At 45.3% G+C, this 72,089-nt stretch overlaps 1 protein-coding gene across 1 annotated transcript; it reads left to right on the forward strand.

Annotated features, from left to right (window-relative positions):
- The first annotated feature begins 9,969 nt into the window (after positions 1-9,969).
- Nalf2 (NALCN channel auxiliary factor 2) lies at positions 9,970-38,354 on the forward strand. The gene is made up of 3 exons (XM_047535075.1): positions 9,970-11,747; positions 34,850-35,021; positions 35,436-38,354. The coding sequence occupies exons 1-3, from the start codon at positions 10,887-10,889 to the stop codon at positions 35,819-35,821; spliced, it is 1,419 nt and encodes a 472-aa protein (XP_047391031.1). The 5' UTR covers positions 9,970-10,886; the 3' UTR covers positions 35,822-38,354.
- Positions 38,355-72,089: the final 33,735 nt, after the last annotated feature.

A 72,089-nucleotide genomic window follows, 5' to 3' on the forward strand; every position in this document is an offset into this window, starting at 1 on the left:
AGTCATAAGAATTAATTCTGAGCTGGGGGCAGGGGCACATGCCTGTAATGACCACAGCTCTGGAGGCTGAGACAGGAGGATTGGGAGTTCAAAGCCAGCCTCAGCCAACAGCAAGGTGCTAAGCATCTCAGTGAGACCCTGTCTCTAAATAAAATACAAAAAATGGCTGGGGACATGGCTCAGTGGTCGAGTGCCCCTGAGTTCAATTCCTAGTAAACCCCCACCAGGACAAAAGAATTGATTCTGTTTCTACATGTTGGGGTTATTGTTTGTTATTAAAACACAGTCATACTAGCAGATATGTTAGAACAAACCTATAACTCTGTAGTGGAGTGGGGATGGTCTCATTTGAAATGGCTCTATTCAATCACTCCCCACTCACTCTTTAAGTCACTCCCCCTTTAAATGAATACTAAGCATCTATGTGCCAGGTACTGGACTTGGCACTATAAAAATAAGGAGAAACAAAAATATACATGGTTCCCATTCTTATGGAGTTTGGAATATAGTGGGAAAGATGGTACTACTCCAAGGAATTACACAAATAAAGATGAAAATGCAAATAAGTGTTATAAAGAAAGGCAGAGAGTTCTATGACAGATATAACAAAGGAAGCTGACCCACCTGGAGGAAGTCTTCCCTGAGGAAATGATGGTGGAATGGAGTGCTCAATATTGCAAAGGATTAGGTAGGAAAAGTAGCTGAAGATAGAAAGTGGAGAGAGTGGTCCAGGCAAGGGAAGCATGTCGAAAGGCCCTATGGTGAATGAGGCATGATATATTTGGAACTGAAAGATGGCCAGCAGGGTTAAATCACAGAGCATTAGGGAGAGAGTGGTAAGTGCCTAGGCTGAAAAACTAAGTTGGGCAAGACCTTATAGGTCCTTGTAGGCCACATCAATAATTCTTCCTTTCAAGTGTCAAAGGAAATTATTGTAGCTTTTTTTATACAAGATGATGACATGATCAGATTTAACCCTTGGAAACATTCATTTTGCTTTGCATAAAAGTGGTTGGAGGGCCTGTTGGGGTCGCACACACCTATAATCCCAGCAATTCAGGAGGCTAAGGCAGGAGGATTGCAAGTTCAAGGTCAGTTTCTGCAACGTAGTGAGGCCCTGTCTCAAAGTAAAATAAAATAAAAGGTCTGGTAGAGTACCTCTGAGTCTAATCCCCAGTACCACAGGAAGAAGGAAAGAAAGAAAGAAAGAAAGAAAGAAAGAAAGAAAGAAAGAAAGAAAGAAAGAAAGAAAGAAAGAAAGAGAGAGAGGGAGAGAGGGAGAGAGAAATGGTTGGAGGGAAATAGTATGGATATAATAGAGAGACCAATCTTGCAATTGATAAAATAAGAAATGGTAGTAACCATTTAATGGAGAAAGATGGCTGGAAGTGTAACTTAACATGTGGGTGGACTAAAATGATTTCAAAAAGTAAAATAAAGAGAATTTAGCAACAGATTGGATACAAGGAAGATGGGGTGGCCAAGGGTGACTCCTAGGTTTCTGAATTGCACAAATGGATAGTTGAGGATGCCATTAACTTAAAGGGGGAAAGTAGGAGACAACCAGATCTAAAGGAGAAAATCATAGGTTTGGTCTTTCTTGGACACATTGAATTTGAGTTGTACTTCAGACATCTAAGTAAAGACATAAACATAGGATACAAAACATGGATATGAATGAGCTTTCCTAGGCAGAGCATACAGGATGAGAAGACAGGGCAGCCTCACCTCCAGGAGCTCCAGCATTTACAAGCCAATTAGAGAAAAATGGGTTCCAAAGGAGATCAATAAGAATTTCTCAGAGAAGAGAAACACAAGAAAGGAGGCTAATGAAGAAAACTACCCCAATAAGGAGGAAGTGGTCAATAATGTCAAATGCCACTGAGGAGTCAATTAAGACAAGGAGGAAGTTTCCTTTGGAATTAATGACATGAAGGTCATTGGTAATTTGGGTGAGAGCACTTTCCCAGTGGTGATAGGATAGAAGCATAATTGGAGTAGTAAGCTGAGAAGTAAAGGGACACAACTCCTGAGAAGTTTACTTGAAAGAGGAGAAGAGAGAATGGATAACTAGTGGAGGTGTAGGTCTGAGGGGGACATAACTTCAAGAGAGGAGAGACTACTTCACCTGCTACTAAGAAGCATCCAGTTGAGGGAAAGACATTGAATATATTAAAGAGAAAATGGATAGTTGATGTTGTGAGAAGGTGGGAAGGGGCAGGCTGCCAAACACCAGTGAAGGTCACAGTCCCCTGACAAGAAAGGATACCCCCCTTCACTGTTATGGAAGGAAAATCCTACAAAGGACACAGATGAGCCAATATGTAGATATGGTGGCAGGAAGAGAAGGCCTTGCCTGATACTTGAAGTTTCTCAATGAAACAGGTAACAAGGTAATCTGCTAAGACAGAGAAGGAAGAAATAGAGGTTGGAGATTTGGGGAAAATGGCTGAGAATATTTCAAATAGCCACCCTAGAGAGTGAGAAGTACTAAAGAAATTTAGCCCCCAGTAGGCATGTGAAGCAGTGATGAATATTTGATTTATTAGAGTCGTGATTTATACTGGAGGAGGTCCAATTTGTGGCAATGGAGGTAGATAGCTGAGATATGGTGGAAAAAATGAGTGGGATTATGAACCAGGTGATGGTTGGATAATAAATTTGTGCACTGAAATCCCCTTGGATGATTGCAGGTCTTGTAATGGTGGATAAGAAAGTGCATGATACAGAAACCAAAGCCTTCATTGAGAAAGGGGGTGTGTGAGTTTCCTAGGGATGCTCTAACAAATTACTACAAACTGGATAGGTTAAAAAAATTATTCTCTCATAGTTCTGGAGGCCAGAAGTCCTAAATCAAGGTGTTGGAAGGATTGGTTCTTTCTGGGGTTCTTGGAGAAAGTCTTTTCCATGCTTTTCTCCTAGCTTCTGGTGGCTGCTAGCAAAACTTGGCTTGCAGCTGCATTAATCCAATCTCTGCCTCCATTGTCACATGGCCATCTTCCCTCTGTGTCTGTGTGTTTCTGTGTTCAAATTCCCCTCTTCTTGTTAACTTATTTTTCAATAGTTGGGGTTGAACCCAGGACTTTTCACATGCTAGGCAAGTATGCTACCACTGACATAAACTCAGCCATTCTCTTTTTGGTACCAGAGATTGAACTCAGGGGCATTTACCACTGAGCCACATCCCTAGCTTTTTTTATTTTATTTTTAGATTTTGAGCCAGGGTCCTACTAAGTTACTTAGAGCCGCACTAAATTGTTGAGAATGATCTTGAACTTGTGATCCTCCTGCCTCAGACTCCCAGCTGGCTAGGATCAGAGTCAGGCACCACCCTGCACAGCTCCCTCTTCTTATAACATCATTAGTGAAGGGACTGGCACTTTAACCCAGTATGACCTCAATTTAATCACATCTACAAAGATCCTATTCCCAAAGAAAGGCATCTTCACAGATATTGGGAATTAGGACTTCAATGCATCTCTTTGGAGGACACACAATTTAACCCCTATAGGGGATATGATCAGGAGGTCTGTACATGACAGCATCTTGATATATCAAAATAATGTGAGGCCCAGCACAATGGCCTATGCCTATAACCCCAGCAACTCAGGAGGCTGAGGCAGGAGGATCCTAAGTTCAAAACCAGCCTCAGCAACTTAGCGAGGTCCTGAGAAACTTAGCAAGACCCTGTCTCAAAAAAAAAATTAAAAAGGCTGGGTATGTGGCTCAAAAAATTATATGAGACTCAAAAGAACTGTAGTATTTGCAACAGAGACAAAAGCAAATGGTCTGGAAGTAGCAATGGGGAGCAAATAAGACACTTACCCAACCTGCTGAACCTAAGGTACTGGAAAAGACCACAAGCAGGTTTCATATAAGAAGACAGCAGGGGAAACAGCCCTCTAGGTAGAACTGGGTTTCCACTAGGTAAAAGAGATTGAGAACACTGATTAGGAAGCAGCTGGTCAAGAGGCCCAGTGGAGACTTGGGAGGTAGAGAAAAACCGGAGGGCTGGGTTGTGTGAAGAAAACAGAAAAGCAGTGAGAGTCAACGTGAAGGCAGAGATGGGGCTTACAATTAGGGAGGTTACTGATGATTATGGGAGATGTGGGGCAGGGTGGATTTAGTCCTAGTAACTCTGAAGAGGTTGGCTCTGGGCCTTGACTAACCAGCCAGAAAGCTGGCTCTCTCCATCACCGTTGGAGTGGCAGCTACAATAACTGTAGACTGGTACACTCTAAGCTCTGGAATAGTGGAGACCCCAGAGGGGGCCATCTCTGTACCTTTGCGGCCTAGAGAAGAATGAATCCTAGGGTTGGACCACTCTCAATTACCTAAGAATGAGGCTGGATTCCTCATATTAGAAATTAGAAGTGAGACAGAAAGCCCAATGTGGACTAAAATGTAGACATTTATTTCTCTGGGTTTTGACTAAGAAGGTATCAAAATATCTAGGAGGAATTCCCTGGGTTGTAGGTCTTGAAATGGGGCCCACCATCTCTCAGCCCCAGATGTCCCAACTCACCCACAAGTGCCACATAATCAAGAAGCTGTGAATGTTACCTAGTATATAAATCTAGGCAATTACCCAGAATCACTAACCCTCTTCTGAGAGGAGGTAAGGTGACTTGAGTTCTGGAGCCAGACTACGTGTATTCAAATTCTGCCTCAGGCACTTGCTAATCGTGTGATTTTAGTCAAGTGACTTAACATGTCTGTATCTCAGTTTCTTCATGTGGAAAATGAAGACAATAATAGTTCCTACCTCAAAGAAGTATTAGCATAGTCTTAATACATGAATTAGTAAAGTGACAGTATATGTAAATGCTTAGAGCAATACCTGCTCCATACTGTATACTGTAGAAATGTTTATTTTTTTAGTGTTATTGGTTCTCTCTTTCATCCTTTCACTTAATCACTTGATACTACTCTGCTTGCTGTACTTTCTCTGGCTTTGAACCCTACTATGAATAGCTAATTCAGAACCTTCCCCTATGGGTGTTCTTCCTTGGGTTTATTTACCTCTAGATCAAAGAAGCCTAGGGTCTTCAACTGTTTGTCAGATGGTGGAGGCTGAGACATCAGCCTAGTAACTCACCTTGCACTTCATCATTGTATTCCAGTTGAAATGGGCTTTCCAGAATGGATAACAGTGCTCCAGGTGTGATGTGACAAGTGTAGAAAAGGGCAGAACCATTGCTTCTCTTGTTCTGGTTCTATACTTCTATTAATGCAGCCTAAAATCTAATTACCTCTTTTGGCAGCATCATCACTCTGTTGGCTCGCATAGACTTTACAATCAAATCAAGGTCTTTTTCAAATATGCTCTTGTTAAACCAGGCAGGTCTTTTCTATCCTTTGCTAGAAGAACAAACCCAGCTGCAGTTGCTAGGAGAAAGTCAAGCCCAGCAATCCAAGCCCAGTAGCAGGGGTAGTAACAAAGGAAAGCTGGCCTAGGCAAGCAATTGGTAGTTTGGGTTCATGGCAGATGCTACTAATCGCCTGCTCCACAATGATTGTCCCTCTTCTTCCTTACTTACAGAATCCCAACATTGTTCAAAGTCCAATGTACTCATCAAAATTACTGGATTTACCAGTTTCCTTTGCAGCTAGGAATGTCCACATGATCCAGTTATAGTTCAAGGGATGTAGGTGGATGTCACTGGAGAGAATGCTCCATTGCGAATAAAAAGACAAAACCTTTCTTGGAGGTTCTTTGCCCTTAGCCTTTTTCCCCCCAGCTCTGTCACTTCTTCCTATCTAGAATACACATTTGAAGACCAGAACTGCTATGGCAGCTATTTTGTGACCCTGAGGCAAAAAGCAAGTGGATGAAAGTCTACCTTAAGGATAGTAGAGATGAAAAGATGAAAATGGTGAACTGCCATACCAGCCCTATACCATCTATCAAAGGAATTTTTATTGAAAAAGGCAAATAAACCTTTATCTGTTTAAGTCACAGTTGTAGAGTTGTCTCTTATTTTTCCCAACTGGCATAGGGTTATAACAGGAAAACTAGGGATCCAAATGGAGGCTGAATCAGAAGGGGGTGTTTAAAAATACAAGTTGGCAGTTGGGACTGGAGGAGTCTGTCAGTGTACCACCAGGCTTCAGCCACCGGGTTAAGGTTCAAGATCAGGACTCCCTCCCTAGATAGTAAACTAAAAGAGCATGACTGCGACTAGACCTTGACAGGGGACTTGTGGTCAGGCAGGGTCTCAGATAGGACATGAGAAAAAGGACCAGGGATCAAAAGTGGGGAATGCGGAAGTAGCAAAGGAATGGCTTGATGCTGAGTTCCAGTAGGCAGACTGGGGTTACTTCAATCCTGCCTTGTCTTAGGACAGATGTAGCCTGCGGATATAAGAAAAATCACTCCAAATATGGAGGGAGGATTGCACGGAGGGTGGGACCCAGGCAGACCCTGACAAGCCTCAGCTCAAGCTGTGCTTTAGCCATCCTGGCAATCTTCTTCCAGGTTCTCCGATTCACCCTTAATTACATACCATTTTTCCTATCATTTGCCCATGACCTTTAAAGATTCGAGCTTAACAGAAAGCTCCCTGTGTATCCACATTGGCCTCTAAACAGCTTCCACTTTGTCTTCTTTCTAAATTGTCAGTATTTCACTGTGGAAAAGCTTCCCCTCCTCCCTCTACTACGAGTTGTCTTCCACACTTCCTGGTTTGAGGGTGCCTTTCTTGGCATTGAGAACCCTCAGCAGTGACCCACCTTGATACTTCTGCTTAGGGGAATGGGAATGTGCAGAAGAAGGGCTGAGAAGGCTGGCTAGGGCCTACCAGCTCTGGGGAGCAGCAGGCCACTCTAGTCCCCCTCTTCACATTAGCTATTCTGCTCCAGGGACTGATTAGATGCCTATGCTTTTGCTGCCCCTAGCCCCATTTCTTATGTCATTTAAAGTGAGACAATGAGAGCCTCCTCTGATTGCTGGTGTGCTACCACTTGTCCTTTGTGTGCAGTGGGTACTGGGTGGGTAAGTTATTGTTATATTGTGCTCCTGTGATAAACGAACCTTTGTGAGACACTTTTCACCCTGTGTGTGCTGGGGGAGAGGGAGGGAGTCTTGCCTGAGTGACTTCTCACAGAAAGCTCCAGAGGTGCTCAGAGCTGATAGCCTAGGCCTGGCAGGCTGTTCTTTCATTGGCACTCAAGGGTGTCAATCACTGTGGCCCTGCCAATCAGCTCTAAACTAGGTATCTGTAAGCCATTAGCCTTCTTTGTTAAACAGAACACTGAACCCTCTAAGGACTAAACAAAGAATGGCTGAGAAAAGATAATTCCTAGGTGGGCAGGAACAGTCATGCCAGTTTCACAAACTGGTACCCTTTGGTTTCACCCTCCTTCTTCAGACCCTGTCTCTATTCCTTACATCTAGGCCAGTCCTAGGTCCTTCCAATTATGCGTCTTTCATTACCCCCAATGTGCATTTCTTTTCTCCACCCCCACAACTCCTGCCTTTGTTCAGTCCTGGACTACTAACTAGTCTCCTAACCAGTCCCCCTGCCTTCAGTCTCACCCCATCCACCCAGTCCCTCCATTGCTGCAGGCAAATCAATCTTCTAAAAACACCAATCTGATCATGTCACCTCCTCCTTAAAACCTTTCGACCTCTTCCATAGCTCTTAGTACCCCTGGGATAAAGTCCAAACTACTTAGCATGGCCTCCAGGCCCCTGCATGATTTGGCTCTTGCCAAATCCTCAGCCTCTTCTTGGCGGTGCTCTCACTTCACACCTAGTCACAATGAACTCCTTTGCAGGTTTCTGAACATGCCTTTCCTGGCTTCACTTCTGGGTCTTTCCACATGACCTCCCTTTGTCTGGGATATCCTTCACACATCACTTTCCCTGCTTTCTGGTTAGCCAGTTCCCACTCACCCCTTAAGACTTCAACCCATCTTCCCCTAACCAAAGATGCATATTTTACTTATGTCTTATCTCTGATGTCTAGTTCAGCAAGTGGACCATAATAGATCTTCAATAGATGTTTGACAAATACATGAATGTATTAATGCCCCAAGTCAAGTGGATATGTGCAAAATCATCTGTGATGGAAGCTGGTAGAGTTAAGTGGTCCCTCTGTCTGTGGAAGGGATATCTCTCCTCAATATTATCCTATTGTCCTGGTCTGCAATTCCTTCTCTAACAGGCATGCCTCCTGAATTCATCTGTGAGTATCTCAAGGGCAGGGCTATGTCTGATCCACTTCAGTGTCCTTTATCCCTGGCACAGTGCTTGAACATAAATGAATGAATAGGCCTCTCAAATAAATGTCTGACACTTTTGTACCTTGACTCATTTCCCTCTATTTCTTCACAAACTCTTTCCATTAAGTGTGTCAATCTGTCACACTCATGGCTTCACAAACATAGAAGACTGTTCCCCATCCCTGGAGGTTTTTCACCTGCATTCCTCTTATGTGCAATGCTTTCCCCATCTGCCCATCCAAATTCTGCTGCTTCTTTAGGAACCAGCTCCAATTCTTTTTTTTTTTCCAGACACTTTTCATGCACCCAACCCAGTCTCCCTCTGAGTAGTGCTAACAATTCCCACTCATCATTTAACCCTTGGCATCCCCTCATGCTATTCAGGGAAAAACCAAGACACTGAAAGGGAAAGGATTCACTCAGGGCATGCGGCATGTTTGGCATGTTCAGCGGTGGAACTAGTACCTGATCCCAATTCTCTGGCCCATGAATTCTCCCACTAGCCAATATATATGTTTGATATTCTTACATAGACTATAATTTCCTTTAAAACAGGACTGTGTCTTCCATCCCTACAACTTTTCAGGGCCTTTCTTGAGTGTTAGAGAACTCTAGAACCATGATGTCTGGGTTTTTGTCTTGGTTGCACTAGGTCGGTTACCTCACGCAATTTAATCATACTAAACCTCAGCTTCCTCATAAGCAAATGAAGGTAAGAGACTAATTAGATCCGTGTAGAGATCAGATGAGTAATGCATGTAAAGTGCCTAGAGTAGTATCTAGCACATAGTATGCGTTCAATAAAGGCTATTGTCTCTATCCTTATTCATAATGTTAGCAAATCCTTGCTGACAATAGTTGGTTAAAAACTAGAATATGAGAGTTACAAGGAGTAGGAGGGAGTGAGGAAAGGAAGTAGACCACAGAAACAATCTGAGATTTTGAGGAGTCCAAACAAGGTTAGTGTCGCGGCAGGACGTTTGTACGTTCGAGTTTCTAATGCCATGTGACTCTGTGAGGGCCCCAAGCACATGGTTCCATCCCGGCGGCACAGCTTCCCTAACTCTCGCTCAGCTATTCTCAGCAGCCTGTAGGGGGAGCCAGACAGCTAGGACGGGGGTTGGGGGGAGGCTGCTGGAAATCTTCCTAAGGGCAAAAACGACACCCCACCACTACTACCCATCTTATTCCACTGCCTTGCCCCCACCAAGACGCTCTCCAAGCTCAGTCCTCTTCTAGAGCTAAACTGGGAGCTGTCCTTCAGCACCACGGGCCGCCTTGGCCTCGGGCAGGACAGTGAAGGCGACAGCGGAGTTAGGGACACGGGACTGGTCCGATCCAAAGCCGACTCCAGCGTCTCCTAGTCACGGGGACAGGGGAGGCGACCCAGGGAGGCAGCGAGACGCTATGGAGATACCTCCCGCCTTCAAGAATCACCCTCAGAAGTCTCCTAGCCCTCGGGGGAGTGTGGGGCGGCCCTGGGGAGGAAGGCGGGCGCCCTAGTTGGTGGGGGAGGGGGAGTGCCAGGGCCTGGGACTCAGCGTGTGGCGTGTGCACGCGGGCAGCGGGCGGATGAACGGAGGCGCTGAAGTGAATGGAGTTGGGGGGTGGACTGGAAACATCCCCAAACAGCACAGGCTGCGGCCGGCGGGGGCTGGGGTGGGGTGGGGGGGCAGTCCTGAGGCGCAGGCGCAGTCGGGGCCCCAGTCCCGCTCCCTCCTCCTCTCGGTGCCTCTTTCTCCGCCCCGCTCCCCCCCAAACACACTCGCACACGGGCTCTCAAGGTGTTCTCCGCACAGCGGAAGATGGCGACAGACTGAGGGGGCATGGCCAGCGGGAGCCACGGGGCCGTGCCGCTGGGCGGCCGCCACAGCGGTGCGAAGGAGAGGCGGAAGCGAGAGGCGCACTAAGTAAAGCCCGGTGTCCGCGTCCGGCGCCTGTGGCGCTGCCGGGAGCCAGGTGGCCCGCCCGAGCCGGAACTCCGGGAGCAGCGGGTGCGGAGCCAGAGCGGAGCCGGCCCGGGACCGGCCCCGGCGAACGGCAGGAGCACAAGCGAAGCCCGAAGGGCTGAGCAAAGGACCGGTCGACCGGCCTAGGAGGGCGCGAGCGAGGCAGGGAGCAGCGTGGAGCGGGCAGCGGGCGGACGGGCGGGAGAGGAGCGGCGCGGGGCGAGGGGAGCAGAGCGGAGCGCGGCGGCGGGGCCCGCACGGCGGCGCTGAGGGGCGCAGAGCTGCGCCGAACCGAGACGGCCGGAACAGAGTGCGAGCCGGGCAGCCGCCGGCGCAGAGTGAAGTGGCGCGGAGCCGAGGGCAGCTGAGGGGCCCGACACTATGAGGAGTGCGGCACCGCCGCCGCAGCCGCCACCGCCCCAGTGCCCTGCACCGCCCCCCGCCGGGACGCGGGGCAGCGCCTAGCGGGCCGGGCGGCGGCGCCCAGGTTGCAAGCGAGGGAGCGCGGGAGGGGCGCCGGGACGGCACAAGAGCGCCCCGCGACTCCGGCCTGAGTGGGGCCCGGGGCCGGCCGGCCTGCCTCACCATGCAGCCCCCGAGGTAGTGCCTGGACGGCGCCGAAGAGCGCGGAGCGGCGCGCAGCCCGCCTGCCCGAGACGGCCGTCCGGCCTCGCGCCTGTCTACTCCCTCCAGCCCGGACCCCCCTGAAATATGTTCAGGGGCGCTTGGATGTGGCCCGGGAAAGACGCCGCCGCGCTGACTATCTGCTGCTGCTGCTGCTGCTGGGCTCCCAGGCCGAGCGACAAACCTTGCGCCGACTCTGAGCGGGCGCAGCGATGGCGACTGTCCCTGGCGTCCCTGCTCTTCTTCACCGTGCTGCTCGCTGACCATCTGTGGCTGTGCGCGGGGGCCCGGCCCCGGGCCAGGGAGCTGAGCAGCGCCATGCGGCCACCCTGGGGGGCCGGCCGTGAGCGGCAGCCGGTGCCTCCTCGTGCGGTGCTGCCGCTGCCGCCGCCGTCGCCCGGCGAGCCCAGCGCGCCCCCGGGCACCTGCGGGCCCCGATACAGCAATCTGACCAAAGCCGCCCCCGCCGCCAGCCCCAGGCAGGTCTGCGGCGGCGTCCCAGAACCCACGGGGCTGGACGCAGCTTGCACCAAATTGGAATCTTTGCAGAGACTTTTCGAACCGACTACCCCGGCCCCCCCTCTGCGGCCCCCTGACTCCTCTTCCCGTGCCCGGGCCGAGTTCCCCTCCGCCAAAAAAAACTTGCTCAAAGGCCACTTTCGGAACTTCACTCTCTCCTTTTGCGACACCTACACGGTCTGGGACTTGCTGCTGGGCATGGACCGCCCCGACAGCCTGGACTGCAGTCTAGACACCCTGCTGGGGGACCTGCTGGCTGTGGTGGCCAGCCCGGGCTCTGGGGCCTGGGAGGCATGTAGCAACTGTATCGAGGCGTACCAGCGACTGGACCGACATGCTCAGGAAAAATATGACGAGTTCGACCTCGTGCTGCATAAATACTTACAGGCAGAAGAGTACTCAATCCGGTCCTGCACGAAAGGCTGCAAGGTAGGGACTGGCGTCCGCGGCCACAACGGCTGCCTGGGCGGCGGCAGCAGTAACATTAAAACGGGGAGAAATAAAGGTTTCCCTCTACCCACCTCACCACTTCCACCCTTCTCACTGTGGCTCTGCGAGCGCCACCCTGGGCCCCTCCCTAGAGAAAGGGCTCAGGGATTCAGGCAAGGTAATCACCTGGTCAACTTCTATCAATTGTGGATTCTGATATCTTAGGGCGGGGGCTTCCTGATCCCGCCCCGGTACAAGGAAGGAGGGGTCCCAGGGTCCTGGGCTGGCAAAGGGGTGGAAGGAGAGGTTGTGCTCCCCAGCCCTCATCCCAAGCCAGCTGTGCCACACTCCTTTCCTGGGCTTGAATTGAAAGTCCCGGGGACTGGCTGGTGCAGGGGGGAAGGCCAACAGAGGAGGAAGAATATTTGGCAACCTAATGCTTACCCTTGTCTCTTGCCAATGGGTGAGAGGAGGTGCATTCCCGGTGGTAGGACACACCACACTGTTGACCTTATGTGACCTGAGGTGGCTGCCAGAACCGGGGCAGGTGGAGCCCAGGGGTGCCTGCCTTCTCCCAAGGAGGGAACCTGCAGGGTCCTCTCCCCTGACAAAGGAGCAAGCTGAGAACAGGTGATACTGGCTTGTGGAAGAAAGGGCCACTGAAGGCTGGTGCATTACAAAACTCCCAGTGCCTTCCCAGCGCCCTAGAGTGGCAGTGGAGGGAACACTGGCTTTCTGGCTGCTAGGGGCAGGCATCCAGAGAGGAGAGTCTCAAGAGGCAAGGCAGCTGCAGAACGGGCCTGTCTAGAGAGGAGCTGAGTGTTAAGAAACTTCTTGACCCTCAGCAGGGGAGTTCTGGAGAGTAGGTGGCTGGGGAATGTAACTATTTGGGTCCTGATGCTACTGCCCTGTTCTCCATGCCTGGCCAGGTGACTTGTGTTTTGAAGGAAAGAGAACAGCAAGGTCAAAGGGTCAAGTGACAAGGAGACCAGGTGGGGTGGTGCCCTCACACATTCTGGAGCTAGGGGCAGAGAACTGGAGAGAGGCAGACAGTTGCCTCCTAGCTTAGCTCATCTCCCTCCAAGGTACTGGGGAGGGGCAGAAAGTGCCCCCCTTTCCATCCACCATGGCTCCTGTGGTCTTCTGCAAGGTTTTCCTTGCTCTTGGTGGGCTCCATAGGAACTTGGGGAAGAGGGTTGGGAAGAAAGGGGGTAGCTCCTTGTTCCTGACTTCACTTTCTCCTTCTCCCTTTTCCTGTTCTCGTAACCTAGCAGTCTCCTCCCGCCTCCCTCAGCCTCAGCTGACTCACTGCCTCACTCACACTACCAAATGAGATATTCCACTTCTTAAAGGTGTACAGACAGATAGACACACACACACACACACATGGCCACGCGCCACCACCGCCACCACCCTGGGCAAAGACACACAGGGATACAGAGAGGCTGTCACACCCACGAACAGTGCCATAGAAGCAGACACCATGTCACACACAAGCGCATCTCCTCATGGTGTCAGAGACACGCAGGCGGAAGTACTGTCACATGAAGAAGGACACATTTTGTCATATAGAGATAAAGACACATACCCTCAATGTCTGCCACAGACACACTGAGTGGGAGCAGAGGGATGTGGTTCACTCGCAGATGGAATAAAGGATGTCTGTCTTTTGTGTTTCTCCCTCCGATCCCATAGCCCCAACTGTTTTTTTCTTTTTCTTCTCTCAATCAGCAGGATGAATGAGAGCCATGCCACAACTTTCCCATGAGGTTTTCTGCATCTTAGAGTCAGCTCCAAGCCCCATCTAATCCTGCACGAAATAATCCCTTGCATTGATTATTTCTACCAAGCAGTTTGATGTAGAAGATAACTGATCTCTGATTCTGAAGGCCTTATTACCTCTACGACTTGTTAGCAGTATGACCTTGGGCAAGTCACTTCACTTCTCTAAGCTTTCATTTCCTCATTTGTAAAACAGGAATAATAATCCTTTCTTTTCCCACATTCTGGGTATTTTATGAGATTTAAGTGGGAAGAGGTAGCTGACAGTATTTTGTATTAAGAATGTAACATCTGGCATTGATTTAATGCTTTGGGCTTTCAACCCCTTTAACATGTTTTATGAGATCACAGGTGCCCAGGGAGGTTGGTAATACTCACACCACTACCCCCATTGTACAGATGAGGAAACTGAGGTGTAGAGAGATTAAGCCATTTGCCCTAAGGTCAGTCAGGCAATAAGCAAGAGTGCCAGGTCTCCAACCTATGTGTCCCAGTGTTAAGCCCATGCTTTTGCCGTTTCCTCCCATCAGGTTCCCCACAGCCCTCCCTCCTCTCCTTTGTCTCCTTGGTCTCCTTGTCTCTCTCTCCTGTGAGCAAACGAACAACTCCTGCTCTCTTGCTGCCTGCTGTGCCGGCAGAAGGGCAGTGCCAGCTCCATAGCTCTCTTCCTGTCTTTCCCACCCCTCTTCCAAATCTCTTTCCTTCAACTACAGCCTAGATTCATATGGTTCTCAAATCCAGCTGTATTGTGGGCACTAAGGGGAAAGACAGCCCTGTTACTCTCCTTCCTCCAGCCCCATCTCTCCTCAGCCCCTCACCCATGTCCTTTGCAAGCCTTCTTTGCCAATCACAAGCCTGCTCCTGGACTCCAAGCCCTCCTGTGGGATCCCTGGAAAATGATGCCCCACCCTTGGAGCTTCTCTTGGGTGCAGAGTTCACAGCCTGAGACCAGGATAAGGTGGTTCTACTTTTGGAAACCGAGCCTGAAGCCTTGGTTCTGGGGCCATTTGACCCCATGTCCCCAAGGCCATTGTTCTGAGCACCTCAATCAGATCCTTTCTGGATGGCCCCAGAAACCCTGTTCTTTCCCTGTGAAATGTCTGCCCCTGTTTTGGGCCCCACAGGGCCCCACAAATCATACCTGTCCTCACTGCTGCCTGTGACACCTCCCAATTTAGTACTAGCTGCAACATTTCCTTAATGTGCGACTGACTTCTTCTCACACAGCAGGGCAATGTTAACCCAAGCAGGCTGATACCCATCCCCACTCTGGCCTCTCCCAATCCTTGGGGCCAAGCCCCACTCCCCCTTATCTGCTTGTACACCCCCAAGCCCTGTCCTTCCCTTAACTCTGCATATGGTTGTTGGACAGCCACCTCACTTCCACCCAGCTTGCCATCCTCCCAGTCCTGCCAAGCCCCTACCTAGGTGTTTGTCTCTCCCCTCTGTCTCTTTCCTGCTCTCAATTCAGAAAATTTCAATCAGGGGAGTGGTGAAGATGGGCACAGACCCCTGGCTTCTTCTCACAGCTCTTCATCTAAGAGGGCTGTAGGTCCAAGAGAAGGACATTCTCAACTCCCTTTCTGCCTATTGGGCTGCATCGATCCAGGTTATTGCCCAGAAAGGATGTGATAGTTCTGTTCTATTCTGAACTGGCCCAAATCCACCTGGCAGACTGTGTGCTTTGTTCCAGGTCTCAATCTGACCAGGTTAAGAAAGGGAGAGAGTTGTAGGAACAGTTTGACCTGGAAAAGGGGAGAATCTAGAGAATATGATCTTGGACTTCACACCTCAGAAGACTTGTCCTGGTACAAAAGAAGACACATGTCCTGCTGGTCCCAGAGGGACTTTATAGCTAGAAAGTCCTGCTGGGCATGGTGGTGCACGTGTTTAATACCAGTGTCTAGGGAGGCTGAGGCAGAAGGATTTCAAGTTCAAAGCCAGTCTCAGCAATTTAGTGAGGCCCTAAGCAACTTAGTGAGACCCTGTCTCAAAACTTTAAAAAAAGAGCTAGAGATATAGCTCAGTGGTTAAGCACCCCTGGGTTCAATCCCTAGTACAAAAAAAAAAAAAAAAAAAAAAAAAGTCTAAGCTCAAAACAAACAATCAAAAACTGAAAAGTCCTGGGTTTGAACCTAGCTTCTTTATTACCTGTGTGACCTTGAGCTAGGAACTTCAACTCTCTTAGCCTCACTTTTCTCATTTGTAAAACGGGGCTAATTCTTCAAAAAAAGCTCTGTGAGGTCATGATTAATGAGAAGTCTGTATATTATCTAGGCCTGGCACATCAGTCACTCACTTCACAGATTTTTTTTCCTTCCAAAGAAGAAACCAACTGCTCCCAGAAAGTATCTTGCCTGATAAAAGTAGATCCTTGGGTCCAAGTGCCTCAGAGGTGACTCTAGCATCAGATTACAGGGGAAATTGGACCAGATGACCTCTGAGGTCTATTTCAGCCCAGAGATTAGGCCCGTGAGCAGAGCCTGCTTTCCGAACAGCAGTATTGGAAGGGGAGAGCTGGGAAAGGAGGTTGGGTCTGACACCCACACATGGGGAGAGGGTGTGGGGGGCTGCGAGAGCCAGCGCCTTGCCTTCTGCCCGTACCCGCTGGGGCCCTGCTCTTCCTCCACTCCGGCTGGCAGCTGTTTCTGCCTCACTGCCTTCCTCTCTCCTCCCACCTGCCACAGCTTTCCTGCCAAGCAGGACTCCCAGGCTAATGCTTAGTATGAGGGGTGCTTAGAGCAGAGAGCTTAGGGCACTGAGCGAAGGGCAGGGACCCCCACTTGGCCAGTGATCACTGTTGTCACCCAAGCTGACAGGCAGGGAGCATCGCCTCATAGGCATACTACCTGACGCAGGGCATGGGCCCAGAAAAGATGCCTTGGTCCCTGTTTGCGGGTGGAGGAAGGGGGACACTGTCAATAAACAACTTCCTGGGAACCGTGGCAAAGCTGGTCCTGGGGGATGGGCCTCCAGATCCACAGGAGCTCATCTCATTACCAAGGAATGTGAGCATGGGGTTCTCTGAAGGGGCAAGAACCAGAAATCCTGGAACAGGGACAAAGAAGTCCTAAGTCTTGTCCTAAGACTAGGACGAGAACATAGTGGATTAAGACTGTGAATGGGAAAGTGCCCTCATGCTGAAGCGCACCTCTCCAGACCTCTTACCACCATCCTGCCCACCCTGACCCCAATGTCCCTCCCATATTTTAGTCTGTACCCTACACTCTCATTCACATACCAAGGACCTACAACCTATCTAATCTTCTATTTATCACCCTAGACTCTTCCCAAACCACACCCACACTTTATTCTCTAACCCTTATTTATTACGCTTACACTCTTATATTCAAAAAACTTACCTCTGCCCCTCCCACCCTGATCCTTTACCTCTCTTCCTACCCTGTTTCCCTCTAACAGTCAGCCCCTTCTATCACACTCCACCCCTTCCAGACTTTATCCCAGATCCCACACCCTCTTGGCTTACCCAGATCACCCACTTGGCACTGAACCTCTTGCCCTTAATATCTCCTTGTGCCCTTACTCCTCCCATCCCTCACACTCCACTCACACTTCACCTCCCTCCTATTCATCTCTCCTCCTTCCCCCTTTCATTTTCTGATCCTCTCTTCACCTGCCCCCTTGCCCTTCCCTCCTCCTCTCCCTCTCTGCTCCCTTTCTCCCTCCCTTCCTTCTCTCCTCCCCAGTCAGATTGTGCACGTGCATGTGTGCATGCATACACACTCAGACACATAGACACATCCCCCAGTCTTCATGGTTACTTCCCATCCTTCCCGCAGGCTGGTGCCTGACTACTATAGTCACCATAGCAACGGGAACCTCCAGGAAGGATATACTGGTATCTCCTGAATGTGGGGGTGGGGGGGAGTTAAGGGAAGGAAGGGAGCCCAGCAGCCTCCCACCCAGTGTCATGGTCTGGCTGGAAGAGTCTGCTGAACATAGTGGAGGTAGGGATGAGGAAAAGGAAGACAGTGGGTGGGGCCTAGATCAAACGAGGTTCAGGGATCTCTGAACACATCACAAACATGAGAGGTGCTTCCAAGCCATGTGGATGTGTGCCGATCCCCTCCACAGATATCAGTAACTTAAGGAAAGGGTTCACCCACTCTTCTTTGTGTGGGTGGGCATGTAGGCCAGACACCTCAGACTCAGGGATGGGAAGTTTGCCCTACAAAAACTTCTCCCTCACAGCAGTTCTTTCATGCTCCCCACCCTCCAAGGCTGTTTACCAGCTATGTGCCTATGCAGACTGGACATCTCACCTGCCCTTCCCCAGCTCCTCTCTCAACCACATGTGGATTTTAGCTGCAGGTGTTTGTTGAAAGCCAGAAGAAGCCTCTTCTTCTGGGTGTCTAGACAAATCTGGGCCCCCAGAAGCACCATTTTCCAGTGCTGGTCTAACAGGTCTCTGGGCTATAGGTATGTTCACATCCCTGTGGTTACAGGTGCACAGGCTTGCAGCCAGGCATGCTGTCCCTGGGCATGATGCAGGCTTCAGAAAAGCCTGAATTTCTGAGACCTTGAGCTGGGTAGGTGCTTAGAGGGGACAGCAAGGGCACCAGGGGAGTTGGCTCTGGGGAGGGAAATAGTTCTTATGGAGTAACAGAGATTGCCAGGACTAAAGCTTCTGCTTGAATGAATTCTGGAGAAAGGAGCTGGAACCTGAGCCACAAGTTTCTAGGCCAGAAGTTGAGGCCAATTGGCTCTAAAGAAGAAAGGGATAATAAGGGGAAAGGGAAAAAGAAAACGAAGCTTTTGAGTGCATAAGAGATACCAGGGGCTTTATATATGTCCATAGACTCATCATTTCCTGACAGTCATCTTAGCAAACAAGTACTATTATTATCCCCTTTTTATAAATGAGAGAACTGAGACTCAGCAAGGGGGAAACAATCACCCTAAGTTATGTAGCTAAAAGGTGGAAGAGCTGGGATATAAACCCAGGTCTGACTTTTCTTTCCCTAGTACACAGATGTATAAAGGTGATGTTAATAGTATTCTATGGCTATCAGAGGCAATGCCTTGCTGGCTACAGATAGGCTGGGGTGAGAAGCTAGGCTGACTGGAGAAGAGACTCAGCAGATCCTATTGGACGCTTAGGGACCCCATTGGTGTGGTTCAGATCCAGCATGAGGACCCACTGACATCCTCTTTATTTAGGATCCCAGTCTTTGTCCTTGAGACCCAGTAACCATCACTGGTGTCCTCCTGGGGTAGCAACAGGAGGATGGACACAAGGGAATTATTTGCTCCCTCCATTTTCTGCAGGCTCTACAAGGAAGGAGGGAAGAACTGTGCTTCTCTTGCTTGAAAAGAAGGTATCTCTGTTATTTTCTCAGCCTCAAACTGCTAGAAGGATCAATCAGGGCAGGAAGGGAGAAGATGCCCTGAGCAAACCAAGTACAAACCTGAGCCCCACCCAGCATGTGCTGGTAAAACTGGAAGAGAAGACAATGAAGAGAAACCTTGTCACCTCAGAGTCTGTAGAGGCCTAGCTTGGGATTTGGATACTCAGTTCCCATGCCCACAGCCTTAGATGCCTAGGCTTCTCTTGGGTGGTTCAAAGAAGTGCCTGCCAGCCCATCGAGTTGTACCTGGACAAGGATGTTTGGTGCTATAAGGATTACCAACATTTCCTGTCTTGTTAGACTTTAAGCAGATAGCATGGCTACCTGACTGATCTGTGAAAGGTGTTTGTTTAGTGTTAGACCCAACTAAATCTTCTGACGAACTTAAACCTTCAGGATTATTATATTCTTAAGAATTATTTTTTAAAAATTATAGACTAAGAATCTTTTTAAAATACTTTTTCCCAATTACAAAAAATGATCTTTGACAAATTTTAGAAAAGAGAAATATAATACAAAAAAGGGCAGATGTGCTTCAGCTTTTTCCATTATGTTAAAATATATATAACATAGTATTTACCATTTTAATCATTTTTAAATCTACAAGTCAGTGCCATTCAGTACATTTGTAATGTGCAGTATCACCACTATCCATTTCTAAAACACTTTTTTCCTCTCAAATAGAAACTTTGTATCCACTAAACAATAACTCCCCATTCTTCCCTTTCTCTAGTTCCTGGTAACCTCTAGTCTACTTTCTATTGCTATGAATTTCACTATTTTAGGTGGTACACATAAGTGGAATCATACATTATTTACCTTTTTTTTTGGTCTGGCTTATTTCATTTGCCCTGATGTTTTTAAGGTTCACCTATGCTGTAGCATGTATCAGTACTTCATTCGTTTTTATGGTTGAATAATATTCCACTTGTGTGCCTATGCTACATTTTGTTTATCCATTCATTTGTTGACAGACTTTTGGGTTATTTCTAACATTTGGCTCCTGTGAATGATGTTGCCATGAACATCAATGTAGAAGTATCTGTTTGAATCCCTGCTTCCAGTTCTTTGTGGTATAATTAAGAGTGGAATTGCTGGATCATATGATAATTGCATGCTTAACTTTTTAAGGAACTGTCATTCTGTTTTCTATAGCAGCTATATCATTTTAAATTACATTTACTGGGCATGGTGGCTCGTGACTATAATCCAGCCACTCAGGAGGCTGAGGCAGGAGGAGCACAAGTGCAAGGCCAGCCTCAGAAACTTAGAGAGGCCTTAAGCAACTTAGCGAGACCCTGTCTCAAAATAAAATAAAAAGGGTTGGGGTTGTGTCCTAGTGGTTGAATACACCTGGGTTCAACCCCTGGTATGTATGTATGTATGTATGTATAAATTAATTAATTAATTTAAAAAATTATGTTCTGCACCATTTTCCATATAAACCAGCAACACACAAGTTTCCCAGTCTGTCCACATCTTTGCCAACACGTGTAATTTTCAGGACTTTTAAAATAATAGCTGTTACGGTTTAGATGTGGTGTCCCCCAAAACTCACATGTGAGACAATGCAAGAAGGTTCAGAGGAAGAGTGATTGGGTTGTGAGAGTCTTAACCCAAACAGTGAATTAATCCGCTGATAGGGATTAACTGAGTGGTAACTGAAGTGGTAGGGTGTGGATGGAGGAGGTGGGAACTGGGGCATGGCTATGGGATATATATTCTGTATCTCCATAGTCTCCACTCCGTCTCTGCTTCCTGATCTCATGTGAGCAGACTCTCTCTGCCACATACTCTGCCGTGATGTTCAGCCTCATGTCAAGCCCCAGGGAATGGAGCCGGCCTTCTATGGACTAAGACCTCTTAAACTGTGAGCCCTCAAATAAACCTTTCCCCCTCTGCAATTGTTTTGGTCAGATCTTTAGTCACAGCAGCGAAACAGCTGACTGAAACATCCTGGTGTGACTATACATTTTTACATAGTTGATATATTTTCTTACCCTGCTCTTTTTAACTTACTGGTACACTGAGTATTTTCCCATGTAATTATTCATAAACATCATTCGTGATGTATGTACATATTCTGTCACATGAGTATAATGTAATTTATTTAACTGATCCCCTATCATTAGATATTTACATTATTTCCAACTTTTTACTATTATAAGTATTGCTGTTCATGAATACTTTGTTTATAAATACGTGTTAGATCTGATTCTTTTTTAACTAATAAATGCTATCTCAATCATTTTATTCTTAAATCTCTACTTTGCTGAGTTTTTCAAATCACAAAATAATGCATGCTCTTTGTATCAAATCTAATAATACATAGGTTTATAAAGAAAACATTAATAATCCTCCTATTCACTCCCTGAGTCCACTGCCCTGAGGTCACAAATGTTAACAAATTTTTTATGTATTCTTCCACCCCTCTCTCTAGACTTACATAAACATCTCCACAGTAAATGACTTTTTCTTTCCTTTGTTTTGCATACAAATGGGAACATAAACATTAATTCTACAGGATGAAGTTTTGAAACTAGAATTACAGAATCAAAGAGTATTAACCTTTTTAATGCTCCTGACACTTTACCAAATTTTTTTCCAAATTACTAGATTTTTCTAGTTTATTCCCTCACCAAAAATGTAAGATTAATTTACTTGAAAAATAATATAGCAGTGGTTTTTCATTTGCATTTCTTTGCTGAGACATTTGTTTTTCTTGATTATGGGCCATTTGTATTGCCTGTTTGTGAATTGTCCATTTGGGTTATGTGTTTTTCTAATTGCCTTGTATGCATTCTTTTATATGTATTAATTATATTAACCTTTTTCTAATCACATTTGTGTCAGATTTAAAAATTTTGCTATTTCTGTCTTAAAGCTGAAAAGATAGAATGAAGAAGTCCCTTCCTTCTACAGAAGGCTCTCCTAGGCCTTCTATATCCTTTCTCTTATTTCTCTCTTCTGTTTGTGAAGTGCATAATATTATCCCCATTTTGCAGTATAGAAGATAGACCCAGAAGTCAAATGAGTAACTCAAGGTCATTCACCTAATACAAGTTGGAGCTTGGATTTGAATGCTGACAGACAATGGTAGTACCCAATATGTGTTGGTTTAATTAATTATACTATAGGTAAAAGCTTTGTGCTAGTTATTTTATGGGTATCATTTACAAAAAGTAAGGGAAGTTTTATTTTATTATCTTCCTTTTGCATATGAGGAAAGTGTACATCAGGGAAGTCAAGTAACTTGACTGAGGTTTTATAACCACTAAGAACACACCTGGGATTTCTTGACTGCAGTAATGTTTGAGTTTAAAGATGTTTGACCCTGCCTTCTCACCACAAATACTGCCTTCTGAGGGACCATCTTCTTGGATCCAAATTGGGGCCCAGGGAGGGAAAGTAATTGGCACACAGTCACATAGCAAATTAGTGGCCAAGTCCCTGCCTCCTTACTCGTGACTTGTTCAAGTTTGCCCATCTAGTTAATGGCAGAAGCAGAATCAGAACCCAACTCTGACAAACTCTTTCCATCTGGTTAGAGTAAAGGTTTCTTAATAAAGAAATTTATGGGGTAAGTGGCGGAGAAAGGGGTGTGTTGTGGATGCCCTGAGACGTTCAAAGGAATGGACTCTGTCTGGCATTGGTGTCTTCTAGGTCAAGGCTATTCTGGAAGTCCCCAGATTGTAGGACCTGGGACAGGAGAATTTAGGCCCTAGGGCAAGTAAACCTTGCAACTGGAAACAGCCTCCCCTGCATCATTGCCAAAGATTAGACCTTAGGATGCTGGTGGGTGTGGAAGAAATAAAGCAGTGTGTGTATGTGTATGTGCTTATAGAAAGGGGGAAATGAGTGCTTTGATAGGAGAGTGGAAGTGATTTTTTTTAAGTTTCTAGTATCCAAATGCTCTTCCCACTACCCTCGCAAGGAAAACCTTACTCATAAGGGGAATGGGCTGAATATATTGATTTCTGAAAATAACACCTTTCCATCCTAGCTATCTCTCCCCAATTTGTCCTGAAAGTCCATGAAGAGGAAATTTTTTGAGTAGTAAGATTCAATGATTGTAGTCATTTGGAGGGACAATACCAAATGCAGTATGGCATAAAGACCTTGGGCACCAAAGTCCAGGTAGACCTGGCTTATCATTCCGGTTTGAAATCTGTCTTCTCTTTAGAGTAGTTGTTGAGCCCTTGAATATATTCCTTGATCTCTCTTGGAACTTCACTTTCTTCACCTTCAAAACTATGAAACAGGGTCATTATAAGGATTAAAGGACATAAATCATGATAATCTTATAAGAGCACACTGCCTCCGAGGTGGAAAGTGCTCAAGAAATGCTAGCCACCATTATTATATTGTTGCCTGTGAGCCTTGGCAACTTATTTAAACTCTTTGGTCCTCATCTGTAAAAATCTGTAACTCTGGAGGTGATTGTGGGGATTCAATGAATTAATAAATATCAGGATCAGGTGCTTAAAACAGAGTGTGGCTTATAGTAAGCATTTAATAAATAGTAGCTGTTTTTCTTATCTTAATTAGATGTGTTAAATCCCAGTGATTGCTTAATACCCAACTGAAGTTCACAATATTGAGGTGGGCAGCTTAGGAGTAGGGTAAGGTGATTTTGGAGCAGGAGGTGATGTGTCAGGGTGGGGATGGGGGATCAGGAGCTGGAAGGCAACTGGAGAGTTTCTAGCAAGTGAGCACATGAAGACATGCTTAGATGGGAGAGGGAAGAGATAGAGAGGGAGATAGAAGGACCACAATGTCCTTGATTCATCTCACAACCAGATACCAAGTACAGCTATCAGTCACCTTTGATCAGGTCTGTGTTCTCCCCCAGCCTTTCGCCTACCTAGCAAAGCATAGCATTTGAGAAAGGAGGTGAGGCAGATGCAGGGGATTGATTTCACAAGGATGGCTGCAGAAGGCTGGAGATGGTTTTCTGAACCTGGGAGTGGGAGTGTGTGCAGCTCCAAAGGAAGCTATGGTTGTCACTGTCACACTAAAACCATTCCTGTGGTGACTTGCACAACAGTTGTGCACAGAAGCCCCCCAAACTGCCCTCCTCTGCATTCCTCTTTCTGGCCATGGGCTCCCTCATTAGCTCTGTTGGGCTCACCTGGCCCAAGGCCATGCCCAACAGTGGTGATAGAGTAGATGATCCAGAGCAGGACAGAGCAGTGTGGGTTGTGTGTAGTGATGATGGTCAGGTCTTGGGGATTTTGCTATGCTGTTTTCAAGGTTCATGGCAGCAGATCAGTTTGCTTTTACTTAACTTTTATTTTTTAAGTAATATATATTCATAATTTTTAATGTCATGTACAAGCTACATATATACACATACATGTGCACATACACCCCTAAACCTTACTCTTCAGAGTTAAACCCTAGAAATGCTGTTTTCTGTTTCTTCTAATGTTTCCTTCAACATTTCTAAATGTTATCAAATATCACTATTTTTATTTTTCTGTTTAAAAATCTGTGTGTATATATGTGCATATGAATATCATAAATATATATATCCTTGTAGCTTATATATGTCTTTTAAATTACATGTCTTAATATGTCATCAAAACAGTAGTCCTGTGTTTCACCCTGAGCCTCACTCTTCAGAGTTAAATACTTCCAACTTTCATAGCTGTTTTTTTAATTTGATATTTACCTGCACATTTCTAAATGGCATGTCAATATGCTATTTCTTAATTTTTGTTTTAGATGACTATTGACTTTTTAATCTGATTAGAGGAGGATTTAGCCCTTTTACTACCATTGACACCATGCATGAACACATGCTTCCCCTCCCATCATACACTCAATATTGGCATATCACAGCTTCTGATTTTAACAATATTCCATGTTTACGTTATTAGGATAATACTGTTCATAGCTAAGTCATGTAGAATATGGAGATTACATTTCCTTCCTTGGTCAACTTGTTTTCTTGGAGTTAATAATTGCCTCTTTTTTCCTATATTCTATAGCTTTTTGGTAATATATTCCCAATTACTTCATCAGTTGTAAAATTCCATGAAATCACATTCATAACCAATTATTTTCAAAATTTTTTTCTAATCTGTCCACCTTCATCCAATCTGGGATAGTTACTGGAAGCCTGGCTTTCAAAGACTTGGCAAACACCTCCACTTACTTAGATAGTCAAGTCCCTGTTGAGATATTGAGAGCAGTGCACTTATAAGTAAGATACAATTCCTGTCTTGGGGGAGCCCACGGTCTCATGGGTGTTTAATTATGCAGATATCTCACCAGAAGGCTTGGACTCTGTCCTGGGACTTTGAAGTAGGCCATCCTTTTGGTCCCAAACTCCAGGAAGGCCTCCCCTTCTCCAACTCCAATAAATTATTGGCAGAGTCTGATACAGTCCCCCAGAGAGCAAATGTGATCATAAGCTGCAGTAACAGAAACTGTTTCTAGGACAGGAGGGCTGATGCATCTACTTCACTTTGTGTTGATAAACCCTATCCAGGGATTTTCTTCATTTTCAAAGGACACAGAAATACAGGGACTTTTCTGAAGATGAAAAATCAAATAGAAGAGATGACTGGAAATTATATCCCTTGAAATAGTTTAAAAAACCCAACAACCTGGGAATGTTTATCTTCTTGGAAGAGTAATCTACACTTAGCTTTCTCCATTTTTCTCACCTCATGTTCCCTTTTCATTTTACTACAATCTGTTTCTGCCCTTACTGCTGCACTAAAATTGTTCTGACCATAATGAGACCTCCTCTTAATTCCACAAACCAGTGTGTTCATATCTATGTAAATCCTTATCTGCTGGGTATTCCCTATTTTTGAAGTTCTCTTATCCCTTAATTTATAGGATGCCACTCTCTTCTATTTCTCCTACAGTCTCTTAAGGCACTCCTCCATTTTCATGATTTCCTTCTTCCACCTGCCCTTTAAATGTTAGTGTTTGGGGTTGGGGCTCTAGCTTAGTGGAAGAGTGCTTGCCTAGCACATGTGAAGCACTAGGTTCCATCCTTAGCACCACATAAAAAATAAATAAAATGAAGGCATGCTATTTATCTACAACTTAAAAAAGTTATTGTTTTCCAGAAATCCACTGTTGATTCCTTTCTTTCTCTTCCCACACTCCCTCGGCAATTCCATACATTCCCTTGGCCTCTACCATTACTGTATATATCAGTTAGGGTGAGCTGGGGTATGCTGTGGTAACAAGTAACCACCAAAGAGCAGAAACTTCACATAGATGGTTTTTTCTTGCTCATGCTACATGTCCAAAACAGGTCAACAGGAAGCATCTGTTTATGATAGTCACCAAAATACTCAAGGTAGTAGAGGGTCCATCTCAACTTTTCTTCTACAGCCAGAACCAGAGGAAGGAGAAAGTAGCAACTCCTTATCTTACAGCTTCTCCCTAGAAGTGATCTGAAAGAATGAGGCGACACCAACTGTCCATCCACCGGAGAAGTTCAGCTTTATTCAGGGAATGTACCATGTCACTTCAGGTGACACTTCATTGGTCCATGTAAGTCATATGGCCATACCTAACTTCAAAATGTGTGGGAAAGTATAGTCCTACTGTGTTCCCAATGATTAACTCCTTGACCCCTGATGACTCCTAAGTCTTTATCCAGACCCTAACTATGTTCAGGCTATTATTATGTCTAACTGTCTCCTAGACATTTCCACCTGGTTGACCCATGTATAATTTAAAATCAACATGACCAAAAACTACTTTTATTTTCTTCATTTTTAAACCTACTCTTCCTTCTATTTTTTATTCTTCAATAAGTGAAACTACTGTTCATTGAGCCACCCAAGCTAGGAGCCTGATAGTTATCCCAGACCCCTCCTTCTCCGTCATTGTCCACATCTTTAAGTAATCCTGTTAATTTCACCTCTGTAATATTTCTTCCCACATCCACCCCTTCCTCCTCATTTTTAAATTCTGCTACTACCTTAGTTGAGATTCTTTTCATCTTCTAGATTATTGCAATAGTCTCCCTAAATGGTCTCCCCGCCTCTAGCCTTGATGCCTACACTCCATCCTCCACACTTTCAGACAGAAGTTAGAAAAGTTAGTCACAGAAGTGACAAGCAATCTTTAAGCAATTATTTAAAGGCTCTCCATTGCCTATAGACTAAGGTCCAATTCCTCCTCAGCATCCAGAGCATATTAATATGGCCATGGCCTTCCTATGCAGCCTCATGTTCCCCATTTGCACCTTTAAACTATGCTGAACTACCTATAGTGTCTGAACCCAGAACTGTTTCACACCTCCCAGCCTTAACACCTGCTGATTCCTTTGCTTGAAGTATACTTATTCTCTCACCTACTGAACTTCAATGCTTTTTTCCCCCCAAGTTCAAACTCAAGCTTCTCCCACATGGGCATGTTTTCCTGTCCTTCAGTATTCAAAACATGGTTGATCATTTCTCAGTTTATGCTACTAATGTACCAAGTACATACTACTGATAACAGTGGTTCATAATGATTGATTCATGTGGTTGTCTCCCCTTCTCCTTGAGGACAGCATTTGTGTCTCACTCATCACTATTATCTATAGCTCCCACTCCAGTGCCAGGCACTCAAAAGGTATTGGGGATGTGTTTATTGCATCAACAAATGAATGAGAGACCAGATTCAGGGAAGTCTACAAATAATTGTGGGTTTAAAATGGGGGACAGAAAGGGGACTGTTCTGTATGGCCCCAGAAGAGCTAATAAAATACATGAGTGAAGTCACAGGGAGGCATTATTTCAGCTCCAAAGAAGTACAATTTCTTTAACTGCTGGAGTTGCCCAAAAATATGGGCAGCCTAGGAGAGAATGAGCTTCCTGTGACAATCAGAACCTGTATAGCACTTGGAAGGGATGTCAGAGTGAAAATTCCAGCAGAACGTAGGACAGTGGAGTGATAACTCTCAGTCATTTCCATTCTGGTGCAGTCATGAACCTGCCTCTTCTGCTCACCTGATTGACATGAATCTTTTAGGTCTCTTCAGAACTGCCTCTGCATTAGGGACACTACCTCTCCACTAGCCCACTCCTAGCCATGCTGGGCCCACCTAGCCCCTGCCTTGCAGCAGATGGCCTAAGAGACTTGCAGGTGTAGGGCCTCCAAACTGGGTTGACTTGAGGTTTTCATCCACCTCTCCGGCCATCTCCCCCACCTTTCCTTCAGGCCAGACCACTTTGACTCATGACTGCTCATTCTGAGAAGCAGGACAGTTGTTGCTTATTTTTTATAGCACTTAGGTAAAGCCCTGTCATCTACCCGGATTTGCCCTAAAATGCCTCTAATCTCATTCTGACTCTGCCAATCCCAATGAACTACTGTTCTCCCTAGAGTTACATCCATGATCTCCTTCCTCTGGTTTGGGAGATTGACTTTGACCTCACCCTGTTCTGACCCAACTCTTTGAATGCCTAGAGTCAGGAATAGGAACACTTGGCTCTTTTCTGACTTTGCCCAACAGGGTCCCTTATAGAATTATACGTGTGCCAGTGGATGTAGTGCAAAGAGGCATTGGGTTAATAGTCAGGGTACCTCTTTGGCTTATAGTTGATTTCTTACATGTCTCTTACTTGGTTAAAGCAGTTCCCTTTTCAGGGCCTCAGTTTCCCCATGAGTAAAATCTGGAGTGGGATGGTTACTTATATACTGCAGTGTTTCCAGACTGGTTTTCATCCCAAGCCCAGCCCCCATTACTGCTTTGCTTCCACAAGTTCTGCAGCTGTAGCTCCTGGCTAAGGGTCTCAGGGGGTCCATTAAGAAGATAAGCAGCCATGAAGAGAAGGTCTATAGGGAGGATTTAGATGAGGAAACAGGCCCTAAGGAGGGAAGCAAGTTGGAATTCAAGAAGCCAACTGCTTATTTCCTGGTTGGCAAGAACAGACTCTCCTCCCCTGGAGGGTTTTCCAGCCCTCAACCCAGGAGCTTAGGCTGGCCTCCTCTTTCTAAACCCTCTGGCCCTGAGTCCCTGTTTAGGGGCACGAGAGTCTGCATTCATGCAGCCCTCTGGAAAAGTCAGACATTTCTTTCCAGAGGATTGTAGGACTTAGAATGCCCCAGCCAGGGCTGCAAACCATCCAGGTCCTCCCACTCCTCCTTAAGTTGGCAACTGCAGAGCTCAGGAGGGGTGGGGATCCCTCTTATCATTCCCCTCCCATTTCAGGAGTAGCTTCTCCACCCATTTGGGAGGAGGGCTGGGACAGCCTTCTCAGCTTCCTTTTTGGGTTAATTAGTGTTCCCTCTAGTTACTCACTGCTTCCTTCCCCTCCCAGTTCCCATAGCAACTGGGCTGTAGCAGCCTGAACTTGATTGAGCCCAGCGGTGTCCCGACTGAGGTGGGGAAAGGAGGGCACCGCCAAGTCAAGGCTTCCTGCCCCACCCATCCCCTGCTGCTACCTCAAGGGTCTAGGATGGTTCAGCTCAGATGACAAGTATAATAGAGAAGACTTTCTGCCAGGTTGGAGTTTAAATAGCCTGAAACCCCAGGACAGTCATGGTTCTCCTCAGCTCTCCTTCCCCTACCCTGGGCAGTCTCCTGTGTCCTGCTCCCCTTAGTTTATAATTCAGTCACCGGTAGGATGATAATGATTATTATTATTATTATTATTATTTACAGGGAGAACCCTGGAAATCAGACTCTGAGTCCCTCCCTCTGCAACTATTTGATATGGCCGTAGACAAGTCCTTACCTCACTTCTGGGCCTCAGTTTTGCCATATATGAAATGACGAAGCGGGACTAAACTAATAGTTCTCAAGCCTGCCTTGCATACTAAAATTGCCTGAGATGTTTTGCAAAACTACAGATGTGTTGGCCCCACCAACAAAGATTCTGACTTTGTTGGTCTGGGGTCGATATTTTTAAAATGATTGCCAAGTAGTTCTAACATGCAGGCAAAGTTGAGAAACTGGTGAGCAAAAGATATCCACAGGTCTCCCAATTGACTTTTATCTAGTTCTGAGACATTTCTTTTTCCCTGCATGCTCCACCTCCAGTAAACCCCACAGTTGTCCTCAGCCTGGCCCACCTGTCCCTTCCCTATCCTCACAGATGAGTGCTCAGGCCTCCTGTGACTACCCATGCAACCCAGCACCCCCTGACTCAGGTCTCACACTGATGATGTAGGGAAAACTACCAAGATTTATCTCAGAAATAGAGATGCAGAATCTAAGGCAGGCTTGTGGCCTAAGTGGTAGCCTAAGAACCAGACCTTTCACCTGTGAAGTACCCACCACTGAAACATGTGGGCCAACGGTGGTTCAGCTGGCTGACTATGGGACCAAGGAATTGGATTACCCCTGAGCCCTGTGTCTCTTCTTCCTCATTCCCCTCATTAGCTCCTTGTCTGTTCCTGCCTCACCACCCACAGTCCTGGTGTCCTCCCCAGGCAATCTGCTCACCCACTTGTTGCCATGGTGATTCTGGTTGGGGGTGTAAGGACTGAGGGGGGGTCGTCTCATTAAGGAGAAAGGCCGCACTTTCACTGTCAGACCACCCTTCTCCCCTCCCGTTCCATGCTTCCCCGCCCTTCTTGGAGCAGATGAGGGGAGAGCCCGATTACCATCACCTGTGACTGGGAGGTGGCGGATAGGAACACCACTCAGGCCTCCTCACCTAGGAGCAGGAACATTGAACTGGAAGACCCTATGGAGATCTTAAAGGGACCTCTGAGCCCCAGCCCCACCATTGAGGGGTGGTGATTCCATATGGTTTAGGGTGAAGGTAAGGTAGATTCTAGTTCTAGATTGCAGAGATGGGGCAAAGGCTATGGATAGAGACACCAGTCTTGATACTCTGGGGCCAAAAATATGGAAAGGGTACTGCAAGGTTCTGTTTCCCTCCCCTCTTGTGATTTCACTTTCTTTTCTACCTTCTATTTCTTTCTCCTGCCTTCCTTTGCTCTCTTATCCTTCTTTCTTATAATTCCCTTTCTCTACCTTTATTCCTTCTTATACATCCCCTGTTCACTTATTCCACTTCCTTGCTGTCTCTTACTCCTCCTCTTAGTAGCCCTCTGAACTGCATCTTACCCTTCTTATGCTCCACATTCACTCTGTTAATGAGCTTTCCATCACTGTGACAAAATACCTGAAATAATCAACTTATAAGGAAGAAAGGTTTATTTTGGCTCATAGTTTCAGAGGTTTCAGTCCATAGTCACAGACTCAAAGCACTCTTGCTTTGGGCCTTGTGCTTTGGGCCTGTAGTGGCACAGTACATCATGGCAGAAGTGCATGGCAGAGGACACCTGTTCATCCCATGGTGGCAGGAAAGCAGAGAGAGGAAAGGGCAGTCAGAGTCCTAATATCCCCTTCAAGGGCACACCTCCAATGACCTACTTCCTCCCACTAGGCCCCACCTCCTAAAAGGTTCTGCTACTCAGTAGCACCACAGGCTGGTGACCAAGCCCTTGACACATGAGCCTTTGTTGGACACTCTAGATCCGAACTGTAGCATGCTTTTATCTCCCTACTCTTTTTTACTGTTCTTTTCTCCCACCTTCACCCCACTCTCTTACCCCTTTACCTCTCTTCCACCTCTTATTCCCCTGCTCTTTCTCCCCAGCCTTGTTTTTTCTTACTCTCATGATCACCACCGTTGCTTACCCTCCAAACCCCCCACTATTTCACCCTCTCTTGCACACCTCCTCTCTTTTACCCCTGCAGCCTCCCTCTCTTACCCTTTAAGTTCTCTTTTACTGTCCTCTTTTAACCCTCTAGCTCTCTTTTACACAGCCCCTTACTTTCACCTGTTCCTTTTCCCCTCCATGCACTCCTTTCTCATTCCTTTGCACATACCTTTTATCCTAATAATTTCATTTTTTTTGGAATTTACATAAGTGAAATTGAAGACAAGTATGCAAGAGATGTGTGTACACAAATATTCAATGGAGCATCATTTAGCATAGTAACTAGTGGCCACATGGAAACAAATTAAATGTCCATGAGCAGGAGACTGGTGTCCATTCCATTCCATTCACATGAAACTGTTTCTGTTCTTTTGGTGCACCTTGTATTTGCTTGCTTCTGTGTCTTTGCTTACGCTGTTCCCTCAGCCTAGAATATCCTTTTGCCTCACCTCTACCCATCCTATCTATGGAGTGCAAGCTCAGCTCATATCGCCTTACTGCAGTCTTTCTCAACTTCTCTACTTGCTTCACTCCAAGGATCCATGGTTTGACTTCTCCCGTAGTATAGATCATATACTACAGATTCAACTTAGATTTGTCTCTCTGTGAAACTGGAATTCCTATGAAAGTAGGAACCTCTTGTCATTTACTCATCTAGTATATTCAATCAACAGATATTTTTTATGTATATTGCGCTGAGTTCACAATGGTTAATAAGACAAACTCATGTTTGCCTGCATGCAACTCACAAAGTGGGGTGGACAGTGAGATAAAACAAGTGTGCAGACAAAGCAATAATTGTGGTGAAGAAACACGTAAGGAAAGGATAGAATAATGAGGGCAGCATCCTCTGCTGAGAGTAGTCAAACCATGGCAGAGACCCTCTCTGAGGAGCTGAAACTTAAACTGAGACTTGGAAGATGAAAAGGACCCATCAATGCCAAAAGTGGGAGGAAGAACATTCCAAGCCAAGAGAACAGCATTTGCCAAGGCCCCAAGTTGGGAAGACGTAGGGAACTTTCAAGCAAAAGAAAGAAAACCCCTCCTTGTGGAGCATGATGAACTTGATGGGAGATAAGAAAATGAAAAATGAGGTTGGAGAGAGACGGGACAAAGTATGTAGGAGTTTGAAGTCAGTGTTCAGAAGTTTGAGCTTTAGTCTAAATGCATTGAAGGGTTTGAAGCAAGGGAGTAACAAATCCAATTACAGTTTAAGACCTCTCTTGTCCTGTGTGGACAGTGAATTAGAAGGAAAAAGAGTGGAGGTGGGGAGGCCAGACAAGAGATGACGGCATCCTGCACAGAGGTGTGGCCATGGAGCTAGAATTGACATGGCTTATAGATGGACTGGAAGGGCGGATGCAGGGGAAGGGAGGAATGGAAACTGACACTTAGGTTTTTTCATAGCACTTGCCAAAATGGTCAAGATTTGTGGGTGAGGGTGTATTTGGAATTTTAAAAAATTAAGAACTATATTTTAAAATTCAGAACATGTTAAATTTGAGATGCCTGTGAGATACCAAAAGTCCCAAGCATTGCTTTGTTCCTGATTTGTACCACAATCCACCCCCTACATCCCTACCCCTGCTTTGCTTCAGGCCACTGTAAAATATTATTGCCAAAGCCCATGTTCACAGTGGAGTCATTTTTAGTTTAGTGAAAATGTTTAAAGTAAGTGTTTAAAGTAAGTGAAAATGTTTAAAGTAAGTTGATCTGTGTGGTTGAAAGGCCTCCTGCTGCAGAATGACCTGGACCTTTGTAAAAATGCAGATCCCTGAGCCCACCCCTGTCTTCTTGAAACTGAATTGGGAGGAGGCATCCTCCTGTTTAACAAGTGCCCCTGGGGATTCTGAGGCACACTGGAGTCTAAGAACCATTGCTATGAGAAGTGACAGTGAACCTAGAAGGCACCGCTAAAGATACCGGGTCTGGGTGTGGGCAGAACTCAGACTCCATGTGTGAGCAGCCCCTGGACAGCCTGTTAAAAAACAGATGCTGGCTTAGCAGAGCAGGGACAGGGCTTAAGCTTCTGCATTTCTCACCAGCTCCTAGGTGATAGTGATGCTACCGCTCTAGGTCCACACTTTGAGCAGCAAGGGGCTAGATCAGTGATTCTCAATAGAACAGTTCTTGTGCAGCATTATGAGCTGAAAAGCAAAGGAATAGCATAATCCCATTGCTACTCGAGGCCACTTTTATTCTTGTGCAGACAGTGGATTGGAAAGAGCAAGAGTTTAAGTACGGAAGCCAGATAGGAGACTGTCATCCAGGTGAGAGGTGTTGGTGGCCTGCATTCCTGGTCATGGAGAACCCAGGGGGCATTTGACAATGCTGCAGATATTTTTTGGTTCTCACAACTGGGAAGGTGGGAAGAATGCTGCTGGCATCTAGTGAGTAGAGGGGCCAGGGAAGTTGTCCAGTGTCCTACCTTGCACACACAGCACAACCCCCACGACAAAGAATTATCTGGCCCAAAATGTTAGTAGTGGTGCTGCTGAGAACCCTAAAGGGTATTGAGCAGGGGACATTTCTACCGAGGACTCAGTGCCTAGTAATGGTGGGCTAGATGAGGGATAAGAAGTATGCCCATTAAGTGGAACTTTGAAGAGAGATTTTAAAAGAAGTGTAACAGTGTCCATGATTTCTGCTGTACACCAGGGCTGGAGCCAACAGGACAAAGCATGGATTAAGTAGAGCTTAAAGGCACATATGGTGCCTGGTAAGGCAGATTCCTGTTTTTATTAAAAAAATTACCTCCTCACATTTGTACTGCCCTTGGGAACTTAGAAAACATTTTCATATATGCCATATTATTTGACCCACACCATACCCTAATGAGGTAGAACAAGGATTATTTTCTCTATCCCTTTTTGAATTTAGCAACTTGACACTATCAGCCAAGGAAATGTTTGCCAAATGGAATGGAACTGAAATTTGCCTCATTATATATAGGTAACCTTGTACAAGCGAAGACACCTCTTTGAACCAAGTATAAAATGATAGTGTTGGATGGGATGATTGGTAAGACTCCTTCTGCTCTGACATAGGAGTAATTTTGATTTTTGCCAGCAAACAGATTCTAAGTCTTGGATGACTGTAGATTGGGGAATTTGGGTGCCCAGGCTCTATGAGATGGGAGATCTTAGGGTAGGATATAATAGCCATGACCCGAACCCTTCTTCCTCTTGTCCTCCAGGGTCCGTTAGGTCGTTGAGGCACCTTTGAGAGGTGATAAGTTGGCCTTCCCCACCCCTTTCCTCTGAGGTGGGAAGTGGCTGGCACATGGGCTGATGCTCTTTCCTCTCCCCACAGGCTGTCTACAAGGCCTGGCTGTGCTCAGAATACTTCAGCGTGACCCAGCAGGAATGCCAGCGCTGGGTGCCCTGCAAGCAATACTGCCTGGAGGTGCAGACCCGGTGCCCCTTTATCCTCCCCGACAATGAGGAAATGGTGTACGGAGGGCTCCCTGGCTTTATCTGTACAGGTAAAGGCAGGGCTCTGGGGAAGAGGGAGGAGGCTGGGGCCCAGGGCAGTCACCAGGTCAAGGGAGTGGGAGCAGGGAGGACAACAGGAGAATCAGGATAGAAAAAGTCCAATGGTTAGAAGAGTAGGCACCAAGGTCCCCAGGTTGATAGGGTCAAATGGAATGGGGGGGAAAGAGAGACCAGAGTAGCCATCTCTACCCAGAATATACCTAGCCAAGGATTCATCCTAGAGAAGCTAGCTGGGGTTCCCCAGGGAAAGAAGGGCTTGGAAAGGGAGGGTGTTGAGGACCAAAAGAGAAAGAAGTCTTGGTTAGGGCTACCTGAATCCTGGCTTGGGAAACGTCCTCTGCAGGTAAAATAGAGAGACATCAGCTCCCTGAGCATCCCACCACACCTTCCTTATCCATTGGCAGGGTTGCTGGACACTTCACCAAAGCGACCGGAAACCAAGTGCTGTGACGAGCAGTGGGTCTCCTGTGAGTCGGAGAAGAGGAAGTTCAAGGAGTCTGAGGCCCCCAAAACCCACCACCAGCAATTCCACCACTCCTATTTCCACCACTACCACCAACAATATCACCACTACCACCCCCGCCATGACCCTCCAGGCCGTGTCAGCCACAAGCCCTCCCTGCTGCCGGTCTCTGGGGGATCCCGCCTCAGCCCCAGCAGGATCCGGCTCTGTGTCCTTGTTCTCATGCTCCTCCATACCATGGTGTCCTTCTCCAGCAACCAGGGTGGTGGGGGACTGGGGCTGGAGACACTGCCTGCCCTAGAAGAGGGCCTGACACGGGAAGAGTGACAGCAGGGAGGGAGGACAGACCTCCACCACATACTGACAGCAGCTCCAGCCCCCCCCATGTGGGGGGGAGGGAGCTCCTCCCATGGGAGGAATAGAACCAGGTGGGGGGCGGGGGGGAAATGGGGGACCACACATCCCCCCAACCTCCCCCCACCCCAAAGCAGCTCCAACAGAATGGCCAGAGGGCCCCAGGGAGCTGCAAATCTCATCTGGGAGAAAAAGGTAGGAGCAGCAAGTGCCCCCTCCCAAGCCCCATCTATGAGGCTTAGCAAAAAATGGGGGGGAGTAGGGGCTGGAATTGGCCACCCCTGCTGAGAGCCCTGACCCCAGGAAAGGAGGCTGCTCACCCAGCCTCGGCCCTGCAGGGAATGTTGGGGGGCACAGAGGGGAAAAGCTCTTCCCCCCCTTCCGCATTCCTTTTGTTGCCAAGATCCTTAATTCCCTCCTGCCCATATCCCTACAGGCGACGGCAGACAGTGCAATGGCCCTCCTGCCACTTTAGTGCACCTCACCCCACGTGGGGCCACCACAGGTGAAGCACCAGGCTGGGACATGAGGTGTGCCCAGTTGCAGCTAGGTTGGGGCCCCAGTTAAGCTGTGCCCCACCACCCTAGGCAATGAGGGGTAGGAATGGGGTATGGAATAAGTGGTGAAAGAGAATGAAGATAGGGAAGCAGGAGAGGAGAGGAGAGATGCAGACAGAGGGCCTGGAGAGATGGCCTAATGGGCTACTACCAGCTGGCTTTGGGGAGGTGAGTGATTAATGTTGAGGCAAATACAGAATTGATCCCCAAATCAGAGAGAGTTGAAGAAGGAGCCCTCTGGGGAAAGGAACTGAGTTGTTCTGCCAAAAACCAGAAGGCTGAGGGCACGTGGTTGGACTGCCGCTGTCTGAAGGGCCATATCTTACAGAAGGTGCACATACTCCCAAGGGCCACTCTTGCCCTGGAGATCTTGGCCTTGGGGCCAAAGACCTTTCATTTCCGATCTCCATGGGGAGGAGGGACTTGAACCCAAGTGGGTCAGTCCTGGCCTGGGTCCTCATACTCCCCCTTCCTGTCCTAGCCCAGGCCTCCATGAAGGAGAACCTGGAGGCCTTGCCCCAGAGCTCTCCAGAGATGAGCCTCCCCTGTCCCCACCCTATCCCCTTCCCCAGCCTACCAAAGAGTATTCATCCCTTCCCATTCCTGCCCCCGTGGGTTACTACTATTCCAATTCCAAAATCCTCCTCACCCTATAGTGGGTCCCCTGCTCCAGCCATCCCTGTCCCTTGCTGGAGAAAGTCCAGAGGAGGGGAAGAAGACCATTTGACTAAAGATAATGTGCTGTTTTCCCTTGGCTGCAAGACTTGAACTGTTTATAGTCAGGCTAGGGAGCTGAATGAGAAAAGACATTGAGGAGATATTGAGGACCCCGTTGGGGCTATTAGCCTTATACTGATCAGCTGAGAGGGGGAGGCCACATTGCCTGGGACATCGCAAAGCCAGTAAAATCTCACAAGAACCAGAGCCAGAACTATGTGGATCCGGATAGGGTCTTTCAGTTCCAGAAGGGCCTGCATCCTATGATGTGAGGCTAGTGAGTGGAGGAGAGGAGTAGCCCTGGAGCTGTAGCAGAGTGAAAACAAGAAGATGGGGATGGGGAGGGAGAGCTGAACTTGGTCAGCTTAGGGGTGAATGGGAGGCCTCCCTACTAGAGAAGGAATCAAGGACCTCATCTGGATCTCAGACCAGCTTCACGAGCCTGATGAGTCCTTCCCTGACAGTTTCTTCATTTCTCACAGCCTGTTGCCCCATCCCCTTGCCCTGCCCACACACTCCCCTTTTTGGCCCTCAGCACTTTGGGCCTGGCCACATACCCCATCCCTACAGTGCTCTTTTCAGCTGGGGAGGGGAAGAGGTGCTGGCATCTTTCCAGATGTGCTTATGTGTAAGTGAAGGGGCAGGTGCTTGGGCTCCAGAGAGACCCCAAGTACTGTCTTCTAACACCTGCATCCTCAGGAGGGGAAAAGGGACTGGGCAGTAAAGGGGGACCACATGGCCCCAGAGAATGGACCCTTGGAGACTCCCATCCTCTCTTTCCCCTCACCAAGTGCCCAGGAGACCCCTGGCTCAGACCAGCCCAAGGCCTTGCCCAGTGGCAGGGGAAAGGGGCACCACACTCCACCTCAAAGTCATTTGACTGTCCCCATTCACTCCACCAACCCGATCTTCCACCACCTCTCCAGCTGCCCCTGCTCTCCATCACAGGCAGCAGAGCCGGGCAGCTTTCTTATGCCATTTTCTACACTGTGCTTCATGAGTAGGACTTTCTTGCACTAGTTCTATGACTGAGTCTCCAAGCTGGTTTCCTAGTAGTCCCCCATCCCTTCCTCCCTTACCTGGCTATGATTCAGTTGTCTCTGCCCTTCCTCTTACCCCTGCCTCTGTGTTTCAGTGAGAGTCTCTATGTGTACTGCTTTCTGTTTTGTTGCATTGTGGGGCAGAGGATTCTCTGCCCTTGTTTAACCCCATAAATAAATGGTAAGACTTGATGATAACCCTCCCTTCATGGCTTATTCTATGGTGTCCAAGGAAAAAGTCCAGGACCTGGGGAGGGGGTGGAGCCACAGGATGCTGACCCTGTGCCAGGCACCCTGTTGGCTCAAATCTCAGAAAGAAAGGGTGAACTCTGTAGTAGGCTATTCTAGACAAGGAGTCATAAAGCCAACCATCTGCAGGGATCAGGCAGATAACTTTAAAAAGTGAAGTCAGTTGATGTGGGGAAAAGCACAGACTTGACTGGGAGTGGTAAGAGCTGTAGGGCATGTACAGAGGGGTAGCTCAAGCCTAGGGTTGTCCCATGGGAACATGGGCTCAGTATTGCCAGATCTTCTCAATCTTCAAGGAAAGCCAGAACTCAGGATTTTGGTGTGAAGAGCCCTAATTCCTGAATGATGGCTCAAGTCTAAAAACCAGCTGACCAACCTACCTACCTCCATGTGGGCTAAACATCTGCAGGCCCTGCGTGACCTGGGGATCACCAGCTCTCGGCCTTTGTTGCAGCTTCTGGTTCTAGTCTACCTGTCATGTCTCTCCACACCACTTCACCAGGCCCAGCATCCCACCACGTGAGTGAGGGACACTCAGGAAGAACTGCTGGAGAGGCAGCAGAAAGGGCCTTCCACCTCTACTCCTCTTTCACATAAATGTTGGAAAAGGAGAACATTCTCAGGCTGAGCTGCTGAATTGCTTTGCAAAGGAAATGCAAGTCCTCCAAGCCCCCAAAAGTAGCATAACATGTAGGCTAGGGCATGGTCTCTGGAGCCAGACTCTGACTTTAAAATATAGTCACCATCATCTCCTACTGGTATGACTTTGGACAAGTTCCTTTACTTCTTTGAGCCTTAGTGTCCTCATCTATCAAAAGGGTTATTGTGAGAATCAGATGATGTACATAAAGCACTTGGCACAACAGCTGGCACAAAAGAGCCACTCAAATGCCAATAATTATTATTATCATTAGTCATTCAGTCTTTCTTCTCCTTCCTTCATCCCCACCTAAAACGGTCACCAAATTCTGTCATTCTCCCTCTGTGTGTCAAATCCTTCCCCTCCTTTCCACCCTAACTCCCACTAAACCACTTCAGGCCTCAGTATTTTTTGCCTGGACTATGACAATAGCCTATTGTCCAACTGATCTCTTGTCCAATTACTCTGGCTCCAATCCATCCACCACCTAGCAAAGTGCCAGGCACTTTATAGATATTTTGTGAAAGAACTGCACCCGTGGTTGAGTTTCCTAAAGAACACAACTGATTTTCCTATAGCATATGTATGTCACTGTGCAAACACACCAAACACACACACACACACACCCTGAAAATCACATGACTCCACATTGCCTGTAGAATCACGTGGGAACTTCTGAGCATGACACTCAAGGCTATTTATTTCCTAATCCTATCCTACAAATCTGATTGTCCACCATAGGCACTCATGCACTCACCTCTCAACCCATTTCCCACCTGTTTTTTGACTGAATGAGCTCTGTACCTTCTCATCCCCTGTCCTTTGCTCAAATGTTTTTTTCTGCCTGGAATGCCTTCCTCAGCTCTGCCCGTTACTGGCTTACCCAGTTTTCAAAGTCTAGCACAAATGCCCGCTCTGCTTTGAAGAATTCCAGTCTGCCCTCTCCCCAACTGGAAACAATCTCTCCTCTTTACTTTGATAATACTTTGAACCTCAATCATGATACTTCTGACATCCTTTCTGTGTTCAACTTATTCATTCATTCAAATATACCTATTGAGCAACTACAATATGTCAAGCACTGTGCCAGGTGCTGAAATAACGGCAGGGCACAGACACATTACAGATCCACAAGATAGCAGGAACTTATGCAACAGACAACCATAATATACTCACTCTAACATTAGAATAAAATATAAAATACATTTTATGTTGTAATATAAAATAATTGTATCTTAAAATAATTATATTTTAAGATAAATTTTAAAATAAATAAAATTTCATAAAATTTTATATAAAAATATATAAAAAATAAAAATGTAGTGCATTTTTGTTTCACTGCATGTCCATGATGAGGGAGCCAGGCTCTCTTCACCTGAAGAGAGCATAGGAAAGAAATGTGAGAGATTGAAGGTCTCTAATTTACTACACACAAAAGCAGAGGGGGCTACACATTCCACAGTATTAAGGAGGTAAAGGGCACAGTGGATGTGCCACAGAAGTGGCTCCAGCCTTATGACCCCATTTGACTCTTGGACTAGGCTAGTATCACCCCAAAGCTGCCCCCTCTGAGCTCCCCCTCTAACCAGGCCTAGTCCCTGGCACTCTCCTTATTGGTCGGTGGACCTGCAGCCAGCCCCAGTCTCTTCCAGCCCAGCATGAACGAGGAGGACTGCAGGGGCTCGCAGCCCTGGCAGTGCGTCAGCATCACCTGGAAAGTTTTAGCTCGGGGCCCTCCCAGCACAGAGTCTGATTTACTTAGTCTGGAGAGAGGATCCCAGCTTCAGTATTGTTTAACAAAATTCACAAGTAATTCTAGTGTGCAGCCAGGTTGGCAACCATGGGGTGAAGAGAAGGCTGGGGCTACATAAAATCCTTGTTATTTCAGGATAAGTGGTGCTAGAAAAAAGGCCACTCACAACGAATCCACTTGAAATGGGGACAAATGTTTCACAGTAAAGTGGGGGAAAAGCTTTGAATGAGACTTTACCTTGAGAAATAAAATTGGAAATGTAGAAAATATTTAGTTTCCATTTATAATGTTAAATAATTGCAAATATGGACTAATTCTTAGAATGAACAAAGAGTGAATCAAACATTGGAGGATAATGTAATTTTCCTCACCAAAGTGCATGAGAGCATAATATTGACTTTTGCAGCACAGTCATAAGCAGAGTTTTTGTTTTGTTTTTCCAAAATTAGAGCACTTCTTCAATTATCCCAAGGACCTCTCGTAATCCTTTGAGAGTTGAATCATTCTCTTTGAAGCCTTGATCCTGTCATTACCCAGGTCAATCTTCTCTTCTGCCAGTGGTAACTGGTCTTTCTCTGCCAAATCCCCATTTATCAAGGACTTTACATGACATTAGAGATGGTCTCCAATATCGCTTTCATTGACTTCATGAAATCTTGAATCTTTTTCAAGATTTGCAGTTTCACTCTGAGATTTATTTGCATTGTGTAATACTAACAATTAACAAAAGACTAAGAGAGACCTTGGCATAATGAATGTGGATAAACAGTATTGGTGTGTTAAAGTGGGAGGAGGGGCTTACATGAGACTCCAAATAGTGACTATTTTATGTCATGACAACTTTGCCTTTTCTACCCAACTTCATAAAGTCCCTTTTTCTTTTTGGATGTTTAATCTGCTTATCTGTGAAACAAAGGGAGAGGATTAAATGTTGTTATAAAGATTAAATAGTTAACTCAAATGAAGTAAATATATGTGAAGGCACTGAGCCAGTTGCTAGCACAGAAGAGCAACTCCATAACTCCTGCTCTTCCTTCTCTCCCAAACATTTTCAGGTTATTTTAGGAGACACTAAGGGACAAAGAAGGAAAAGGGAGAAGTCCCAGGATTTATGCCCCAGGCTCAAGTTTCTGTTCTACTGCCATTACCTCCTGTCATATTCACTGTGGCAGGTCGCCGAGATCTATTCACTCAACACTGAACACTAGGAGGCTTAACTGCTTAGGGATGTGGAGTGGGAATTCAAAAATCACTCAGACATGGCATCTGCCCTCAAGAAGCTCCTGCTTAGGTTGGGGAGAAAATTTGAGACAGAAATCACTCAAATTACCTGTAGAATTAAGAATTTCTCCCACCTCCATTGTTACCATGCAGTCCAGGACAACAACTCTCTTGGACAACTGCAATGGCCTCCCAGCTGGCCTCCCTGCTTCTAATCTTACACTCTACCCAAAGGGATCTTATAATGTAAATCAGATCATCTCTTTGCCCTGCTAACATCCTCCCACAGTTTTTCATCTCTATCAGAATAAATTCCAAACTCCTTCCCCTGGCTCACAGAGTTTTACACAACCTGCAGCTTGCCTTCCTCCCCAGTCTCACCCAATACACTTTCTTCACTCTCCTCCACTCATCCTGCCTATTTCTTTTCTTCTGCTAGGCTAAGCTTGTTCCTGTCTCAGGACCTTTGTACATGCTGTTTCTCAGCCCCAAATGTTCTTCCACCAGGTTTATCCAAGACTAACTCATCATTATCAGATCTCAACTCGCATGTCACTCTCTCAGAAACACTTTTCTTAACTACTCTAGGTATAACATTGCCCTTCTTGCCCCAGACACCCTGCTTTTTATATGATCTAGCACTTGTAACTATTTGAAATGATCTTGTTTTACATTAGACTCCCTGTATATTGGCTTTCTCTCCATTTGATTGAAAGCTCTGAGCAAACAAAGACCTTGTCTGTCATGTTAACGATCTCCAGTGCCTTAGTCAATGTCCACTGAATGAATGGATGTGGATGCTGAAGCGAGTGTTTCATCTGGGAAGGAGAAAGTGGTTTAGGAAGTGTAGAGTGGGTGGCAATAGATAAGCATGGAAGATTGTCGGAGGTCACAACGTGGAAGGTGTTGAGAATCAAACCGGGTAATCTAGGCTTTACAGGGTGACCCTTTGGGAGCCATGGAAGATTGTTGAGCTCTATCGGCTGATCTAGAGTAAGATTCACCTAGTTCCATGTGCCGGATGGATGGGTGGGTGAAGGGAACGGAGGATCTGGTTTAAAAGCCCACCAACCACTGTCTGCTCAGCCTTCACCTTCGCTTTCCTCTAGGTTCTCTTCCGTGGCCAGGTTCCACCCAGCTCCCCCACTCTTCAGGGGCCACGGAAGAGCCCTGTCTGCCTTTTCTCGACACCGGCCGCTGGGTGGCGCTGTGGTTCCTCCTACCCGGGCTGGAGGCACCAGGGAGGCGGAGGCGCCGCCGCCAAACCAGGCCTGGCGCGGGGGTCGGTGGGCGCCTGCCGAGCAGGCTCTTCCTCATAGGCTCTGTTCTCCCACTTCACATGCTTCCCCCGTGTCCAGACCGTTTCCTGCCCTCATCCGCACCCGAACCCCCGCCGCTGCATGTCCTCCTTCGCCTCTGGCAGTCCATGACTTTCAAACCAGCCAGGCCAAAGGCAGGCCAGAGGCGGGGGCCTGGGCGGGGCGCAGGAGGGACTGGGCCGGGCAGCGCCCTCCCTTTTCAGTCTGTGCAGGACTTGGGCCTCCCTGGACCCCCGGAACGCCACAAGGTTCCCCAGAGCCCCAAGCCAGCCAGCCCACCCCGTCCAGCCAGGCTCCAACCAAAGGAGCTCAGTGCTGCAGAGGCAGCCTTTTGATGCAGAGGGACCAGAGTAAGGCACAAATCCAGTGTTTATGTTAGCCCTGCGTTTCCTCCTGACTCCTGGAGCAAGAGGCCAGTCATTTGGGTCTCCCTCTTTGACCTCTTCCACTCTCTTACCATAATGACCCAGATATTTCTTTCTCTCTCTCTCTCTCTTTCTCACTCTCTCTCTCTCTCTCTCTCTCCCCTCCCCCGACCCCGTGTGTGTGTGTGTGTGTGTGTGTGTGTGTGTAGTATCTTAAAATGATCCCCCACCATCATGGCTGCTATTGTCTACCCAGGTCCTTCTTATTTCCCAACTGGCCTCCCTGCCTCCAGTCTCCCGCTCTTGCAGCTCTTGCAGCCCAGACACCCTGGCTCAGGGCCAGGAGTCTCCTGGAGCATTGGCCTGGCATCCTGCCCCTGAAATGGCTCTTGTTGCTTGCAGAAAGCGAAAGCTGGCATAAAAGGCCCTCCACACTCTGACCTCACCATTTTGGCTACCTCCAACTCACATCCAGAGTCAAAGGCCTACCCCTAGTGGGCTGGCCTGAGTAGAATGGGAACTAGGACAGAAACTGAACACAATGGTAGGCTAGACTCTGTGCAGAACTCTACAGGCATCTATTTGAACAGCCTTCATTCATGAGCACATTGTCACAAGACTGAGAGATGCAGAGGACACACACCTGCCTTCCCTAGAGCACTGGAACAAGTCCAGATATATCCCTTGGACCCTTCTCTTATTCTTCTTGTCCCCTGGATCTCTACTCTCCTGCCATCTCTCTGTCCCTTCTTCCCCTCCACCTTGTCCCCCTCCTGACTCTCCTGCTGCTACAGGAGGCTTATTCTCAATAAGTGCACACCAAACTGTCACAGAGTTGTAGATGATGTGCATGATCAGGTTTCTCCATAATGGCAAGTGTCATTTTCAGCAGTTGGGTTGTTTTTTATTTTTGTTTTCCTCCAGGAGCCTAATAGTCACAGGTTCTAAGACTACATGTAGTTCTCCATGAGAAAATCTTTTTATTAAAATTTATATATATTTCATATTCATATATAATATGCATATATGTATATATGAACTTATCTTTGTTGAACCCAGCACATGGACCTGTAAATTAACATGGAGAATTATACAAGTAAATGAGAAAATTGGCAAAAACAGATTTATTGCCAAGCAAAGCACTTAACAGTGAATTTCAAGAGGCCCTGGGCACTCGGACTCTAGGGATCAATGCCCAGGGTCAGGTATGGTCCTTTCATGGCCAGAGAAGTGACCTGGTGAACAAAAGAGCATTGGATCAAAGATGCATGCCTGACAAGGGTGCAACGACAGGAAAGACAGTTCATCTGCCCTGACTTCATCTCAGGGTTGCTTTCCCTAGGAAATGACAGCTTCCTGTCCCCAAACAAGCCCTACTGCTAAGAATATCTTCTCCTATTTGTTCTGTACATGTGCACACAGTGTCCTGCTGATCCCCACAGTAACCCTGTGTAGTAAGGATTATTAGTTTGGGTTTACAGATGAAAAAACTGAGGCTGAGAGGCCAAAGGATCCACCCACTCCAAACAAACCACAGAATAGAAAGCCAGAACTAGAATCTAAGAATTCCAACTCTAAGACCTGTGCCAGCACCTTTCTACCCACAGTTTTGTGATCCCTTGAGGACTCAAAGCTAGGCCAACTGACTCCAGCTGTGTAACTCACTCTGTTCTTAAAAGTGATTGAGCCAGGCACGGCCCCGCACGCTCATAATCCCAGCAACTTAGGAGGCTGAGGCAGGAGGATCGTGAGTTCAACGCCATCCTCAGGTCCTAAGCAACTCAGCAAGACCCTGTCTCTAAATAAAATAGAAAAAGGGCTGGGGGTGTGGCTCAGAGACTAAGTGCTCCTTGGCTCAATCCCTGGCAGAAAGAAAGAAAGGAAGAAAAGGGGGAGGGGGAAGAGAGAGGGAAGGGAAGGAAGGAAGGAAGGAAGGAAGGAAGGAAGGAAGGAAGGAAGGAAGGAAGGAGGGAGGGAGGAAGGAAGGAAGAAAAAGAAGGGGGGAAGGGAGAGAGAGAGAGAAAAGCAAGCACTTTGACTAATATGAGGTAAAGGGTTTTCCTCACCTGGTTCCTGGGCCACACGTGTCCTGGGTAGAAATGATGACAGAGGAGCTCAGTGAATGTTGAGGTTGGTAGGACCATCAGAGCAAAAGGCAGCCTCATGCCAGACCCCTCTAAAACAGAATTCTCCAACTGGAAACTTCTAGAGGCATTTTGTTTGCCTTGGTAGTGTTGATATATGCGGTATTTAAGTTTCTTTAATAAGTGGTCATACACTGTAGTCATTAAGAGCGTGGCCTGACTTTGCATCCTGACTCTGCCACTTGTTCTGTGAACTCTGAGAAGGTTACTTAAACTCTCTGTGCGTCCTCTTGCTTATCTGTAAAATGGAGATAAACAGTAGTACTCTACCTTATTTGGGTTTCAATGAATATTGAGTATATCTGAAGTTCTTAGGACAGTGCCTGACACATATTAAACTCTATAAGGTGTTTATTGCTATTATTTTTTTATCCTTATTCTTTTTTTTAATTTATTTTTATTGTAAACAAATGGGATACATGTTGTTTCTGTTTGTACGTGGAGTAACAGCATACCATTTGTGTAATCATACATTTATATAGGGTAATGATGTTTGATTTATTCTTTTATGTTTTCCTTCCCCTCCACCCCTCTCACCCCTCTTTTCCCTCTATACAGTCCCTCCTTCCTCCATTCTTGCCCCCCTCCCACCCCCCATTATGTGTCATCATACGCTTATCAGTGAGATCATTGGTCTTTTGGATTTTTGAGATTGACTTATCTCACTTAGCATGATATTCTCCAATTTCACCCATTTGCTTGCAAATGCCATAATTTTATTATTCTTTATAGCTGAGTAATATTCCATTGTATATATATACCACAGTTTCTTTATCCATTCATCAACTGAAGGACAGACATCTAGGTTGGTTCCACAGTCTGGCTATGGTGAATTGAGCAGCTATGAACATTGATGTGGCTGTATCTCTGTAGTATGCTGATTTTAAGTCCTTTGGGTATAGGCCGAGGAGTGGGATAGCTGGGTCAAATGGTGGGTCCATTCCAAGTTTTCTATGGAATCTCCACACTGCTTTCCAGAGTGGCTGCACTAATTTGCAGCCCCACCAGCAATGTATGAGTGTACCTTTTTCCCCACATCCTCTCCAACAACTATTGTTGCTTGTATTCTTGATAATCACCATTCTAATTGGGGTGAGATGGAATCTTAGTGTAGTTTTGATTTGCATTTCTCTTATTACTAAAGATGGTGAACATTTTTCCATATGTTTGTTGATTGCTTATAGATCTTCTGTGAAGCGTCTGTTCATATCCTTAGCCCCTTTGTTGATTGGGTTATTTCTATTCTTCGTGTAGAGTTTTTTGAGTTCTTTATATATTCTGGAAATTAGCACTGTATCTGAAGTATGAGTGGCAAAGATTTTCTCCCACTCTGTAGGCTCTCCGCATTGCTGATAGTTTCCTTTGCTGAGAGAAAGCTTTTTAGTTTGATTCTTGCTTTTATTTCTTGTGCTATGGGAGTCCTGTTAAGGAAGTCTGATCCTAAGCCAACAAGTTAAAGATTTGGACCTACGTTTTCTTCTATAAGATGCAAGGTCTCTGGTCTGATTTCAAGGTCCTTGATCCATTGTGAGTTGATTTTTGGGCAGGGTGAGAGATAGGGGTTTAGTTTCATTCTGTTGCATATGGATTTCCAGTTTTCCCAGCACCATTTGTTGAGCAGGCTGTCTTTTCTCCATTGCATATTTTTGGCACCTTTGTCTAGTATGAGAAAATGGTATTTATTTGGGTTTGTGTCTGTGTCCTCTATTCTGTACCATTGATCCACCTTTCTATTTTGGTGCCAATATTGCTATTATTTTTATTGAGACAAGATCTTGCTCTTCTGTGCATGCTAGCCTCAAACTCTTGATCCTCTTGCCTCAGTCTCCTGAGTAGCTGGGTTACAGATGTGCACCTCAGAGCCCATCTTTTATTGTTATTAGTATTATGTACAAATTGGGGAAAGATCAAATAAAACCCAAATTTCTGGTTTTTCCAAAAATATTTGAGAGTACTGGGCCCCATTGCCAGCTGGAGTTGAGTCTGCCCGCTTTAGGTGGGGTGTGCTCTCTCCCAGTCAGCTCCACCCTCACAAAGTCCCATTTGTCCCTGACACTGAAGCCAGGTGTCAGTTGCTATTTATCATCGTACATACAGCTAGCTTCATGGGTTTTCATTATCTGCCTGGCCTCTAAAACTAGTATGTCATCTCTGTCCACTGCTTTAATGCTTCAAGTGGCAAGAAATGTAACCAAGCAGGAATTGTTAGCCAATGGGTACATCTCAAGAGACCCCCCAATCAGGCCAGTCAGAAGCTTTTGCCTGCCTTCTCCTTAATGTCCCAGAATGGCATTAAATCACACCAGCTTGAAAGTCAAGGAAAACAGCAGAAATGGCAAAGGGAGGCAAAATGAGGCCATGACATTCCAGAGCATTCTGTCTTGCATTTGTGTTACAAATCTGGCTCAAGGATTCTGTATTAACATATAACCACAACTCTGCAAAGTTATGTATGTACAATAATAGTTATTACAGTATTTTGAATAATATAAACTATTAGAAGGAACCTAAATGCCATCAATAGAAGATTGGTTAGATAAATTTCAAAGTATATACACACACACACACACACACTCAGTGGAGTATTATGCAGTCATTAAAATGAATGTAAAGAGCAGTGTGTTCAGTTACCTTCATTTCTGTAGAAAGGAGGAATAGGACATATAAATACACATTTGCTTGTATTCATATAGAATGTTTCTGGAAGGATGGGTGAATATGGTATAGACCTAACATATCTGGAAAGATATAAAGAAATTGGTAGCCATTGCTACCTCTAGGGAAAGGGATGGCATAACTGGGCAAATGAGACATACTTTTTTCATGATATACCTTTGTATTCCTCTTGAATTTTGCACCATGAACCTAATAAGATGATGTCTCATTTTAATAAATCTTCTCCAATATCTTGCCCAAGATAATCTGAAGTCATCTAACCAATCAAAGAGGGCAGCACAGAAAAAAACCTGGTACTGTAGTTCCCAATAGTTCCCAAATCTTTTTTTTACTTTTTGTCTTGGCAAGGTCATTTACACAGTCATGTCTAAGTGCATTTTAATCAGGTTCGTTCTTCTTGTTCTTGCGCAGGCCACCTCCTCTACTCTGGTCAGGTGGACTTCATTGAACCTCTAAAAAAATCCTGGCTCGGGCTACCTCCTTCAGACCCAGAAATGTAAACTTCTAGAGATTTCAGCTGAAAGGAAGGGGGTTTGGCAAGGGCAGTGCATCCAGAAGTCAGGCTTTAAGTCCTCCTTCTTCTCCATAAGTGTTCCTCCCAGTCATCTGAGGAGGCAGAGCCCTTTCACCTGGGCAGGGCACACTCCCAACCAAAGCCTACTGCCTTTACCTGACCAAAGGCCCCAAATTCAATTCCATAGGCTTTAAAATGAGACATCTCTGTGCAAAGTCCAAGCCCAGGTATGTAAAATGTCCAAGGCACTGGGATCACAAGGTGAAGAAGACACAGTACCTGTTCTTTAGGGACACACAATCTGGATTCTGGCAAAGTCTGAGTTGGAAGGAATCTGGGGCTATAACTTAGGTGATGGCTTCCACCCAGAGTTCTGTGGTGCCCTCGGGCTTTCTAGAGGAGCTTCAGGAGTACCGCAAACATTAGATGTGTTGGCAGGTTTTACACAGAAACCAAGAGCTAGATCCCTTGATTTCAAACCACGGATTGGATCCCACCTTATAATAGGTTCACTTTATAATAAAGCAAATGACATATTTGAACTCAATGAACATATTTCTATTAATAAAGCACTACTTTTATCTGATTTATATAGTGTAAGTGTTTTATCTGCATAAGATTTCAGTAAAAGGAGAAGAATGCAGTCACATCAGGTCCCCTTGTTTGACTAAGGAGGAAACAGACAGAATGGAAAGGACTTATGCAAGGTAACACAGCCTGACAGAGGCAGACCCTAGCCTGGAAGCAGGGCCCCTTTCCACTTGTATATGTCTTAAGCATCTAAGACCACATCTGAATTAAGAACTGGGTTGGACTAAGTACTTCTTTCCCTATGGGATATTTGCAGGGCTGGAACAACTCCAGGATACTTTGGAGTTCAACCTGATCCACCATTTTCTCCATCACGTGATCTTATGGGGCCTGAGTTTTCAGTAGGCCTCAGGTCTGGGTTTCTTTCTGTCAGAGGCACCACCCTGCTGCCTGTTCTGTTCTCTGGAGCTTCCTGGGATTCCCTCAAGCCAGGGCTTGGGCCAGGAAAGCCAAAATTTACTACTTGCCCAACATGGCTTGACTCCCAGAGGCTGGGTCTGAGCTCCAAGCCTCTTGCCTGCACTTCCTGGGGACTCACATCCCTTGCCTTGTTGCTGCTCGTTCTTGCCCCCTCCTCCCAGGTGTTGGCCCTCTTTAACACTCTCTTGCTGGCAGACATCCTTGCAGGCCCTCCCCCCTTAGTCACTGCTCCCCACTGAAACCACTACTGCTGCCTGAGACCTCTTGCCTTTTATCTTGCCCCAGAAGTCGAGCCCTCCGGTCCCTTAATTGTTCAGGTTGCTCTTTTCTGAACTCACTCCAATTGAGCTCCATAAATTGTAGATAATTGGACTGTCTCGCTTAGATTACGAGCCCCTGGGGCAGTGTCTTCTTGGTCTCCTACAGCCCTGCCCACAAAGGGAGGGGGCGAGGGGCAGGGCCCAGAGGAGTCCAGCCCAGCAGACCCCTGAGGAGAAGGCACAGGGTCACAGTAGAGACATTCTTCCACCACCCAGCTCTGCAGACTCCTGGGTCAGCAGCTGTGTGAGGATCCAACCCTTCCCCACCAACCATTTTGGCAGCAAATGTCTGGCATATAAAGTGGTTTTTCAAATGCTGTCAAAGTTCCAGGATTCTGGATGAAGGACCCTCCTTTGGAAACACCTAAGCGGCCAGAGAAGAGCTAGGGATTTATGGGGGGGGTGTCTCAGATTGAGGAGAATCCTTGACAATTTCATTATAATAACACCTTCCCAAAGAAGTTTATGTGGCCATCCATCTTGGGCACTGCCAGGAAAATTGACTTGGCCACATCCTAGACATCTAGGGATAATTATTGCTCTAAGGGGTATTTAGAGCAAGGAGAGAGTCTGAGGTAATACAATTTTGTTCCCGACTCAGGACTGTCTCTCTGACCACCAGCTCATGACTTCCCAGCACCCTGGTAGTACAGTGAACCAGGACACACCCTGGAGCAGCTCTATGGTCATTCTTACCAGATGTGGAAGACGGTCTGTCACCATTGCCACTGAGGTCGTACTCCACCTCTTTCCCTTCTACTCCCCACCTTGCCAGAAGACCCCATTACTATCCATCAACTAGTTCTGCTAAAGGCAGTGGAGCCCACCATTATACCCTCAAGGCCTGGCACAGACCTGTCACCAAGTAAATATCTGTGGAGTGAATGAATGGATTAGTAAATGTAGTATTATGGTCTGAACTCTCTCATGTTTTCAAACTCTGCAGAATCTACCCCTTTCCCTCACAGAGTTCTCTCTTGGGAAATGAAAAGGGAAGGTCATATTATTTATCCTCTTGACTCCAGTTGGGACTGTATGCAAATGTTCCCAAGCAGAAGGTTTTTAAGACTTCTACAAAATGAGCCTGAAAGGGAAGCAGCTGGGCTGTCATTAAAGGAACACTACAACTTGGAATCAGAAGACCTGTTATGAGATCTTCTCTTGCACTCATCAGCTAGAATCTAAATTGCAAGGGGGAAATGAGGCCCAAAATGGGGACAGGCTTTGCCTGTCACTTCAGAGGGCATCTGCACATCTATTCAATCAACAAAATTTTACTGAGTACCTACTGTGTGCCAGGTATTATTATAAGGGGTTTCTATCCTTGTGGTGGCTGGGTTGAAGCAATAAATGAGAAGCCTAATTGCAGACATGGAGACAAGTTAAGAGCTTGTGTCACTATTTGTGGTAAGAGAGAAATCCTGAATGAAGGCAGTAGGAATGGAGGACAGTAGATACCTTGGACACTATTCAGAAAACAGCATTGATAGGACTTGATTAATTGTCTGTGAAGGTTGAAGAAGAGAAACCATTCTAAGATAACTAAACCTAGGTTTCTATTGTGAGAGACTTAGTGGATAATGGTGTCACCAATGAAGATAAGGAATCTGGAGCTCAGGTTTTGTGACTTGATGGAAGAAGACTCTGGAAGATAATGAGCTTGCTTTGGAATATGTAAAATTTGAGGAGGTGGAGGGCAAATGACCCAAGAGATTGTGAATATGCAGGTACAGAGCTCAACTAGAAGCTTGGGCAGAACTGAGAGTTTTGGGAGTCCTCAATATGAGGCTTTTTAGGGAGAAAGTATATACAGAGAAAAGATGAGAACCCAGGAGAGGACCCTCAAATTTTCCAACCTTAAAAAGGCATGTAAAGGGGCTATGTATAATATAGTAATGAAGACATAGAAGAAGCAGTTAATCAGGGAGGCAGTGAGCCTCAATAGAGGAGAATCATGAAAGTCAAGATAGAATTTTAAAGGCAGAAGTGGTTAGCACGGTTGGTATAGAAAAAGAAAGATCTGGAAATGTCTGTATGAATTCTACAGTGACCATTACCCATGCAGTAACTGGACCAGTGGCACCTGAGAGCTGTGGGTTGAAAAGTAACTCTGGGTGAGGAAATGGACACAATTAAGTAGACCACTCTTTCAAGAAGCTTAGCTGAGAACTAACAAATGAAAGTAGCAGCCAAAGGAAAATAAAAGTTCAAGAGATAATGTTTAGAAGATAGGAGAGACTTGATGTGTGTGTCTGTGTACATGTTATGTGTGAAGGCACATGTGCCTGTTCTCAGTGGAAGAAGCAGGCAGAGGTTGAAGTTTCAATAAACAAGGAAGTATGATGATAGGATCTAGAACATAGAAAGACTAATTAGACTTATGCAGGAAACAAAGAAAAAAGAAAGAGAGAAGGACAGTAAGAGATGCAAACAAGATTGTAGTTGTGGAAAGGGAGTTCATATCCCATGGCCCCCATTTAAAAAGGAGCAAAAGTTTAGAATAGTGGGTAAGGGACCTGGGAGAGAGAGGTACATAGAAGTCAAAGGGTTCACAATGTTTAGAAACTAAAATTAGAAGCCATGTATTTATAGTGACACCCATCTGAATGGCATCCAATTTTTCTCCAGAAGGAACAAGGGATGTAGATTTTCCTGTTGATCCAGGGTTTGAGATTTGTAAGGTAAGAGCACAAACAGGCAAGAGAGCTTGAATAGCAAAGTTGATGGCAAGAATGATCAATCAAGGGAGACAAGGTGGCTAAGGAAAGAAGTAAAGATGGAGGATTGCTAAAAAAATTAGGAACAAATAGTAGGGTCAAAGGTCTGAAGTTATGAGACACAAGAAATAAGAAAGGAAGTGGGAAAGCTGGGAGATTGTGGTAGTGTTCTTAGCATGTCAGAATTCACAGACATTCTATGTGGTTTCAAGGTATGACAATAAGTTGGTTTTCTGAAGTGTAATTGAGGCAAAAGTCTTTGCAGGGTGTCAAGGATATGGGAGACCTGAGAAGTAGTCCTTCATCCTGGCTTTTGATGGAGGTAGCAATGGAAATCTTTTAAAAAGTTCACTGTAATCCTGCCATACTAAAATCACCTGGGCACTTAAAATATATATATTCACCCTCAGGCCACATCCTTAGAGACTCAGATTCAGTTGGTTTGAGCTGGCCCCAAGCATCAGCGCTTTTTAAAACTTTTCCAAGTGATTGCAGGTCAAGAACAAGTGGGATGGAGATATGAGTGGAATCATCCACATGAATGTAGTAATTTGTCAATGTAGGAACAGGAATTGACATGGAGCAGGAGTATATAAACTAGGAGGGTAAAAATCCTCTGACAATGAAAATAGGTGACCCTGATGGTGGACTGAGGAGGATAGGGGATAATAATACCAGATGGAGCATGTTCCAAAGGAGTAATAGTGGAAACCAATGGTATGGAAGCAGCCCCAAGAACTTAGGTGATGCAGATCCTATGTCAAGGTTATGTGCTGTTGTGTAACGGGAGGAGGAGCTGAGTTGTAGAGGAAGTATTGTGCCTAGGAGGAACCTGATTTTAGCAGTTAGTGCAGGAGGTGGAGCATGACTCTAAGAAGAGATCATGAGTGGAGGGGAGTTTGCTGACATAGAGTGGCATTTCCATGCACACATTGGAATCAGGACTGCCATACCTCTCTGTCCCAAGGATGCTGTTCGCATTGGGAATGATGGGGCTAGTGAAGAAGAAATGCCAGGGCAGGACAGGGGTGAGAGATTAGGGGAATGTTTGAGACCACATGAGTCTTCTGTGCTTCTCATTCTTCCTGCTTCAGGTTTTCCTTTGGCTTTGTGAAAGACTGACTAACGAACAGGTTTGGAATCACAATCATTCCCAGAGGGCCAGTTCTAATGGTCTCCCCTTACGTTCTCAGTTCTCCTTTTTCTCTTGAATTTTTCTCGCCTTCTTCAGTCACTTATCCCTCACAATGTCCAGATGGGTCCCAGCTGAAAGTCACTGTGACTTGATTTCACCATGGTACCTTCCATTTAAGACTCAGAGAATCAGCCCAGAACCTCTATGGTAGTGGTTGGTCTACATATTCAGAAAAGCTGTTGGAGTCTTTGGCTACAAGGCTCTGGTCAAGTACTGCTCCTGATCCTTGCAGGTCGAAGATGATATGTTGTAGTAAAGGTCTCAGAGAGAAGTTCATAGGCACAGGAGGAATTCCTGTGGCTAAAAGAAGCCACAGTTAAAGGAAATTTCACCTTCGGGCTCCAGATACTGCTTATTAGCCGAATGTGAATGACAGTACGCTGAGTTGGTTAAAGATGAGAAAAATACTTTGCCGAAAGAACAGGTATTTCCTATGTGAATTGGGCGTAGGACAGACTTCTGCTCTGAGTTGCCTAATCCAAGTTGTTTTCAAAGAAAAGGTTCATGGGATCAGGCTGTCCCCACTCCATCCATTCTTCACTCCACCATCAGAGTTATTTAGCCTAACCCCGGCATGGAACAATCAAATGCTATATTTCCTGGGCCTTGGCATGCCAACTTACACCCTTACCCTCCCTCAGCTCCCTGTGGAACTTTCCAAACCAACCCATTCCCACTTGGACAATACCCTCAGGCTGGGCAGTCTTTCTCAAATCTAGAGGAGGGAAAAATGGGTGTGAATGGAAGTTCACAGACTGTCATAGGCAGAATTTTAGGATAGACCTTCCTCTAACAATTTCACAGTTGTATTAACCATCTCCCCTTGAGTATGGATAGGATTAGTAAATATAATGGGCTATCACTCTGACTGTTATGCTGACATGTGGAAGAAGTAATGTGTCAAATGTAACTAATGTCAGTAATCAGTTGACTTTGAGTCCATCAAAATGGGGATTATCCTGATTTAATTGGGTGACTCCTTAAATAGAGGAAAAGTCTTTCCAACAAATGGTGCTGCTGCATTTGAATAGCTACAGACAAAATGATAAAACTAGACCTGAACTTCACACCTTCTACAAAACTTAACCAAAAAGGGGGAGTGGGCTAGGGGTTGTAGCTCAGTGGTGGAGTGCACCATTTATTTGTGAACAGTCCTGGATTCAATTCCCAGCACCAAAGGAAAAAAGTAACTCAAAGGGGATCATAGAGTTAAAAATAAAATGTATTACTATAAAAGTTTTAGAAGAAAACAGAAGAAATCTTTGGGACATAAGAAGAATTCCTAGACTTCACATGAAAAGCATGCTCCATAAAAGAAAAAAATAAATCAAAAATAAAAATTTTTACTCTTCGAAAGATCCTGTTAAGAGGAAGAAAAGAAGCTACAGACTGGGAGAAAATATTTGTAAACCACGTATGTGACAATGGGCATTTATCTCAGATGTAAAAAAAAACTCAGTAAAAAAACAAACAAACAATCCAATTAGAAAATAAGCATGAAAATAAGGCATGAAGAGACATTTCACTGAAGAGAACATACAGATGGTAAGTAAGCACATGGAAAGATGTTCAACATCATTAGCCATTAGGGAATTGCTAATTAAAACCACCTATCCAAAAGGCTGAAAAAAATAGTGACAACACCAACTGCTGGTGAGAATGTGAGAAACTGCATCACTCATTCCTTGCTGGTGGGAATGTTAAATAGCACAGTACCTCTAGAAAGACTATGGCAATTTCTCTAGAACTGCACTTCCGCTGGCCATATAACCCAGCCATCACATTCTTGGACATTTATCTCAGAGCCGTGAATAATCTATGTTAACACAAAAATCTGCACCCAATTGTTCATAACAGCTTTATATGTAATAGTCAAAATTGAAAACAACCAAATGTCCCTTAGTAGGTGAATGGTTAAACAAACTACTACCATTGGAACCCCACTCAGCAACAGCAAAAGGAATGAGCTATTGATACATGCAAAAACTTGGATAGATCTGAAGGGCATTATGCTGAGTGGGAAAAAAGCCAATCACAAAAGGTCACATACTTTATGCTCTAAAATATTCCCTAAATGACAAAATTAGAGAGTTGGGGAGTAGAAGAGTAGTTGCCAGGAGCTAGGGATGATGGGAGGGAAGGGAATAGGTTGACTAAACTGGGGTACTACTGGGGACATCTTTGAGGTTATGAAACAGTTCTGAATCTTGCGTGCAGTGGTGGTTTCTGGAATCTACACATGTGATAAAATGGTATAGAAATATACACATACATTGATCCAATGTCAGCTTCCTAGAGTTGATATTTTTCTGTAATTACGTAAGGTATAACTATTAGGAAACACTGAGTGAAGGATATGTGGGACCTCTGTACTATCTTAGCAAATTACTATGATTCTCTAGTTATTTAGTTATTTAAAAATAGAGAGAGAGAGAGAGAGAGAGAGAGAGAGAGAGAGAGAGAGAGAAAGCACCACAGCAGCTGCTCTCTCTTTGGCCTTGCAGAAGCAAACAAGCATATTGTGAACTGCTTATGGAAGGGACCATATAGCAATGACCTCAGGTTAGCCTCTAGGAGCTGAGAGTGATCCTAAGCCAACAGCCGCCAGGAAAATGAGGGCTTAAGTTCCACAATCACAAGAAATGGAATTTTGCCAGTAACCAGTGTGCTAGAAATGGAACCCCAAGCCTCATATGAACTGCAGGCCTGGGACCCTTGATTTTAACCCAGTGAAACCCTGAACAGGGAACCCAGCTAAGCTGTACCCAGACCTCTGATGCATGGAAACCATGAGATAATAAATTAGTGTTGTTTTAAGCCATTCAGTTTATCATAATTTGTTACACAGCAATAGATAACTAATGCGCAACCATGAGGGTGAGATGCCATTGAAGGAATGGGAGCTTTGCTTCCAGGGCCCACAGCTGGGATTGTCACATTCTGACAAAAGAAAGCAACAACATCGGGACAGAGGAGCTGGTCTCAGAGTTGAAACAGATGCTCATGGTCTTTCCCCAAAAAAATGATTTTCAGTTCAGAGTCTTGAACTGCCTCCAAACCAACCAGCTCTGCTGGCTGCTTGACCCTGCAGTCTGCTGTCACATCCCAAATATGCTGTTCACAATCACAAATGAATTGCACATTGATGGCACTATGCACTTGCCCTGCATCTTGCTGCAGATTTTCAGCTGTAGCTAATTCCCCTTGCAACTTTCTTGGCCTCCCTTGGGGTGATGGCCTTGCACCTAGGGCCCCAACTGCTCCTGCAGCCCTACCCAATTCACAGACAGCTATGTCAAGTCAGCTTGAGCCTCAGAAACTGGTCCTTTCTCCCTTTCTTCGAGGTCCCAGAATCTGGGCCAACCCTGATTGGTTCTCAGTGACTGGCAGAAAGGTCAAAAACATAGGGTAGAATTGCAGAAGTGGGCTAGGAGTTTTCTTTTGATCTTGGTTTCTGCCACAGTGTATCATGGTCACTGTGTAGTCTGCTTGGGCTACCATAACAAAATACCATGACTGCATAGCTTGAACAACAGAAATTTACTTTCTCACATTCTTTTATTTTTCTTTGTTCAAAATATTTTATTTTTAATTTTTTTATTCTTTTTAGATATACATGACAGTAGAATGTATTTTGACATATTATACATGCATGGAGTATAACTTATTATAATTAGGATCCCATTCTTGTGGTTGTACAAGATGTGGAGTTACACTTGTCTTATATTCATATATGAACAAGGGAAAGTTATGTCTGATTCATTTTACTGTCTTTCCTTTTCCAATTAAGGGCTGGGAAGTCCAAAATAAGGTACTGATTTGGTTCCTGATGAAGGTTTTCTTTCTGTCTCCACATTGCATCTTCACATGTTGGAGAGAATGTTTTGGTGTGTCTTCCTCTTCTATAAGGGCACCAGTACCACCAGATCAGGGTTCCACCCTTATGTCCTCACTTAAATTCAATACCTACTCACAGACTTTATCTCCAAATACAGTCACATTGTGGGTTAGCGCTTCAGCATATGAATTTGGGTGGGACAACAGCTCAGTCCATAGCAGTTATCCTCTACCATGCCACCAGCATTTACAAATTCTGTTCCAGTACAGGCGAGCAGGGTTGGTGAGAGGTTGAAGCAAGGGCCAACTGGTCATGCCCTCATAGGCTTGAGCAATCTCGCTTCAGTCTTGAGAGGCGACACAGCATGGGGTACAGACATTGGTGTCAAGCATATGTTTCCTCTCACTGGTTGTGAGACCTTGGGTAGGTATCCAAGCCTGTTTCCTAATTTGTCAAATGGAGAAGATAATACATATTTCTCAGAGATATTGTAAGAATTAAAGGAAATAACACACATAAAGTCACCTATCAGTACTTGCACAGAGTAGGTATGCATTAAAAATTAGTGGCATCCTTCACTGGGTCTCTAAGGCCATTCCCCATTACAGTCACTCTTACCCCATCTGTTGCATGCTCTGACTGCTGCACACACTGATCCCCTTTGCTCTGTGTAGAAGAAAGAACTATTTTACATCTCTGAATTGGAGGCTGCAGTAGGCAGAATTTCTAAGAAAGGCCCCAGGATTCCACATCCTAATTCCTAGAACTTGTAAATGTAATGAGCTTTCTTTCCCACGGTTGTTATGTTATATGGCCCATTTGACTTTATAAAAGGGAGATTCAAATGGAATATCATTCAACCTTTTAAAGGTAGGAAATTCTGACACATTCTACAACATGGGTAAACCTTTAAAACATTATGCTACATGAAACAAGCCAGTCATAAAAACAATAATATATGATTCCGCCTATATGAGGTACATAAGAGTTGTCAAATTCACAAGGACAGAAAGTAGAATAGGAGTTGCCAGGAACTAGGGGAGGGAGAAGTGAGGAGTAATTGTTTAATGGGTTCAAGTTTCACTTTGGGAGGATGAAAAAGTTCTGCAGACAGATAGCAGCAATGGTTGCACAATATGCATGTATTTAATGCCACTGAACTGTACCTTAGAAAGGGTTAAATGGTATATTTTCTGTATTTTGCCACAATAAAAAAAGGAGACTATCTGGATAGTCTGGATGGACCTAATCCAATCACATGAGCCCTTAAAATGCGGTGAATTTTCTGCAGCTGGTGGCAGAAAAGGAAGACAGAAGAGATGTGAAAGACCTGAGGTGCTGTTGCTAAAGATGGAGGACATGAGAGAAGAAATACAGGTGACCTCTCAGAGCAGTGAATGACCCCCAGCGTCAGCCGGCAAGGAAACGGAATCAAGTGGATTCTGCCAACAACCCAAATGAACTTTGAAGTAGACCCTTAGTTTCTGGATAAGAGTTCAGGCCAGATGAAACCTTGATCTAAGTGTTAGGAGACCCTGAGCACAGAAGCCAGCTGAGCCCACCCAGACCTCTGATCTACTGAACTGTGAGCTAATCAATAGGTGTTGTTTTGAGCTGCGAAGTGTGTGTTCATGTGTTGCAGCACTCCTAGAAATCTAACACATGGGCCTTGGGATTGTTGTTACATGAGGAGGCCCTAAACATTTGTTGTTGTCGGCTTTACTCGTGTAGATAGTTTTGCATGAACGTATTTGCATATTTTTGAGTGCCTTCTATGTGCCAGACACTGTAGGGTACAGCTTTGAGGGTACAGTTTTCAAAACAGATAGATACATGGAACCTCCAGCCTGACCCAGGGACTGGGTCAGTATTTTCTCCCTCTTACCAAGGCTGGAGGCTGTGACCAGCCTCACCCCCAGTGGGGCATTCTGACTGTTATCAGGATCCCCTTGGGTCCTCTAAGTATCTGAATGCTCTCTACCATTCTCTAATGATTGTGCTGGGGATGGCAGAAAGGGACAAAGGTAGGAAGGTATAACTGGGTGAACTTCTCTGAGGCCCAGAGCCCAGGTGCTATAATTCTGGTCCACAGCACACAGAGTCTCCAGGGGACTGGGTAGGGTTCCCAGCATCTTGGGACAGACCAAGGCCCAAATAAATTAAGTTGAAGGATCTGCCTTGGCTTCTGAAAGAGCCAAGTGAAGTTCAGTGAACTTCACTAAGTTAAGTGAAGGTCACCTGGGGCCATTTTCAAGATTCCTAGTGGGCATTTGGAAAATAGGCCCAGAGAGGGAGAACAGGGTGGCAAATGTGCTTGGGGGGTATTGGAACTGTGTCTGGGGATGGGTGAAAGCCTGGGAAGAGATGGCAGAGGTACGTGGGGGAGATAGCCAAAAGACTAAGCTTGCAAAGCAAAAAGAACTGGAGTGGGAGTCCATGTGGAGAGTAGGATGTGTAACAGTGAGTCCCCAGACTGACCAAGCTCAGCAACTTAAAGGCTGAGTGTGGCTTAGGCTATGGAGACCCAGTTCCTCTTCCAGGCCCCCAGGGAACACCTGGGGGCCTGAGGTTTGGGGGAGGTACCAGGAGTGGGACCCTGGACAGCTCAGCTCTCCAGCCCCTTAGCTTCTCTTCCTGACTCACTGGTAATCTGTTTATGTGTTTTTCTGCAAGATTGGTTTCTGCTTTAGTGAGGTGGAGATTGGCTTTCTGCCCTCAGCGCCCCCATTTCTGAGTTACACACCCTCATTGCGGAGACTGCCATCTCCCCGCCCCATTTGACTGACTTTGCTCTGCCCTCTCTGATCCTTAGGCCCCCAACTGATGGACATGGAAGTTCTAGGATTTGGGAAGGCTGGTCCTTCAGGACTGTCCAGGGAAGCAAAGGGCTCTGGTTCCCCATAGGCCCAGACATCTGGGGTGGGGGCAGGGTGGGTCTGGGCAGGAACTCAGACTCCATAGGAACCCTGAGAAAATCAAACTGAAATGCTGCCCAGGGAAATCTGCAGTTGTCCATCAAGAACTTCACTTTAATACATGTGGTCATTTTTGTGTGCTTATTCAGATTGCAGCAGCTGCAGAGGGAGAGGCCCATAAGGGGGCAATGAGACTGGAGCCAGGTGGCAGGGTGGAGAGAAGGTAAGGTCTGGGTTACTACAGAAGGCCAGAGCCTAGTGAGTGCAAAGGGGAGAGGTGCAGGTGGTTGGGGCTTAACAGAGGTAATCCTGGGGATTTTGGGCTGGGTCTGAAGGGACAGAGGAAGGGGAGGGCCAGTGACAGCTGAGGGGTGCCTGACTGAGGTGGCACATGGTATGGATGATAGAGACAGGGGCAGACGAAAGGAGTGCATGAGAGAGCAACCCTTTTGCTGTTGATGGATATTGTCTATTACCATCACTCAGCATGTGAAGTATTTTTCTATTGCAAAGCTGGAGAGATATAATTCTGGAAGGTCATTCCCAAGGATAGGAGAGGGGCACCTGAATGAATCATCAGAGCAACCCTGGGGAAGGGGGCGGAGATAACGACCTGAACTGGGAAAGGCCTGATGATTCATTGGACTCAAGATCTGTCAATCCCCTCTACTCTGCCAATGGACTGAGAACTGGAGATATTCCTCAGACCAGACACTGGGACTCAGTGAGTGCTATAATAAGGGAAATGGAGTGAGTTTGAAACAGGAAGAGACAGGGAGTCTGCTACTGCTCTTTGAAGGGAGCTGGTCTGAGTATTCGAAGTAGAAATCATCATCTGATCCAACCCTTTATTTTATGCTCAAGGAACTTGAGATCAGAGAAAGGAAGTAATTTGTCCAAGGTCACAGAGTTAATGAACCAGGTTGACAAAGAGGCTTCAGAAAGAGGCCACCCAAGCTACTGGAGAGAATAGTCTCAGGTCGGGTCTGAAAATACTTGGCAAACTTAGTGGCACTTCCCATTCCTGTGCCTGTGGTGGACATTGCACCCTAACTTCTGTGCTGACTCTACCTCGAAGTCCTTAACAGATTACACTTAGGCAACCACTAACAATGCATCAGCATTGACATGGTAAATGAAAACAATCTATAGGTCTAGAATATTAGCTGTGTCACAGAAAGGTAGGATGACGGGTGCTCCTTGACTTATGATGGGGTGGCATGTGGATAAACTCATCATAATTTGAATATGCTGTAAAGCAAAAATTTGTTAAATTCATCTGTCTTACTGAACAATAGCTGAGTAATACAGTATACTGTAGAACATTGGTTGTTTCTCCCTGTGACGGCCTGGCTGACAGAACTATGACAGAGCTCAGAATCACAAGAGAGTAAGGTATGGCATATCACTAACCCAGGAAAAGATCAGAATTGAAAATTCAAAGCGTAGTTTCTACTGAGTGCATATTACTTTCGTGCCAGCAAAAAGCTGAAAAATCATAAGTTGAACCAAGGTAGGTTGAAGCATCATAAATCAGAGACCACTTATAGTCTTAATATGCAGTTGGTTAGATACCATCATCTAAAGCTCCTTTGAGTGCAAGCAACAGAAAAAACTGCTCTCAGGAAGGACAAGAACAAGGACTACTCTGCAGACCTAAAGAGAAGTTGGTGACCACTCCTCATTAGGACACTGTCACTCATGAGACTCAGCTTCAATGACTGGCTGCCATGCTTTGTGTCTCCCAGTAACAGTTTTAAATTCCCTGGAGGGTGAAGTTCATTAGACCAAATTAGAATAGATTTTAAAATTTTTAAACAATAACTGATGGAGTGGGACATGTTCATATAGCACAGAGCAGACTTGGCCACTAGACCCATGAATGGGGCATTCCCATTGAGTACGAGTCAAGATGTTTTTGGCTGCAAATGATAGAAAACACATCAAAAAGTGACTCAACCTGGGAAATCCATTGCCTTGTCACTAAGATACCCAGGGATGGGGAGTCCCAGGATTGAACCTAGTATATTTCCATCTATTTTGCTAAAGAGTGGGGAAATGGTTACTGGATAGATAATCAGCAGTGACAGACACTGGGGTGTTGTGAGCCAGGCCACCGCTGTAGGACATGTCTGCCTGATATGCTTTAGGAAAGCCCCAGGGGACCAAGAGAAGCAGACTGGTGAAGGTGGACTTTTCAAAGACCAGAACCACACAGACCTCTAAGAGGAGTTCCATAAATAAATACTAGGCAGTCTGAAGTGCAAAAAAGGCCTCTTTTGAACCAGAGAAGGTCATGCCTTCCTTAGCATGGGACCAGTATACAAGGTAGCTCAAAAAGATACCCAGGACAGGTGTAGTTTCCCAGGGCCAAGAGGAAATCTGGCAATGTTCCCCACCTCCCTATTGCTCTCCTCCCCTTGCAGAGCTAAATTAGTAAAGCAGATTCTGGAAAGGACAGAGACTCCCACCAGCCCTAATGGTGGCACCAACCCAAACTTTCCAGGCAATGAGTCTGAGTAGCATGGTCGAGCATCCAAGTCAGACAGGACTTAGGCCAAGAACAGGAATGGGGATTGAGTGCCCTATAATCTGTGCCAGCCAGGCCCATCAGTGGAAAGATCTGAGATCCATTAGGAAAAAGAATCAGGGTTATGTAAACTCATTTATTTCTAGGGTTTTGTAATTTTAAAAGAGTAGCTGTATTCCCCTCAGCTTTTAAGAAAAGTTCCTTTTGAAAACCTCTTGTTGTCTTAGATCAACTCAAGCAAAAGATATTTATTTGGACATAGAAGGATAAAACTGGCTAGGAGGTTATCAGGCACCCAGAGGCTCAGTTGAAACCTTGGATTGAAGAGATGGAGCTGAGTTTAATCTAGAGATGGCACTTCTTTCTGGACTTTTACCTTGCAGAAAGGAATGTAGATGAGTATGGTCTATAGATCTTACATTATTTGAAGGCTTTGGACCTGAAGACAAGATCAAGCTTGTGAAGATTCAGGTTGGAGCCCTTCTTAGAAAATAATACCCCTAGGGCTGGGGATGTAGCTCAGTGACAGAACACTTAGCATATATGAGGCCCTGGGTTCAATCTCCAGCACCACACACACACACACACACACACACACACTCTCACACACACACACTACCGCAGAGGGTAGAGTCCATTTTTTCTCTCTCACTTTGGCCTTTGCCTTTATCTTTGATTATACATATGACATTGTGTAAATTATCTGGTCTCATGGAGTCCCAGTTTCTTTGTCTTAACACAGAGATAACAGAGAAGATTAAGTAAGCATTAAATGAGATAATATACAGTGTTCAACATACTTGGCTCAAAGTAGATGGTCAGAAGTCCATAAAGCCAATAAAGCTTATTCACTTTTTATCTTGTCCCTCCCCTCCTTCTCTCTGTGTCTATCTTTTTACCATATTCAGAGATGAAATAATGAAACCCCTACCTTTAAGTAGCATGTAGCCTGGAAAAGAATATAGTCAAGGAAACATCATTTACAATGAAGCCTCTAGCAAAGGTTTGTGTGTGTGTGTGTGTGTGTGTGTGTCTGTGTGTGTGTCTATGTGTCTGTGTCTGTGTAGACACACAGGAATGTGGAGGAAGTAAGACCAAAGTCTACCTGAGGGAGTCCAGGGGGGCTTCACAGAGGAGGTTGCATTTGATCTGGGTTCTGAAAGATGAGTAGGAATTTTCCCAGTGGATGAGCATGGGAAGAGACTTTGGGGCTGAGGAAACAGCACCTGTAAGGTACAGGGGATGAGAGTACATGCCTAATTCAATATTACTGAAATATTATGTGCTACCATATCAGGCAAGGAAGATAAGTTTCATTGCCAAATCCTGGGTATATTATTGAAAAATCTTGATCAGGAAAATGACTTATCACCATAGTAGTAATGTTTAGGCTGATTTGAAGTGGTAGTAAGATTAGAGATTAGATGAAACACTACTAGTATTTTGGTTAAGGTGGGACCTTAATATGAGAGGTGGGCAATGGGGATGAAGAGGAGGATCAGAGAGTGATCAAGAAGACAGAACCTTTTACACTCGTACATTGCCGATGGGACCACAAATTGGTGCAACCACTCTGGAAAGCAGTGTGGAGATTTCTTAGAAAACCTGAATGGAATCACCATTTGACTCAGCTATTACACTCCTAGGTTTATACCCAAAGGACTTAAAATCAGAATACTACAGTGATACAGCCACACCAGTGTTTATAGCAGCTCAACTCACAATAGCCAAGCTATGGAACCAACCTACGTGCCCTTCAACAGATGAATGGATAAAGAAAATGTGGCATATATACAGAATGGGATACTACTCAGCCATAAAGATGAATGAAATTATGGCATTTGCAGGTAAGTGGATGGAACTGGAGACTCTCATGCTAAGGGAAATAAGCCAAATCCCAAAACCCAAAGGTCAAATGTTCTCTCTATATGTGGATGCTACACACAAAGGGGGGAGGGGAAGTTGGGATGGAAGAGTAGAAATTCATGGGATTAGACAAAGGTGAGTGAAGGGAAGGGAAGAGTGTGAGGTATAGGAAATACAGTAAAACGAATAGGTTATAACTTTCCTTTGTTCAGACACGTATACACAACCAGGGTAACTCCACATCACGTACAATCACAAATATGGGAAGTTATACTCCATGTATGTTTGATATGTAAAAATACATTCTACAGTCATGTATAACTAAAAAGATCAATTTTTTTTAAATGAAGATGGAACTTTTAAGACTTAGAAATTAATTGGATATGGAGAATGAGGGAGAGGAGTCTAGTTTTGTGTTTGGGCAACTGGTAGATTAGCATAACACACAGGGATAGACAATAAGGACAGGGGCAAGGGAACACAGTGTGGGGCAAGGAGGAGATGATGAGTCGCATTTTGAAATGTTAGATCAAAGGATCTGTGGTGAAGATGTTCATAGGCAGCTCAGAAGGGAATCTATCATGGAAATGGAAATTTGGAAAGTATCAGTCTCAGTTCAGAGGAAAAGAACAGCAATATTTAAAGGTGGACAGAGGCACTTAGAAAGACAGCCTGTGATTCAAAAGGTTAAGCATAGAGTTATCATTTGACCTGGCAATTCTGCTAAGTGTCTACACTCAAGAGAATTAAAAACACATGTCCAGACAAAAATTGGCACATGAGTATCATAGTAGTACTCACAATAGCCAAATGGATAAGCAACCTCCCTCCAGGTCTGTCAATGGATGAATGGACAGATTGTGGTTTATTCATGCAATGGAATATTATGCAGCCATAAAAAGGAATGAGGTACTGAAAGATGCTATGATATGAGTGAAATTTGAAAAATTATTTGAAGTAAGTGGAAAAATATGTGAAAAAACTAAGTGAAAGAAGCCAAACACAAATTGTATATTTTCATCTATGTGAAATGTCAAGAATAGGCAAATCTTGAGAGACAGAACATAGATTAGTGGATACTTACGGCTGGTGGGGTTTCGGGAATTCAAGGATAATGGTAAGGGGAATAGGGTTTCTCTTTAGGATAATTACAGTGTTCTGGAATTAGTGCTGAAGGTAGCACAATTCTGTATACACACTAAAACCCACTGTATTACTTTAAATTGGTGAGTTGCATGGTATGTTATATCTCCATAAAGGTGCTATTAAAATATAGGGGGAAAGATGGGCAGAAAAAGAAAGGCCCTCAGAGGAAACTAAACAGAAAGTCCCAGAAGTATTATAACCAAGTGCAGGTACAGGTATAGATGCATAGAAATAAGAGAAGATCAAAAGAGGGTTCCAAGCCAGGCATGCTGGTGCATGCCTGCAATCCCCGCAGTTGGGGAGGCTGAGGCAGAAGGATTGCAAGTTCAAAGCCAGCCTCATCAAAAGTGAGGCCCTCAGCAACTCAGTGAGACCCTGTCTCTAAATAAAATATAAAATAGGGCTGGGGATGTGGCACAGTGGTTGAGTGCCCCTGAGCACAATGCCTGGTACCAAAAAAACATGAAAAAGAGGGTTCCAAGGTAAGAATCAAATGCCAGAGACAAGCCACATAAGAAATAGACCTTCCTTTCTTCTTTCATTCTCTTTTTTTCTCCTCTCTGGATAAAGAGACATCTCAGCTGTGGCCCCCTAGAAGGCAGGAGAGTCTGGCCCTTTCCTATGCAGGCCTGAGTGCCTGTACTGTTACAGTTTCAGTTTAAATGTTCCCCAAAAGCTTACGTGTTGCAGGTGTGGTCCCCAGTCTGTGGTACTACTGAGAGATTGCGGATCCTTTAGGCAAAGGGGCCTAGCTGAAGGAAGTTAGGTCATTAGGGGTGTATCTTTGAAGAGAATATTGGTTCCCCAGTCCCTTCCTGTTTCTCTCTTTGCTTCCTGGTGGTCATGAAGTGAATAGGTCTCCTCCATCATGTGTTCCCACTGCCATGATAGACTCTGCTGCCAGAGGCCCAAAGCAATAGGGCCAAGTGACCATGAACTGAAACCATGAGCCAAAATAAACATTTTTCCCTTATTGATTGTCTCAGATATTTTGTCATGATGATGGAAAGCTAACTAGCACATGTAGTCATACACAAGCTTAGGAGCAGATGAATGAAACAGAAGCTTGTTTGGATGAAGGAAGGGACAAGATTCTTACTAATGAAAAATCTTAGGATAATCATCCAGTCTTTTTCAGATGATCAATTTTATACCAGAAGGAATATGAATTTTGTTACTTGCTGGCCCCACAAAGCGAAACATCAGTGGGGCATACTCCTGAAGTAGAATGCTCCTGGAATAAAAATACCACTTACTTTGTCTACATCATCACCAATGAGCGCTGAATAAGTCAGGTGCAGTGGCACACACCTGTAATCCCAGGGGCTTGGGAAGTTGAGGTAGGAGGATCACAATGTCAAGGCTGGCCTGAGCAACTTAGTGAGACTCTAAACAACTTAGCAAGACCCCATCTCTAAATAAAAAAATAAAAGAGGGCTTAGGATGTGGCTCAGTGGTTAAGCACCCCTGGGGTCAATCCCCAGTACCAAAAAGAAAACAAAAATGAAGAAACAACAACAACAAATAAAAATTGAATGAGTTGTTTTCTACACAGAATCCTAAATAAAGTGTTTCAAGCAATTGTGTCTCTGCCTTTGATTCTTTCTTGAAAGGATCCTAAAACCTGAAGGACATAGGGATATCAGACCATGAGTTCCTCACAGATGAGACCACATAGCATTCATTTCTGTATGGCCAACATCTCAGAGAGGACCTGACAATATAGGCTCATATCTGACCAGTCACAGACTGAATAAATTAATGAAGCAAATGGACATCCCTTTAAAAATAGCAGCTTGTGTGAAAGTTGGAAAATAGGAGGAATTAAATTCCTACGTAGAGGGGCCGGGAAGTAAGGGAATATATTGCAAGTCCCAGACTCAGTGGAGGAGAGCCTAGTTTAAGTTGCCAGTTCAGATCAGGCAGGAGAAATTCCTGAGTGAAGCTGGTCTAGTCCATGATGGTGAGAAATGATGGGCCTCAGGGAAGCAGAGAGGCATGCTCAGTCCACGGACACTCCAACGCCAAGATGGAAACCACTCTTTTTGTTGTTTGTTGCTCAAACAACAAAACTGAAGGCCCAAATTTGGCCTAAGGCCCACACTTCGCAACCTTGGAGAAATCTTCTTAGGAGGAAGTGTCAGCCAGAGATATTTGAATGAAGGGAGAAAACAACCATCTGAGTTGTGGGAGTTGTGCATTCCAGGGTTGAGTTGAGGCTGATTGCTCAAAGGAAAGGGACATCGGGTGAGGGATACTGAGAAGCCAGCCAAGGGAGAAAGAAGAGCCTGGAGAAATGATGTTAGCTGCAGCTTCTTTGTAGGACACAAAGTCCCAGCAAGAGAATAGTGAAAAACCACCCTAAGGGAAAGAGAGAGAATTTGTCACTCCATCTACTGAATGTCTATAGCACTTGGAATATAATATAATTATTTTCTGAGGTGTTTGTTATACCACTGGGCTGAGCACAGGGCCCTTGTGTGATCCTTCCGTGCCTGTGGCCCATGTGCTGACAATGTCTGTAGATTGAATCAACGGTTGTATGACTCGAGGACTGAAAGAGATAAGGTATAGTTAATGATAGTTTAGGAAAATATTCAAAAGAAGAAAATGGCTTATGCATAAGGTTATTTATTGCAGAATTGTCTATAATAGTGAAAAATTGGAAATACTTAAGTAAATGATGGAGAGTCCACTCAATGGAATATTATGTGGCCATTAAAATGATAATTATGAAGACATTGGAGCAATATAGCAAATGATAATGATATAATACTAAGCGACACAAGCAGAATACAAAATTGTGTGTATGCTACAATTACAAGTATGTAAAAATGATCTATGCATATGGCCAAGCCCTGGAGAGGGGAGCATAAAAATGAAAACAGATGACTCATTGCAGTGACAGGATTGTCGGTAAATTATTATTTTTCTTTTCTGTGTATTTATGTTGATAGTGTTTATGCCATTACAAAGGAGAAATAAAGTTGATAGGTGGAAGGCAAATTGAACCATGACCTTGAAAATTGGACAAAGTCCTGCTGCCAGAGGTGGGGATTCCACGAAATTACATTATCCAGGTGAAAGAACACCGAGGCTGGGGCTGGAGCTACTGGCATGGAAAAGAAAGGGTCAGCTTGAAAAATGCATGCAGCTATTATCTGCCTGCTCCCACTTCTGCCAATCTGTCACCTGGACAGGTTGTACTGTGCTGAAATTGAGAGTCAGGAATTTGAAATCTGAAGACTGACATTCCACTGCTTACTAACTGTATGATCTTTTGGGCAAGTTCATTAACCTCCCTGAGCCTCAGTGTGGTGCTCTGTAAAGTGGAAATCACAATTCTTACCTCAAAAGATCACTATATGTATTAAGTAGAAGAGAATGTGTTTCAAAGTCTTTTGTAAATGCTGAGGCCTGTACAACTAGAAAGAGATATTAATACTGTCATCATGATCAGTGTAGTTATTATTATGTCTTCCAACTTGGCCTGAAATTCCATCCAGAAGAGATTTATTTCAATAACAAGAAAATAGCTTGAGTAGAATTCAAAGGAGAAAGTTATTATTCATTCAAGAGTCAGCATAGTGGGCTGGGGATACAACCCAGTGGTAGAATGCTTGCCTAGCAAGTGCAAAGCCCTGAGTTTGATCCCCAGTTTCTAACACACACACACACACACACACACACACACACACACACACACATACACACACACGAGTATGTGCGCACACAGTCAGTACAAACCAGTTGCAGTGGTGCAGGGCTATAATTCCATCTACTTGAGAGGCTAAGGCAGGAGGATTACAAGTTTGAGGTCAGCCTGGACAACCGTGAGACCCTGTTTCAAAATAAAAATAAAAGAATAAAAAGAAAAAGGGATGAGGATGCAGCTCAGTGGTAGAATACCCCTGGATTCAATCCTCAGAACAAAAACAACAGAGTCAGCAGAACCTATTTCTGGAGGTTGAACCAGGGCAGGGGTACTTTTTTAAAGCTTTTAATTTGTAGCCAGGGTTGAGATTTACTGGCAAAATAGCAAAATAGACCCTGAAAACAGGTAGACAACCTCTTGACTTGAAATTCCAGATTGAATTTTGTCTCCTCCATTTACTAAGTATGTGACCTTAAAGTAGTTGTGTAATCTCTCCAAGCTTCACTTCCCTTATCTTTGAAATAGAAATAACAATGGTACTATCTCATGTTGTTATGGTGAGTATTAAATGAGTTAAAACATGGAAACCACCCTAGCACAAGGCCTGACACACAGTAAGTGATATGTGGTGCTAGCTATTTTATTTTCTGTGGGCTCTGCTCCAAACCCATACTGAGGAACACATCCTGACCCTATTAGAGGGGAGAGGAGGTGCAGCATAGGGTCAGGCTTATTGCCACCTTTACGTGGACTCCAGGTTCCCAGTGGCTGGCCTCTTTTCCCAGATGATCTAACACCTTGGGCTTGGGTCTCTGATATGTGACAGCTGGCTTCCTCTTGTGACCTCATATGCACAGTTGTCTCTTCATCAGCCTCCCTGTCTACCGTGTGCTACGGGCTGGTCTTGAATGCTGCTTGAGCCATGGTTCCGAGACACTGTCAAGTAAGTTAGATCCTATTTGCCCCCTTTCACTTCAGCCTTGTTCACTGCCAGATTTGTACACTCTGTCTTTGTGGAACAATGGATGGAGACAAGACAGATGACCCCAGGTTTCTAACCCTAAAGGGGAGATGAGAAAGTGGTAGAAAGAAGTTAGGCATCTGTCTTCACCATACATAATTTACACTGGAATCTATGTTGGTGTCGGAGCATGTGCAAAACCTAAAACTGCCTGAACGTGTTCTGTACTCTGTATAAACAGTCCCTGACTCAACGATGGTTCAACTTTTAATTTTTCCACTTTATGGTGGCGTGAAAGCGATGCGCATCCAGTTGAAACCATGCTTTGAATTTTGAATTCTGCTCTTTTCCTGGGCTAGGAAAACACAGTAAAAGACTTAAAACACTTTCTCATGATGCTGAGTAGGGGCAGCCAGCTGCAGCTCCCAGTCAGCCACACAAGCATGAGGACAAACAAATGATACTCTAAAGTACTGTCTTTCTAAGCTATAATGTTTGGTAGGATAGGTGTAGTAAAGGAGTTTTCAACAATATTTTCAACTCACATTGTTTATTGGGAGGTAACCCCACCATAAGTCAAGGAGCATCTGTGACTGCTATAACAAATAACCACAAACCTGATGACTTTAATAATACATGTGCCAAGTATGGTGGTGCACACCTGTAATCCCAGTGACTGTGGAGGCTGAGGCAGAAAGATATCAAGTTTGAGGCCAGCCTCAGCAACCTAGCCAGGTCCTAAGCAACCTAGTGAGACCCTGTCTCAAAATGATACATAAGTAAGTAAATAAATAAATAAATAAATAGGACTGGGGATGTGGCTCAGTGGTAAAGTTCCCCTAGATTCAATCCCCAGTAGCCTCCCCCTGAGTTTTTTTAAGCAACACACATT

Source organism: Sciurus carolinensis, chromosome X (genome assembly GCF_902686445.1).
Source record: "Sciurus carolinensis chromosome X, mSciCar1.2, whole genome shotgun sequence".
Lineage (NCBI taxonomy): Eukaryota > Metazoa > Chordata > Mammalia > Rodentia > Sciuridae > Sciurus > Sciurus carolinensis.

What these genes read in the sequence shown, in the direction of transcription:
- Nalf2 (XM_047535075.1), top strand. Translation starts at nt 10,887, where the DNA reads ATGTTCAGGGGCGCTTGGATGTGGCCCGGGAAAGACGCCGCCGCGCTG. An exon ending in CCTGCACGAAAGGCTGCAAG is followed by an intron (nt 11,748 to 34,849) that starts GTAGGGACTGGC and finishes CTCTCCCCACAG; the next exon opens with GCTGTCTACAAGGCCTGGCT. An exon ending in CCCTGGCTTTATCTGTACAG is followed by an intron (nt 35,022 to 35,435) that starts GTAAAGGCAGGG and finishes ATCCATTGGCAG; the next exon opens with GGTTGCTGGACACTTCACCA.